General features: G+C 39.0%; 2 protein-coding genes across 2 annotated transcripts; both read left to right on the top strand.

The window, feature by feature from the left end:
- Positions 1–27,908: 27,908 nt before the first annotated feature.
- On the top strand, positions 27,909–28,847 carry LOC125079515 (olfactory receptor 5AN1-like). Its single transcript, XM_047693189.1, has one exon. The coding sequence runs from the start codon at positions 27,909–27,911 to the stop codon at positions 28,845–28,847; it is 939 nt and encodes a 312-aa protein (XP_047549145.1).
- A 16,100-nt stretch (positions 28,848–44,947) lies between these two features.
- On the top strand, positions 44,948–45,886 carry LOC125079539 (olfactory receptor 5AN1-like). The gene has a single exon (XM_047693218.1). The coding sequence runs from the start codon at positions 44,948–44,950 to the stop codon at positions 45,884–45,886; it is 939 nt and encodes a 312-aa protein (XP_047549174.1).
- Positions 45,887–72,089: the final 26,203 nt, after the last annotated feature.

Genomic DNA, 72,089 nt, shown 5'->3' with positions numbered 1-72,089 from the left:
CAACTAACACCAAGGAAATAGAAACAATCATCAGAAGTTATTATCAACAGTTATATGCCAATAAGTTAAGCAACCTAGATGGAATGGACGCATTCCTGGAAAACTATAAACTTCCAAAATTGAACCAGGAAGAAATTGACAACCTGAATAGACCGATATCTAGTAACGAGATTGAATCAGTGATCAAAATCAGCCCAGGACCTGATGTGTTGTGGTCAATTCCATGTTAAAACATGTCAAACCCCTAGGGCCTGCCTGGGCCTACTTAGCCATAGTGACTCCATGTTGCCTAGGTAGACATTTTGTTGTTTAATAAATGCCTCAACAGATATTGATATCAGTTCCAGGTAACTGTTGCTAAAACACACACCTAAAACAAGGCCATTTTGTTTATATTAGTTCTAGGTAACTATTACTAAAACACATACCTAAAACAAGGCCATTTTTTTGTTTAATAAACGCCTCAACAGTTACTAATATCGGTTCCAGGTAACCGTTACTAAAACACACAGGTAGGAGACATCCAATCAGCCAAAGCCACATATGTAGATGTCTGTGATTGTGCCCTATAAAAACTAGCCTATAAGACCAGGGAGTGTTGCTCTCTTCAGAGGTGGCCCTGACTGGTCAGTCTGACTTCTAATGCTTGGCATAGAATAAAGGTTTACATAACTTTCACTTTGTCTCAGCCTCTATCCCCTGGCCGGTCAGTCTAACTTCTAATGCTTGGCATAGAATAAGGCTTTGCGTAACTTTGTCTCAGTTTCATTCCTTTGATAACGGACCCAACAGATGTATTCCCAGGGGAATTCTACCAAACTTTCAAAGAAGAAATAACACCGATCCTAATGAAGCTGTTTAAAAAAATTGAAGCAGAAGGCAAACTCCCAGACTCTTTTTATGAAACCAGCATTACCCTGATCCCCAAACCAGGCAAAGACCCCACCAAAAAGGAGAATTTCAGACCAATATTCCTGATGAATGTGGTTGCTAAGATTGTCAGCAAGATCCTAGCTAATAGGATCCAACAGTACATTAAAAAGATTATGCACAATGACCAGGTGGGATTTATCCCTGGGTTTCTAGGATGGTTCAACATTTGCAAATCAATCAGTGTGATAGAACAAATCAATAAGAGAAGAGAGAAGAACCACCTGGTCCTCTCAATTGATGCATAAAAAGCATTTGACAAAATCCAGCATCCCTTCCTGATTTAAATGCTTCAAAGTTTAGGGATAGAGAGAACATTCCTGAAGTTCATAAAATCTATCTATAAAAAACCCACAGCAAATATCATCCTCAGTGGGAAAAAGCTCACAGCCTTCCCTTTGAGATCAGGAACACAACAAGGATGCCCACTCTCACCACTCTTGTTCAACATAGTATTAGAAGCCCTGGCAATAGCAATCAGATAACAAAGAGAAATAAAATGTATTCAAATTGGCAGTGAAGGACTCAAACTCTCTCTCTTCACAGATGACATGACACTTTCTATGGAAAACCCAAAAGACTCCACCCCCAAACTACCAAAACTCATACAGCTATTCAGTAATGTGGCAGGATACAAAATCAATGTACAGAAATCGGTTGCTTTCTCATACACTAACAATGAAAACACAGAAAGGGAAATTAGAGAATCAACTACATTTACTATAGCACCTAGAACAAGAAGATACCTGGGAATAAACCTAACCAAAGAGGTAAAGGATCTGTATTCGAGGAACTACAGAACACTCATGAAGGAAACCGAAGAAGACACAAAAAGATGGAAACCATTCCATGCTCATGGCTCTGAAGAATAATCATTGTTAAAATGTCTATACTGCCTGGAGCAATCTATACTTTCAATGCCATTCTGATCAAAATTCCACCAGCATTTTCCAAAGAGCTGGAGCAAACAATCCTAAAATTTGTATGGAACCAGAAGAGACCCCAAATTGCTAAGGAAATGTTGAACAAGAAAAACAAAACTGGGGGCATCACGTTGCCTGATTTCAAGCTTTACTACAAAGCTGTGATCACCAAGACAGCATGGTACTGTCACCAAAACAGACACATAGACCAGAGGAATGGAATAGAGAGCCCAGATATGGACCCTCAACTCTATGGTCAAATAATTTTTGACAAGGCAGGAAAAAGTATACAGTGGAAAAAAGACAGTCTCTTCAATAAGTGGTGCTGGGAAAATTGGACAGCTACATGTAGAAGTTGGGGGAAGTTGGAGGGGGAGATGAACCATGAGAGAAAATGGAATCTGAAAAACAATCTGAGGGTTTTGAAGGGCCACGGGGTGGCAGGTTGGGTGAGCCTGGTGGTGAGAATTATGGAGGGCACGTATTCCATGGAACACTGGGAGTGTACATAAACAATTAATTCTGGTACACTGAAAAGAAATTTTAAAAAAAGCTTGTGAAGGAAAAACAATGAAGGAAACCATCATCAAAATGAGAAGACAACTCACTGAATGGCAAAAAGTATTTGCAAGTGGTATATCTGACAAGAGGTTAATATCCAAAACATATAAAAACTCATACAATACAAAGACAAAAAAGCCTAACAATCCAATTTTTAAAAGTGGGCAGAAAACTTGAATAATCCTATTTCCAAAGAAGACTTATGGCCAATAGACATACGAAAATATGCTCAACATCCCTATTCCTCAGGGAAATGGAAGGCAGAAGCATGATGAGATAACACCTTAAACCTGTCAAAATGGCTAGTATCAGAAAGACAAGAAATAACCAGTGTTGGGGAGGACTTGGAGAAAAGGAAACCCTTGTGCAGAGTTGGTGGGAAAGTAAGCTGGTTCAGCCAATTTGGACAATGTTGTGGATATTCCTTAAAAAAGTAAGAGTAGACCTACCATCCAGCTATTCTTCTTCTGGGCATTTATCCAAATAAATGAAAAGCACAAATTGAAAAAGATATATACACTCTTATGTTAATTGCAGCATTATTTACTATAGCCAACATTGGGAAACAACCTTAGTGTCCATCAGTAGGATGAATGGATAAAAAGGATGTGGGGGTACCTGGGTGGCTCAGTTGGTTGGGTGTCTGACTTGATTATGTCTCTAGTCATGATCTCAGAGTCATGGGATCAAACTCCATGTCAGGCTCAATGCTCAGGGTGGTCTGCTTGGGATTCTCTGTCTCCTCCCTCTACCCCTCCCTGTTCATCTGCACTCCCTTTCTCTCAAATAAATAAAATCTTAAAGAAAAGGATGTGGTATATATATATATATATAAATATAAATAAATAAATATATATATATATAAATATATATACATATATATGTGAAAATTTGTCATTTATGACAACATGGATGGACTTTGAAGACATTATGCTATGTGAAATAAGACAGATGGAGAAAGACAATTATTATAGATTTTCCTCATATTAGAATTTAAAGACACAGGATAAATAAGCAAGATTAGTAATACAAAAAGAAACTCAGAGATACAGGGAATAACTGATGTTTACCAGAGAGGAAGGAGGTTGCAGAGTGGGTAAACTGGTAAAGGGGGTCGATTATATGGTGATGACTGGTAACTAGACTTTTGATGGGATCACATTGTAGTGTTTATAGATGTTGCTTATAATGTACACCTGAATCTTACATAATGTCATCAATTTCTTGGCATAGGAAGGCCTGGATCATGCTGCTAGCTGTCTTCCTAGAGAATGTGTAAGACCTCACATTGTTAGCCTCACAAGAATGATGGTTGTCATGGTGTGTTTAGGGTGTAGGAACTGAGTCCCTGATCTGAGCTTCCTAGGGATTCCAGGACCTTAAGTCGATCAGCAGCAGAAAAGCCATTAGATTTGGTAGTTCCATAAAGACAAAAAAGTCCAACTAAGAGAATTTCAAGAAAATTTTAAAAGAGTTATTTTTTCCATTCAAGAGTTTGTGGGCTAATTTCATACATAGTATGTTACTTTATTTAAAAAAAAAAAAGAGGTGGGGGGTGGGAGGTTGGGGGAACCAGGTGGTGGGTATTAGAGAGGGCACAGATTGCATGGAGCACTGGGTGTGGTACAAAAACAATGAATACTGTTATGCTGAAAATAAATTTAAAAAATGATTAAAAAATTTTTATTTATTTATTAGAGAGGTGGAGAGAGCACAAGTAGGCAGAGCAGTAGGCAGAGGGAGAGGGAGAAGCAGGCTCTCCCCTGACAAGGGAGCCTGATGTGGGGCTCTATCTCAGAACCCTGGGATCATGACCTGAGCCAAAGGCAGCCACTTAACCAACTGAGCCACACAGGTGCCCCAGGACATTACTATTTATACAGTACTTTATACTTCACATAGTTACATCACTTAGATTTGATTTTTTTCTGTTACCATATGAAGATGGCAGATGAGAAATTGTATTGCAGATATTACAGTTAGAACCTTTCGGCACACAGAGGTCTTCCATGTTCTTCCCACTGTAGTAACAATTCATTTGAATCTCACAAAGTGTTATTTCTGGAACATACATGATTCTTTCTGACCAGAAACATGTCCTCTATTGGGTGGCCATGGTGCCCACATTCTCTACTTTTGGTGTTATACATTTAAAACTATCTTAAGTACCTGCTCAGTTTAAGGATTAAGTTACTACAGTTCTTATCAGGGGAAATACATAACTACTAAATTATCAGCAAGAGTTAAATAATTCATTGCCCACCCACCCCTTTCTCCCTAGAAGTGTGAATAGTTGAAGTAGATCAAACCAAAATGGAACCTTCTCTAAAACATCTCTGTATCCCTAGAAACTGGCAGGGTAGATGACTTTCATTTTCAAAAAAACTAGAAACAAACAAAAACCCCCTAGAAACAAACAAGCAAAAATGTTTGTGGGAGTGATGTTAAGTAGATATTTTTGAAGGATGTATTAATAATGCATCATATGTTGGAAAGAACTCCAAATCAGAACATGGAAATTACACTGAATATTAATAGAAGACATGCTTGTAAGTGCTTCATAAACATCATCCAATTTCATTCTCTCTATGAAGACCTCCTCTATGAAGTTGCTACTACTATCAGCCCCATTTTATGATAATCCTGATGTGATAACCCTGAGGCTGGGAGAGGTTAATTTGCTCATGGTCACACAGTCATCAAGGGGGAGGGTCAGAATTTTACCCAGATTGGTTGGCATCAATGCCCCAGGTTGTGCCATGATAAGTCATGAATTAGTTTACTGTTTTCCTCATTGCCTCGATTTCCTTGCTTACCCATGGGAAATAATGCCGTGTCTGCCTCACAGGCTGCAGCGATGATCGAATCCAGTCAGATAGGTGAGAAAATGTACGGATATATATATATCTAAAATGAAAGTGCTTTGATAACAGGGAAATGCTCACATTTCTAACTTATTTTAATTAAGGTATTTCACCAGTTAGTATTTTACCAGTGTCATCTCGAGCAAATCTTTTAGCTCCTCTGGCTTTAGGTTCCTCACCTGGTAATTAAAGGTATCAGACTGAATGATTTCTAGCTTCTTCCCAGCTCTACTGACTCTTCAGTGTCTTACAGAAAAGTTATAGTCATATGGACATGATTGGACTATTGGGGAAGTGGGGACTGGATCCAACAAGGGACATGGCAAAATGGGACATGAAATTAGCAGGGACAGAATCTCCATGACAACCATGACTCCAGAGAACAAGTACCTAGAGGGTTTTCTCCCTCTAATTGTCTTTTCTCCTACCATTTCTGCCCTTAACAATAACGCATTTAAGAGGATCTCCAGTTGTTTGCATCTCTCTTACTCTGAGTGGACAGCCTATTTCTTGGCCAAAGGGTCCCATCTTGGAGAGTAATAGAATCCAACTGGAAAATTCCTTTGGAAAAGAAATAAACATTTTCAGCCTTTTGCAAGAGCTCTTCTTGCAGAATCTGGGTCAAGGTGAGAGGGCAAGCTTTGGGGAGAACAGCGGATTCTGGGCTATCTTAATAGGCATGTGATTCTTCTAGGAGTAGCTGTAGTGGAGCAAAGTTTACATTCTTTTTTTTTTCTTCAGCATAACAGTATTCATTGTTTTTTCACCACACCCAGTTTACATTCTTCACCACTTCCTCACTCCCACACGTCTACTGTGGGCTCTTCCTGGGTCCTCTTTCTCCTTCTCAACTTCTCTGACCTTCATTGAAAAGAAGATTTAGATTAACCTCTAATCTAAAATTTCACAGATTATTCTGGGGTGAGGGATGAATGTTGAGTTCCAGGTCTGTGATTTTTTCGGAGTGTGATATTGAGCTCTGTCACCTTCTGTTTTTTTCTTTTTCACGTGTAAAATGGGGGATGATAGGATTATTTAGAATCTAATGAGATAATGTTTATAAAAGCAACAAATTTTAGGGTGCCAGGGTGGCTCAGTCATTAAGCATTTGCCTTCGTCTCAGGTCATGATCCCAAGGTCCTGGGATTGAGGCCCACTTCAGGCTCCCTGCTCAGTGGGAAGCCGGCTTCTGCTTCTCCTACTTTCCCTGCTGTGTTCCCTCTTTCTCTGTGTGTCTCTTTATCAAATAAATAAATAAATAATCTTTAAAAAAAATTAAAGCTAACAGTTTTAAAAGCTAATAATTGAGCACTGAGTTAAAAATAATAATTTACTGACATTTAGGGGAATTTCTTAAGATCCCATATTCTTGTCTAGATTTTCCAACTTTTTCCATCCCAAGGACTTTTGAATTTTCTTTTGTGTAAGGAATTTGTTTTTATAATAATATTAATTAATTTGATTTCCATGTCAACATATAACGTTTTTGATAATTTCTGAGTAGCAAGAGACAAGCAGCTCACAAATTAATGATATAATAAAATACTCATGTACAATGCCACTGGCCTTTTGAAATATTTCCAACAGCTCTCTGTGGTCATCTTTGGAGCCCCTGCCGGTCTGGAGGCACTGGTGTGGGTAACGCAGATAACAGAGATGCCTCACTTCAAGACTTTGTTGGTATGTCTCTTTTAATAATTTCTGTTACTTATATTGTTCTACTTCACTGCAACATTTTGGCTTCCTAACTTATTTTTGTACTCTGAACACATTTACAAACAGGCCACTTCCTCGGTAGGCAGAACTGGAAAGGTATTGTTTAGCTAGATGCACATAATAAAATCTCCAATTAATATTCCACCCCCTCCCAGATAGCCCTTTTTTTTTTTTAGTTTCATTTCAGTGTTACAAAATTCATTGTTTATGCACCACACCCAGTACTCCATGCAATGTGTGCCCTCCATAATACCCACCACCAGGCTCACCCAACCTCCCACCTCCCTCCCCTCCAAAACCCTCAGTTTGTGTCTCAGAGTCCACAATCTCTCATGGTCCATTTCTCCTTCCAATTTCCCCCAAATGCCTTCTCCTCTCCATCTCCTCATGTCCTCTGTGTTATTCCTTACGCTCCACAAGTAAGTGAAACCATATGATAATTGACTCTCTCTGTTTGACTTATTTCATTCAGCATAATCTCTTCCAGTCCCGTCCATGTTGCTACAAAGTTGGGTATTCATACTTTCTGATGAGACATAATACTATAGTATATATATACTGCATCTTCCTTTTCCATTCATCTGTTCTAGGGCATCTTGGTTCATTCCACAGTTCGGCGACTATGGCCATTGCTGCTATGAACATTGGGGTACAGATGGCCCTTCTTTTCACTACATCTGTATCTTTGGGGTAAATACCCAGTAGTGCAATGGCAGGGTCATAGGGAAGCTCTATTTTTAATTTCTTGAGGAATCTCCACACTGTTCTCCAAAGTGGCTGCACCAACTTGCATTCCCACCAACAGTGTAAGAGGGTTCCCCTTTCTCCACATCCTCTCCAACACATGTTGTTTCCTGTCTTGCTAATTTTGGCCATTCTAACTGGTGTAAGGTGGTATCTCAATGTGATTTTGATTTGAATCTCCCTGATGGCTAGTGATGATGAACATTTTTTCATGTGTCTGTAAGCCATGTGTATGTCTTCATTGGAGAAGTCTGTTCATGTCTTCTGCCCATTTTTTGACATGATTATCTGTTTTGTGTGTGTTGAGTTTGAGGAGTTCTTCATAGATCCTGGATATTAGCCCTTTGTCTGTATTGTCATTTGTGAATATCTTCTCCCATTCTGTGGGTTGCCTCTTTGTTTTTTTGACTGTTTCCTTTGCTGTGCAGAAGCTTTGATTTTTTTTTAAACTAGGAACTAATTCATTCTTTTTTTAAATCATTTTTAAAATTTGTTTTATTTTTATTTATTTTATTTTATTTATTTTATTTATTTATTTTGTTATTTTTAATCATTTTTTAAAATTTATTTTCAGCATAACAGTATTCATTGTTTTTGTACCACACCCAGTGCTCCATGCAATCCGTGCCCTCTCTAATACCCACCACCTGGTTCCCCCAACCTCCCACCCCCCCCCACCTCTTCAAACCCTTCAGATTGTTTTTCAGAGTCCATAGTCTCTCATTGTTCACCTCCCCTTCCATTTTCCCCAAACTCCCTTCTCCTAACTCCCCATGTCCTCCATATTTGTTATGCTCCACAAATAAGTGAAACCATATGATAATTGACTCTCTCTGCTTGACTTATTTCACTCAGCATAATCTCTTCCAGTCCCATCCATGTTGCTACAAAAGTTGCCAAACTGTGGAAAGAACCAAGATGCCCTTCAATGGACAAATGGATAAGGAAGATGTGGTCCATATACACTATGGCGTATTATGCCTCCATCAGAAAAGAAGCTTTGATCTTGACGAAATCTCAAAAATCATTCTCGCTTTTTTTTTCCTTTTACTTTGGAGACATATCTTTGTGGAAGGCCACAGTAAGGCTTGAGATGAGGACCAAACCAGGCCCTGACTTGTGCCTCCTTTAAAGGCTGAATAGCCGAACAAAAGGCTTAGGTCAATAACATTGAGTAGCACTGAGAAAGGGTCTGTGCTATGTGTTGTGCGCTCACCTACATGACTTCCCACACGTTTGCTAGTCAGATAGAAATGATTCGGTTGGGTCATAAGTTCGTGGCTGGTCCTCACTGCCCTAGTACAGCCCATAAATTACTTTCAGGTTTGCTTTATCAATACAGAACAATTGTATTGGCATTAGCCATTTGGTGTCACGAGGTCTGCTTATAGTTAAGTGTGAAACTTATTATGGGAACTCATGGTTGTTTAACTAGACACAGATGTATTGCTTCTCCTATTGTAATATCACTACATATATGGCCTTAATGTTTGAATAAACTTAGCACTGTTGAACATCCTCCTCAGCGTTCCTCCTGCCCCCATCTCTCTACTTCTCGAGTTCTTTTCTTCATCCTCTGACCCTCACGTTCCTGGTTGATTTGTCACGCCCGCCGTGACATATCTTGAAAGAAGTTGCTGTGGGTGATATAAAAGAAGTTACTGCTTGTGTTCTCCTCTAGGATTCTGATGGATTCCTGCCTCACGTTGAGGTCTTTTATCAATTTCAAGTTTATATTTGTGAATGGTGTAAGAGAATGGTTGAATTTCATTCTACACATAGCTGTCCAATTTTCCCAGCACCACTTATTGAAGAGACTGTCTTTTTCCACTGTATACTTTTTCCTGCCTTGTCAAAAATTATTTGACTATAGAGTTGAGGGTCCATATCTGGGCTCTCTATTCTGTTCCTCTGGTCTATGTGTCTGTTTTGGTGACAGTACCATGCTGTCTTGGTGATCACAGCTTTGTAGTAAAGCTTGAAATCAGGCAACGTGATGCCCCCAGTTTTGTTTTTCTTGTTCAACATTTCCTTAGCAATTTGGGGTCTCTTCTGGTTCCATACAAATTTTAGGATTGTTTGCTCCAGCTCTTTGGAAAATGCTGGTGGAATTTTGATCAGAATGGCATTGAAAGTATAGATTGCTCCAGGCAGTATAGACATTTTTTTTTAATTTTTTAATTTTTTTCAGCATAACAGTATTCATTATTTTTGCACCACACCCAGTGCTCCATGCAATCCGTGCCCTCTACAATACCCACCACATGGTGCCCCCAACCTCCCACCCACCACCCCTTCAAAATTCTCAGATCGTTTTTCAGAGTCCATAGTCTCTCATGGTTCACCTCCCCTTCCAATTTCCCTCAACTCCCTTCTCCTCTCCATCTCCCCTTGTCCTCCATGCTATTTGTTATGCTCCACAAATAAGTGAAACCATATGATAATTGACTCTCTCTGCTTGACTTATTTCACTCAGCATAATCTCTTCCAGTCCCGTCCATGTTGCTACAAAACTTGGGGATTCATCCTGTCTTTCTTTCTTTTTTTTTTTTTACAGCTTTATAAACATATATTTTTATCCCCAGGGGTACAGGTCTGCGAATCGCCAGGTTTACACACTTCACAACACTCACCATAGCACATACCCTCCCCGATATCCATAACCCCACCCCCTCTCCCAACACCCTCCCCCCATCAACCCTCAGTTTGTTTTGTGAGATTAAGAGTCACTTATGGTTTGTCTCCCTCCCAATCCCATCTTGTTTCATTTACTCTTCTCCTACCCCCTCGACCCCCCATGTTGCATCTCCTCTCCCTCATATCAGGGAGATCATATGATAGTTGTCTTTCTCCGATTGACTTATTTCGCTAAGCATGATACCCTCTAGTTCCATCCACATCGTCGCAAATGGCAAGATTTCATTTCTTTTGATGGCTGCATAGTATTCCATTGTGTATATATACCACATCTTCTTTATCCATTCGTCTGTAGATGGACATCTGGGTTCTTTCCATAGTTTGGCTATTGTAGACATTGCTGCTATAAACATTCGGGTGCACGTGCCCCTTCGGATCACTACGTTTGTATCTTTAGGGTAAATACCCAGCAGTGCAATTGCTGGGTCATAGGGTAGTTCTATTTTCAACATTTTGAGGAACCTCCATGCTGTTTTCCAGAGTGGTTGCACCAGCTTGCATTCCCACCAACAGTGTAGGAGGGTTCCCCTTTCTCCGCATCCTCGCCAGCATCTGTCATTTCCTGACTTGTTAATTTTAGCCATTCTGACTGGTGTGAGGTGATATCTCATGGTGGTTTTGATTTGTATTTCCCTGATGCCGAGTGATATGGAGCACTTTTTCATGTGTCTGTTGGCCATCTGGATGTCTTCTTTGCAGAAATGTCTGTTCATGTCCTCTGCCCATTTCTTGATTGGATTATTTGTTCTTTGGGTGTTGAGTTTGCTAAGTTCTTTATAGATTTTGGACACTAGCCCTTTATCTGATATGTCATTTGCAAATATCTTCTCCCATTCTGTCAGTTGTCTTTTGGTTTTGTTCACTGTTTCCTTTGCTGTGCAAAAGCTTTTGATCTTGATAAAATCCCAAAAGTTCATTTTTGCCCTTGCTTCCCTGCCTTTGGTGATGTTCCTAGGAAGATGTTGCTGCGGCTGACGTCGAAGAGGTTGCTGCCTGTGTTCTCCTCGAGGATTTTGATGGATTCCTTTCTCACATTGAGATCCTTCATCCATTTTGAGTCTATTTTCGTGTGTGGTGTAAGGAAATGATCCAATTTCATTTTTCTGCATGTGTCTGTCCAATATTCCCAACACCATTTATTGAAGAGGCTGTCTTTGTTCCATTGGACATTCTTTCCTGCTTTGTCGAAGATGAGTTGACCATAGAGTTGAGGGTCTATTTCTGGGCTCTCTATTCTGTTCCATTGATCTATGTGTCTGTTTTTGTGCCAGTACCATGCAGTCTTGATGATGACAGCTTTGTAATAGAGCTTGAAGTCTGGAATTGTGATGCCACCGACTTTGGCTTTCTTTTTCAATATTCCTTTGGCTATTCGAGGTCTTTTCTGGTTCCATATAAATTTTGGGATTATTTGTTCCATTTCTTTGAAAAAAATGGATGGCACTTTGATAGGAATTGCATTAAATGTGTAGATTGCTTTAGGTAGCATAGGCATTTTCACAATATTTATTCTTCCAATCCAGGAGCATGGAACATTTTTCCATTTCTTTGTGTCTTCCTCAATTTCTTTCATGAGTACTTTATAGTTTTCTGAGTATAGATTCTTAGTCTCTTTGGTTAGGTTTATTCCTAGGTATCTTATAGTTTTGGGTGCAATTGTAAATGGGATTGACTCCTTAATTTCTCTTTCTTCTGTCTTGTTGTTGGTGTAGAGAAATGCAATTGATTTCTGTGCATTGATTTTATATCCTGACACTTTACTGAATTCCTGTACAAGTTCTAGCAGTTTTGGAGTGGAGTCTTTTGGGTTTTCCACATAGAGTATCATATCATCTGCGAAGAGTGATAGTTTGACTTCTTCTTTGCCGATTTGGATGCCTTTAATTTCCTTTTGTTGTCTGATTGCTGAGGCTAGGACTTCTAGTACTATGTTGAATAGCAGTGGTGATAACGGACATCCCTGCCGTGTTCCTGACCTTAGTGGAAAAGCTTTCAGTTTTTCTCCATTGAGAATGATATTTGCGGTGGGTTTTTCATAGATGGCTTTGATAATATTGAGGTATGTGCCGTCTATCCCTACACTTTGAAGAGTTTTGATCAGGAAGGGATGCTGTACTTTGTCAAATGCTTTTTCAGCATCTATGGAGAGTATCATATGGTTCTTGTTCTTTCTTTTAGTAATGTGTTGTATCACATTGATTGATTTGCGGATGTTGAACCAGCCTTGCAGCCCTGGAATAAATCCCACTTGGTCATGGTGAATAATCCTTTTAACGTACTGTTGAATCCTATTGGCTAGTATTTTGGCGAGAATTTTTGCATCTGTGTTCATCAAGGATATTGGTCTGTAGTTCTCTTTTTTGTTGGGATCCTTGTCTGGTTTTGGGATCAAGGTGATGCTGGCCTCATAAAATGAGTTTGGAAGTTTTCCTTCTATTGCTATTTTTTGGAACAGTTTCAGGAGAATAGGAATTAGTTCTTCTTTAAATGTTTGGTAGAATTCCCCCGGGAAGCCGTCTGGCCCTGGGCTTTTGTTTGTTTGGAGATTTTTGATGACTGTTTCAATCTCCTTACTGGTTATGGGTCTGTTCAGGCTTTCTATTTCTTCCTGGTTCAGTTGTGGTAGTTTATATGTCTCTAGGAATGCATCCATTTCTTCCAGATTGTCAAATTTGTTGGCGTAGAGTTGCTCATAGTATGTTCTTATAATTGTCTGTATTTCTTTGGTGTTCGTTGTGATCTCTCCTCTTTCATTCATGATTTTATTTATTTGGGTCCTCTCTCTTTTCTTTTTGATAAGTCTGGCCAGGGGTTTATCAATCTTATTAATTCTTTCAAAGAACCAGCTCCTAGTTTCGTTGATTTGTTCTATTGTTTTTTTGGTTTCTATTTCATTGATTTCTGCTCTGATCTTTATGATTTCTCTTCTCCTGCTGGGTTTAGGGTTTCTTTCTTGTTCTTTCTCCAGCTCCTTTAGGTGTAGGGTTAGGTTGTGTACCTGAGACCTTTCTTGTTTCTTGAGAAAGGCTTGTACCGCTATATATTTTCCTCTCAGGACTGCCTTTGTTGTGTCCCACAGATTCTGAACTGTTGTGTTTTCATTATCATTTGTTTCCATAAATTTTTTCAATTCTTCAATTTCCTGGTTGACCCATTCATTCTTTAGAAGGATGCTGTTTAGTCTCCATGTATTTGGGTTCTTTCCAAATTTCCTCTTGTTATTGAGTTCTAGCTTTAGAGCATTGTGGTCTGAAAATATGCAGGGAATGATCCCAATCTTTTGATACCGGTTGAGACTTGATTTAGGACCAAGAATGTGATCTATTCTGGAGAACGTTCCATGTGCACTAGAGAAGAATGTGTATTCTGTTGCTTTGGGATGAAATGTTCTGAATATATCTGTGATGTCCATCTGGTCCAGTGTGTCATTTAAGGCCTTGATTTCCTTGTTGATCTTTTGCTTGGATGATCTGTCCATTTCAGTGAGGGGAGTGTTAAAATCCCCTACTATTATTGTATTCTTGTCGATGTGTTTCTTTGATTTTGTTATTAATTGGTTTATATAGTTGGCTGCTCCCACGTTAGGGGCATAGATATTTAAAATTGTTAGATCTTCTTGTTGGACAGTTTCTTTGAGTATGATATAGTGTCCTTCCTCATCTCTTATTATAATCTTTGGCTTAAAATCTAATTGATCTGATATAAGGATTTCCACTCCTGCTTTCTTCTGATGTCCATTAGCATGGTAAATTCTTTTCCACCCCCTCACTTTAAACCTGGAGGTGTCTTCGGGTGTAAGATGAATTTCTTGTAGGCAACATATAGATGGTTTTTGTTTTTTGATCCATTCTGATACCCTGTGTCTTTTGATTGGGGCATTTAGCCCATTAACATTCAGGGTAAGTATTGAGAGATATGAATTTAGTGCCATTGTATTGCCTGTAAGGTGACTGTTATTGTATATTGTCTCTGTTTCTTTCTGATCTACTACTTTGAGAGTCTCTCTTTGCTTAGAGGACCCCTTTCAATATTTCCTGTAGAGCTGGTTTGGTATTTGCAAATTCTTTCAGTTTTTGTTTGTCCTGGAAGCTTTTAATCTCTCCGTCTATTTTCAATGATAGCCTAGCTGGATATAGTATTCTTGGCTGCATGTTTTTCTCATTTAGTACTCTGAATATATCATGCCAGCTCTTTCTGGCCTGCCAGGTCTCTGTGGATAAGTCTGCTGCCAATCTAATATTTTTACCATTGTACGTTACAGACTTCTTTTCCCAGGCTGCTTTCAGGATCTTTTCTTTGTCACTAAGACTTGTCAATTTTACTATTAGGTGACGGGGTGTAGACCTATTCTTATTGATTTTGAGGGGGGTTCTCTGAACCTCCTGGATTTTGATGCTTGTTCCCTTTGCCATATTGGGGAAATTCTCTCCAATAATTCTCTCCAATATACCTTCTGCTCCCCTCTCTGTTTCCTCTTCTTCTGGAATCCCAATTATTCTAATGTTGTTTCGTCTTATGGTGTCACTTATCTCTCAAATTCTCCCCTCGTGGTCCAGTAGCTGTTTGTCCCTCTTCTGCTCAGCTTCTTTATTCTCTGTCATTTGGTCTTCTATATCGCTAATTCTTTCTTCTGCCTCATTTATCCTAGCAGTGAGAGCCTCCATTTTTGATTGCACCTCATTAATAGCTTTTTTGATTTCAACTTGGTTCGATTTTAGTTCTTTTATTTCTCCAGAAAGGGCTTTTATATCTCCCAAGAGGGTTGCTTTAATATCTTCCATGCCTTTTTCAAGCCCGGCTAGAACCTTGAGAATCATCATTCTGAACTCTATATCTGACATATTACCAATGTCTGTATTGATTAGGTCCCTAGCCTTTGGTATTGCCTCTTGTTCTTTTTTTTGTTGTGAATTTTTCCGCCTTGTCATTTTGTCCAGATAAGAGTTTATGAAGGAGCAAGTAAAATACTAAAAGGGTGGCAACAACCCCAGGAAAATATGCTTTAGCCAAATCAGAAGAGATCCTGAATTGTGAGGGGGGAGAAAGGGGATAAAAAGGGGTTCAGAAAGAAAGAAAAAAAGAAACTATTAAAAAAAAGAAAGCCGATAAAGAAAAAATATAAAAAGAGGAAAAAATATATATATATTAGATAAACTATTTAAAAAACGTTAAAAAAAAAGAAAACGGTAAAAGTTAAAAAAAATTTAGCAGAAGAAGATTAAAAGAAAAAAAAATTGAAAAAGAAAAAAAAATTAAATTAACTGCAAGGCTAAAAAATCATGGGGAGAAAGCCATGAGTTCCGTGCTTTGCTTTCTTCTCCTCTGGAATTCCGCCGTTCTCCTTGGTAGGTGAACTTGGTCCTGGCTGGGTTTCCCGTAGATCTTCTGGGGGAGGGGCCCGTTGTAGTGATTCTCAAGCGTCTTTGCCCCAGGCGGAGTTGCACCGCCCTTACCCGGGGCCGTGCTGAGTAATCCGCTCGGGTTTGCTGGGTTTGCTTTCGGGAGCTTTTGTTCCCTGAGCGCTTTCCGTAGAGTCCGGAGGACGGGAATAAAGATGGCGGCCTCCCGGTCTCCGGCCCGGAGGAGCCGAGAGCCCGGGGCCCCACTCCTCAGTGTGCCCCCAGAGAACAGCGCCAAATGACTCCCGTCACCCTGGCCTCCGGCCGCGCCCCGAGCCGACCGAGCCTGCGACCGGTTCAAGGCAACCCCGAGCTGAGAGTCACTCCTCGGCTCTGTCTCTGCAGCCGGCTTCCCCGTTCTAATACCGGTAAGCTCTGCGACACTGAGACACCCCCGATCCTTCTGCGACCCTGCGGGACCTGAGGCCGCGCTTACCCCGCCTGGGCTTCACCCCAGTTAAGCCTCTGGAGTGATGTCCCTCAGCGGAACAGACTTTTAAAAGTCCTGATTTTGCTCCGTTGCTCCACCGCTCGCTGGGAGCCGGCCCCTCCCCCCGCGGTCTATCTTCCCGTCGCTTTGGATTCACTTCTCCGCCAGTCCTACCTTGCAGAAAGTGGTTGATTTTCTGTTTCTGGAATTGCTGTTCTTCTTCTCTTCTATCTCCCGTTGGATTTGTAGGTGTTTGCAATCTTTAGATAAGCTATTTAGCTGATCTCCCGCTACCCGAAGTAGTCTCAGCCTGCTACTTCTCCGCCATCTTGACTCCTCCCCCCTCCAGTATAGACATTTTAACAATGATTATTCTTCAGAGCCATGAGCATGGAATGGTTTCCATCTTTTTGTGTCTTCTTCGGTTTCCTTCATGAGTGTTCTGTAGTTCCTCGAATACAGATCCTTTACCTCTTTGGTTAGGTTTATTCCCAGGTATCTTCTTGTTCTAGGTGCTATAGTAAATGTAGTTGATTCTCTAATTTCCCTTTCTGTGTTTTCATTGTTAGTGTATGAGAAAGCAACCGATTTCTGTACATTGATTTTGTATCCTGCCACATTACTGAATAGCTGTATGAGTTTTGGTAGTTTGGGGGTGGAGTCTTTTGGGTTTTCCATAGAAAGTGTCATGTCATCTGTGAAGAGAGAGAGTTTGAGTCCTTCACTGCCAATTTGAATACATTTTATTTCTCTTTGTTATCTGATTGCTATTGCCAGGGCTTCTAATACTATGTTGAACAAGAGTGGTGAGAGTGGGCATCCTTGTTGTGTTCCTGATCTCAAAGGGAAGGCTGTGAGCTTTTTCCCACTGAGGATGATATTTGCTGTGGGTTTTTCATAGATAGATTTTATGAAGTTGAGGAATGTTCCCTCTATACTCTGAAGTGTTTTAATCAGGAAGGGATGCTGTAATTGTCAAATGTTTTTTCTGTATCAATTGAGAGGACCAGGTGGTTCTTCTCTCTTCTCTTATTGATTTGTTCTATCACATTGATTGATTTGCAAATGTTGAACCAACCTTGCAACCCAGGAATGAATCCCACCTGGTCACGGTGGATAATCTTTTTAATGTGCTGTTGGATCCTGTTTGCTAGGATCTTGTTGAGAATCTTAGCATCCATATTCATCAGTGATACTGTTCTGAAATTCTCCTTTTTGGTGGGGTCTTTGCCTGGTTTGGGGATCAGGGTAATGCTGGCTTCATAAAAAGAGTCTGGAAGTTTGCCTTCTGCTTCAATTTTTTGAAACAGCTTCAGGAGGATAGGTGTTATTACTTCTTTGAATGTTTGATAGAATTCCACAGGGAATCCATCAGGTCCTGGTCTCTCGTTTTGGGAGGTTTTTGATCACTGCTTCAATCTTGTTTCTAGATATTGGTCTTTTCAGGTTGTCAATTTCTTCCTGGTTCAATTTTGGAAGTTTATAGTTTTCCAGGAATGCATCCATTCCATCTAGGTTGCTTAACTTATTGGCATATAACTGTTGATAATAACTTCTGATGATTGTTTCTATTTCCTTGGTGTTAGTTGTGATCTCTCCCTTTTTACTCATAATTTTATTAATTTGGGCCTTCTCTCTTTTCTTTTGGATTAGTGTGGGCAATGGTTTATCTATCTTATTGAGTCTTTCTCAAAACCAGCTTCTAGTTTCATTGATGCGTTCTACTGTATCTCTAGTTTCTATCTCATTGATCTCTGCTCTAATCTTGATTATTTCCCTTCTTGTGTGTGGAGTTGGCTTAATTTGTTGTTGATTCTCCAGTTCTTTAAAGTGTAGAGACAGCTGGTGTATTCGGGATTTTTAAATTTTTTTTTGAGGGAGGCTTGGATGGCTATGTATTTCCCCCTTAGGACCACCTTTGCTGTATCCCATAGGTTTTGGACCAAAGTGTGTTCATTCTCATTGGTTTCCATGAATTGTTTAAGTTCTTTTATTTCTTGGTTGATTCAAGCATTCTTAAGCAAGGTGGTCTTTAGCTTCTAGTTGTTTGAATTCCTTCCAAAGTTTTCCTTGTTGTTGAGCTCCAGTTTCAAAGCATGTGATCTGAGAATATTCAGGGAGTAGTTTCAGTCTTTTGATATCGGTTGAGTCCTGGTTTGAGACCCAGTATGTGGTGTCTTCTGGAGAATGTTCATGTATACTCGAGAAGAATGAGTATTCTGTTGTTTTAGGGTGGAATGTTCTGTATATATCTATGAGGTCCATCTGGTCCAATGTTTCATTCAATGCTCTTGTTTCTTTATTGATTTTCTGCTTGGATGGTCTGTCTATTACTGAGAATGGCATGTTAAGATTCCCTACTATTAATGTATTCATATCAATATGACTCTTTATCTTGATTAACCGTTTTCTTATGTAATTGGCTGCTTCCATATTGGGGGCATAAATATTTGCAATTGTTGGAACTTAATGGTGGATAGACACTTTAAGAATGATGTAGTGTCCTTCTGTATCTCTGACTTCAGACTTAGTTTAAAATCTACTTTATCTAATATGAGAATCACTACCCCAGCCTTCTTTTCAGGCCCATTGGCATGGAAGATGCTTCTCCATCCCTTCCCTTCAAGTCCGGATGTATCCTTAGGTTCAAAATGGGTCTCTTGTAGACAACATATGGATGGGTCCTGTCGTTTTATCCAATCTGCAACCCTGTGTTTTTTTATGGGCGCATTTAGGCCATTCACACTGAGAGTGATTATTGAGAGATACGTTTTTATGGACATCGTTTTACCTGTGAAGTCCTTGTTTCTATAGATTGTCTCCATAAATTTCTGTTCAATGATATTCTTGGGCTTTTTCCTCTTTTATAGAATATTTCTTGTAGTGCTGGCTTGGTGGTCACATATTCTTTTAAACCTTGCTGGTCTTGGAAGCTCTTTATCTCTCCATCCATTCTGAATGTCAGTCTTGTTGCAAAAAGTATTCTTGGCTGCATGATCTTTTCATCTAGTGCCCTGAATACATCTTGCCAGCCCTTTCTGGCTTGCCAGGTTTCTGTGGACAGGCCTGACGTTATTCTGATGGGCCTTCCTCTGTATGTAAGAAATCTCTTCTGGTTCCATTTCTCTCCAATTAGTATTTCTTTAACTTGTCTTGGGAAATGGTGGACACATGCAAAAACTTTACCAAAAAGTGAATTTTCCCCCTTTCCTATAGCTTACCGAAGTTCAAGAAGATACATTTTGTCATGAATAAGTAGAACAATCCACAATTCCTTATCTTTTGGGGAATGATGAGTCACATGAAATACCTTTACCTCTGGTTGCCTCCGTCACCAGAATGTGATGAGAAAGTGAAGAGCTAATCTTTTTAATGTACTGTTGTATCTTATTAACTAGGATCTTGTTAAGAATCTTGGCATCCATATTCATCAGGGACATTGGTCTGAAACTCTCCTTTTTGATGGGGTCTTTGCCTGGTTTGGGGATCAAGGTAGTCCTGGCTTCATAGAGTCTGGATGTTTTCCTTCTGTTTCTATTTTTGAAAGAGTTTCAGGAGAATAGGTATTATTTCTTCATTGAATGTTTGGTAGGATTCTCCAGTGAATGTGTCAGGTCCTGTACTCTTGTTTTTTGGGAGTTTGGTTTTTTTTTTTTTTTAAGATTTTATTCATTTATTTGACAGACAGAGATAACAAGTAGGCTAAGAGACAGGCAGTGGGGGAGGGGAGCAGGCTCCCTACTGAGCAGAGAGACGAATGCAGGGCTCGATCCCAGGACCCTGAGATCACTACTTCAGCCAAAGACAGAGGCTTAGCCCAATGAGCCACCCTGTGACCCTTTGAGAGATTTTTAAAAATTTTTTATATTTTTTATTTATTTCTTTTCAGCGTGACAGAATTCATTGTTTATGCAGGACACCCAGTGCTCCATGCAATATGTGCCTTCCATAATACCCACCATCTGACTTCCCCAACCTCCCACCCCTCGCCCCTACAAACCTGATCCCTGCTTCAATCTCATTACTAGATATTGGTCTATTCACTTTGTCAATTTCTTTCTGTTTCAGTCTTGGAGGTTTATAGATTTCCAGAAATGCATCCATTTCTTCTAGATTGCTCAACTTATTGGCATATAACTGTTGATAATTTCTGATGATTGTTACTATTTTCTTGGCGTTAGTCCTGATCTTTCCCCTTTCATTCAGAATTTTATTAATCTGGGTCCTCTCTCTTTTCTTTTGGATTAGTTTGGCCAACGGTTTATCGATCTTATTAATTCTTTCAAAGAATCAGCTTCTAGTTTCATTGACAGTTATACTGTATCTCTAGTTTCTAACTTATTGATCTCTCCTCTAATCTTACTTCCCTTCTTGTGCATGGGGTTGGCTTGACTTGTTATTGATTTTCCAGTTCCTTAAGGTGTAAAGAGAGTTGTTGTATTTGGGATTTTTCAATTTTTTTGAGGAAGGCTTGTATGGCTTGTATTTCCCCCTTAGGACCACCTTTGCCATATCCCATAGGTTTCGGACTGATGTGTCTTGATTCTCATTGGTTTCCATTAGTTGCTTAAGTTCTTCTTTGATTTCCTGATTTATCCAAACATTCTTTTTTTTAATTTTTAAAATTTTAAATAAACATATAATGTATTTTTATCCCCAGGGTTACAGGTCTGCGAATCGCCAGGTTTACACATTTTACAGCACTCATCATAGCACATACCCTCCCCAATGTCCATATCCCCACCACTCTCTCCCGTTCCACCTCCCCCCAGCAACTCCCAGTCCGTTTTTTGAGTTTGAGTCTTTTATGGTTTGTCTCCCTCCCGATCCCATCTTCTTTCATTTTTTCTTTTCCTACCCCACCAAACCACCCACATTGCATCTCCACTTCCTCATATCAGGGAGATCATATGATAGTTGTCTTTCTCCGATTGACTTATTTTGCTAAGCATGATACCCTCTAGTTCCATCCACGTCTCGCAAATGGCAAGATTTCATTTCTTTTGATGGATATTGGGGAGGGTATGTGCTATGGTGAGTGCTGTGAAGTGTGTAAACCTGGCAATTCGCAGACCTGTACCCCTGGGGATAAAAATATATGTTTATAAAGCTGTAAAAAAAAAAAAAAAGAAAAAAGAAAGGATGAATACCCAAGTTTTGTAGCAACATGGACGGGACTGGAAGAGATTATGCTGAGTGAAATAAGTCAAGCAGAGAGAGTCAATTATCATATGGTTTCACTTATTTGTGGAGCATAACAAATATCATGGAGGATATAGGGAGATGGGGAGGAGAAGGGAGTTGAGGGAAATTGGAAGGGGAGGTGAACCATGAGAGACTATGGACTCTGAAAAACGATCTGAGAATTTTGAAGGGGTGGGGGGGGAGGTTGGGGGCACCAGGTGGTGGGTATTGTAGAGGGCACGGATTGCATGGAGCACTGGGTGTGGTGCAAAAATAATGAATACTGTTATGCTGAAAAAATAAAGAATTAAAAAAAAAAAAAAGATTAGCTTTCTCCTCCTCTGGAATTCCGCTGTTCTCCTTGGTGAGTGAAGTTGGTCTTGGCTCGGTTTGTTGTTGATTTTCTGTGGGAGAGGCCTGTTGTCGTGATTCTCAAGTTTCTTTGCCGGGGGCAGAATTGCCCCACCCTTATCAGGGACCAGGCTAAGTAATCTGCTCGGATTTGCTTTTGGGAGCTTTTGTTCCCTGAACACTTTCCGTAGAGTTCTGGAGGATGGGAATGATAATGGTGGCTTCCCAATCTCTGGCCCAGAGGAGCTTAGAGCTCGGGGTCCCTCTCCTCAGTGCGCCCTCAGAGAAAAGCTCCCAATCACTCCCATCTCCTGGGCCTCTGGTTGTGCTTGGAGAAAAGCGCTTGGTTGCTTCCGTCTCCCTGGCCTCCAGCTGCATGGTTGGAGAAAAGTGCTTAGTCACTCTGTCTCCCTGGCCTCCGGCTGTGCTCCGAGCTCACCCAGCCTGTGCTCGATTCAAGGTAATTCCAAGCTGAGAGCTCACTCCTCAGCTTTGTCGCTGTAGCTGGCTTTGCCGCTCTAATACCTGTGAGCTCTGTGATACTCAGACACCCCCGGTCCTTCTGTGACCCCACAGGACCTGGGGTTACCCTGACCCCACGTGGGCTTCCCCGCAGTTTAGCCTCTGGAGCGATGTCCCTCAGTAGAGCATACTTTTAAAAATCCTGATTTAGTGCTCTGTTGCTCCGCCGCTTGCCGGGAGCCGTCCCCTCCCCCCACAGTCTATCTTCCCATCGCTTTGGATTCACTTCTCCGCAGGTCCTACCTTTCAGAAAGTGATGAATTTTCTGTTTCTAGAATTGTTGCTCTTCTTCTCTTTGATTTCCCATTGGATTTGTAGGTGTTCCCAAAGGTTAGATAAGCTATCTAGCTGATCTCCTCTACGTGATGTCATCTTAGCCTGCTACTTCTCTGCCATCTTGACTCCTCCCCTATCCAAACATTCTTGAGCAGGATAGTCTTTAGCTTCCAAGTGTTTAGAAAAAATGGGCAGAAAACATGAACAGACACTTCTCCAAAGAACTCATACAGATGGCCAGCAGACATATGAAAGAATGTTCATCATCATTAGCCATCGGGAAATTCAAATAAAAATCACATTGAGATACCACCTAACACCCGTTAGAATGGCAAAGATTAATAAGACAGGAAACAGTAAATATTGGAGAGGATGTGGAGAAGGGGGAACCCTCTTACACTGTTGGTGGGAATGCAGTTGGTGCAGCCACTTTGGGAAACAGTGTGCAGATTCCTCAAAAAATTAAAAGGAGAGCTACCCTATGACCCTGAAATTGCACTACTGGGTATTTACCCCAAAGATACAGAGGTAATGAAAAGAAGGGCCATATGTACCCCAATACCCTGTACATAGCAGCAATGTCCACAATCGCCAAACTGTGAAAAGAGCTGAGATGCCCTTCAAGAGATGAATGGATCAAGAAGATGTGGTCCATATATACAATGGAATATTACTCGGCCATCAGAAACGATGAATACCCAACTCTTGTATCAACCTGGACTGGACTAGAGAATTATGTTGAGTGAAATAAGTCAACCAGAGTAAGTCAATTATCATATGGTTTCACTTACTTGTGGAACATAAGGAATAACATGAAGGACATTAGGAGGATGAAAGGAAAAATGAATTGGGGGAAATTGGAGGGGGAGATGAACCATGAGAGACTGCGCACTCTGAGAAACAAACTGAGGGTTTTAGAAGGAGGGAGTTGGGGGGAATGGGTCCACCTGGTGGTGGGTATTAAGGAGAGCATGTGTTGCATGGAGCAGTGGGTGTGGTACATATACAGTGAATTTTGGAACACTGAGAAAATTAAAATTTTTTTAAAAATCGAAGAGCTTTACTGCAAGTGATTGATCAGAAATGTGACTTCTTTTCACCGAACTGATTGATTATGTTGGTGTGTTGGGGGGTGTTGTGCATGAGAGTTTATGTTTTCAAAATATTTTCATTGACTCCAACTCACCTTGGATAAAATTGTGGAGAAGTTATATTGGCCACACTTTAGGAGTCAACAGAAAGACTTCCAAGTTCAGAAAACATTATTGAAATGAAATAAGATAATTTTAGTTTTGTCTCCAAAAGTGGGTGAAAGCACCATTTGTTCACCATGTATTTGTTCAGTAGCACAAATATTCGTATACAAGGTGCTTATCAGTAATAGTGAAACATGTCCACTAGACCGTGCACTGTATGGAGATTCATCAACTCAGAGTGCCTGGTGGTGGTGGCCCAAGAAAAGGGGCATCAGCCATTTACACTCCAGCTGACTCGGAGGTAACAGAGTTACACCAGTCAGAAATAAATACAGTCACTGACTAACAATATTCTTGAGCCTTGGCTTAGAGACCATCTGATTTAGAAAATAATTTATGTGAAGAGCTTCTTGTTATTTCCGTATTACTTTGCTGTATTTTTCCTTCACAGAGAGGAACGATAATGGGGATGATAATTGCCAACATTTATTGAGCCCTTACTGTTTTAAGTGTGTTATGTCAATCAGTCCTTGCAGCAACCTTCTGAGGTGGTAAGTATTCTTAGCACTGTTTATAGATGAGACAACTGAGGCACGGGTGGTAAATAAATTGCTAAGGGTGACACAGACAGTAGGTAAAAGCCTACTGTTTTCTCTGTGATTCTCTCTCCCTTTCATTTCCCCATCTCCTCTCCTTTTCTGTTTTACACTGTGCTTACTTTTAACGATTAATGATCTTAATAGCTTTTGTTTCTGTAAATGTAGGAGTTGTTGAAAATTGATCAAACACGGAGAGGCTTAAAGAATTAAACCAGAATCATACCATTCAGTACTTCAGTCATTTTTAATTGTTTCCTGTGTTTCTATGTGTGTGTGTGTGTGAAAGAGAGAGAGACAGAGATACTAAAAGAAGGAGATATTTTATAAAGCAAAAAAAAATAAATAATAATTTCTGGAAGGTAGAATCATTTTGTACCCTCATCAGTAGTAAATATGAGTGCCCCATTCCCTGATTTATGCCTTTTATACTGAAGGCATTACTACATTGTCTTTTTTAGGCATTGTGACTTATTTTTCCCTTGTGAATTGTATTTCAAAAGTATTTTACTTAAGTGGGTTTTTCTCACCTAACCAAATTTTAAATTGTCATATTTTACTCTTATAATTTCTGGTTTGGTGTTGTATTCCAGACATTTTTCCACATACTAAGATTATATAAATGCATATCAAAATTGATCCTTTTCTATCACTTTGAGATACTAATTTTATCATATTTAAATTCTTAACTGATATTTAAATTTTCCTAAAATATCTATAAAGTCTTTTGACACATGCCTATTTTCTTTTTCTTTTTTTTTAAAAAATGTTTTACTTATTTATTTGACAGAGAGAGGGAGAGAGATCACAATTAGGCAGAGAGGCAGGCAGAGACAGAGAGGGAAGCAGACTCCCCACTGAGCAAAGAGCCCAATTCTGGATGTGATCCCAGGAACTGAGATCATGGCCTGAGCTGAAGGCAGAAGCTTAACCAACTGAGCCACCCAGGTGCCCATGACACATGTCTATTTTCATAGGAATAGTGAATGATCAGTGTTCACAATACTTTTTAACTTTTGAAAGTTCATGTCTTTTTAATTATTAATATTTTTTCAAAAATTTCATAGCTGTTCTCATTGATGTACTCTTTCATCTGAAGGAACGACAGGCAGTTATGGAGCATAGGCCATAGCTGCAATCTACGATGAATCTGTTAATGAGCTCTAACATGATGACTGTATCAATAAGACATATGACATATCGCTATGTCATACTTGGTAATTACAATTATTTACTTTTCCTATGCATCAGGGTCCATCATAGTCTGATACGGGTTGTCAGTTAATCAACTGTACTCAAACTCAAGCAAACTAAATAAAAAATTGTTTGTGCTTTGTGTCTTCATGGCCCCAGATGGTTTGATATGCTTCTACATGAGGTCTGAATCTACATCTGCCTAGAGGTAATGATTCCTCACTGTCTACAAGCTTAGTGATGCCCCAGGAAATTCCTCAGATTAACCCATACAACTACAGCACTGTTGATGTTCCTAACCATGGATACAGCTGTCATTCATGGTTATCTGTAAGCAAACCATGATAATAATAGCCAACACCTATTGAACAATTACTGTGTACAGAATTGTATCCTGAGCATCTCCATGAATTTTCTTGTAACTGTCATAGTAATTTCATAGTCCAGGGGCTCTTAATTTTATCATTTCCTTTTGAGTAAATCAATCTTAGTGTGTTTAAGCTACTGGGAGAAGCTCATAAAGCAAGAGGTTATCAGACAAAACTCCAAACTCTGAACAATTAGCCACCATCCCATGTGTTTCTCAAGTAGTAAAGTACCCTAAAATTAAAAAAATGTTGGGGTCAATAGTGAGCTGTACTGCCTTCCCTTTGATATATGTAGTATGAAGACTTCCCTAAGAAGACTAGTTCCATAACTTTTTTTTTGCTAACATTTTTTTTAATTTTCAGCATAATGGTATTCATTATTTTTGCACCACACCCAGTGCTCCATGCAATCTGTGCCCTCTCTAATACCCACCACATGGTTCCCCCAACATCCCACCCCCCCTCCCCTTCAAAACCCTCAGATTGTTTTTCAGAGTCATAGTCTCTCTTTACCTCCCCTTCCAATTTCCCCCAAATCCCTTCTCCTCTCTAACTCCCCTTGTCCTCCATGTTGTTAGGCTCCACAAATAAGTGAAACCATATGATAATTGACTCTCTCTGCTTGACTTATTTCACTCAGCATAATCTCTTCCAGTCCCATCTGTGTTGCTACAAAAGTTGGGTATTCATCCTTTCTGATGCAGGCATAATACTCCATAGTGTATATGGACCACATCTTCCTTATCCATTTGTCCGTTGAAGGGCATCTTGGTTCTTTCCACAGTTTGGCGACTGTGGCCATTGCTGCTATAAACATTGGGGTACAGATGGCCCTTCTTTTCACTACATCTCTATCTTTGGGATAAATACCTAGTAGTGCAATGGCAGGGTCATAGGGAAGCTCTATATTTAATTTCTTGAGGAATCTCCACACTGTTCTCCAAAGTGGCTGCACCAAGTTGCATTCCCACCAACAGTGTAAAAGGGTTCCCCTTCCTCCACATCCCCTCCAACACATGTTGTTTCCTGTCTTGCTAATTTTGGCCATTCTAACAGGTGTAAGGTGATATCTCAATGTGGTTTTAATTTGAATCTCCCTGATGGCTAGTGATGATGAACATTTTTTCATGTGTCTGATAGCCATTTGTATGTCTTCATTGGAGAAGTGTCTGTTCATATCTTCTGCCCATTTTTTGATATGATTATCCGTTTTGTGTGTGTTGAGTTTGAGGAGTTCTTTATAGATCCTGGATATCAACCTTTTGTCTGTACTGTCATTTGCAAATATCTTCTCCATAACTATATTGGGCATGTATACTCTGCCTCAAGAAAATATTATCAGAGTGATAAGTTATGATATAGTTTTCCAGGCCAACTAGAAGATGATATATTAACTGGATTCATATAAAAATTATGAAATTATTACAATGAGGGTAACTACTTTTCATAAGGATAAAAGAGGAAATTTCAAAACATTATCTAGGTGGCCATGTGGGTCTGAAGGGCTATCTCAGTTTTAATCTAGAGCAATTCTACTTACAGTCTTGTAAAGCAGTGATTATATAATGAATTATCAAAGGTTTTAAAAAACATCTAATGAATGGTCTCTGTAATAATCACTTCACTTATATTATTTTAGTTCTCCAATTCAAACATATCTCTTTAATTTCATAAGACTATGAAATAATTTAGAACATGAAGCACTTTTTTCTTTTTTTATTTTGAATTCTATTAAGCAACATATAATACATCATTATTTTGACACTTTTAAAATCGCTCTTCTTAATAATTTGAGATGAAGAGCTGGGTCTTTTCATCAGAACAGTGAGATATTGGTTCTTTCCCAGCACTCCGTGGAGGGAAAAAACAGCTCATATGGGAAGTGTAATACTGTCATCTCAACTGAGTCGGCTGTGCATTCTCTTCTCTCATTCCTGATTTTAGAAGCAGCAAGCCAATGATTGTGGGAGTAAATATGACACAGATCACCTATTTCATCCTTTTGGGATTCTCTGATTTTCCCAGAATCCTAGCAGTGCTCTTTGTTGTATTCCTGCTGATCTACATTTTGACTCTGACTTGGAACCTGTGCCTCATCATCTTAATAAGGATGGACTCTCACCTCCACACACCCATGTACTTCTTCCTCAGTAATCTGTCATTCATAGATATCTGCTATGTGACCTCTATAGCTCCCAAGATGCTCTCCAACTTTTTCCAAGAGCAGCAGACCATCACCTTTGGGGGTTGTGTTGTTCAGTACTTTGTCTTTTCAACCATGGCACTGAGTGAGTCTTGTCTCATGACAGCCATGGCTTATGACCGATATAGTGCCATTTGCAATCCACTTCTCTATTCATCCATCATGTCACCCACCCTCTGTATTTGGATGGTGCTGGGATCCTATTTGGCTGGACTCTCTGCTTCTATATCCCAGTTGTGTGCCATGTTTCAGCTCCACTTTTGTGGGCCTAATGTCATCAAGCACTTCTTCTGTGACATACCCCAACTGATAATGCTGTCCTGCACTGATACTTACTTTGTGCGACTGTTGATTGCTATATTAGCAATGTTCTTTGGGATAATAAATGCCCTCATTATCATGATATCCTATGGCTATATTGTCATCTCCATCGTGAAGATCACTTCAGCCAAAGGCAGGTCCAAGGCTTTCAACACTTGTGCTTCTCATCTGACAGCGGTTTCCCTCTTCTATACTTCAACTGTCTATGTCTATTTGAGTTCCAGCTCTGGCGGTTCCTCCAGTTTTGACAGATTTGCATCAGTATTCTACACTGTGGTTATTCCGATGTTGAATCCCTTGATTTACAGTCTGAGGAACAAGGAAATCAAAGATGCCTTGAAGAGGTTACAAAACAAGAGATGGTTCTGCTGAGGTTCTGTCCAGATTTGTCCTTTCAGAAACCTTAACCCCCAGTAACATGCACAGGGATGAACTCTAACAAAATTCATACTGCCTTTGGGTAAAGAAAGGTTAATTTGACACAGATAATATGCCAAATGGAGTTACAGCTGACTTGATTCCACACAAGCACAATACCTTCAAGTCCTGGAGGTTCGTACTTTCACCCTACATGAGGAGCGGCCTCATCATTATTAGTAATCTGCATGTGGGACACCTGGTTGGTTCAGTCGGTTAGGCATCTGCCTTCTGCTCAGGTTAGAATCCCAGGGTTCTGTGATTGAGCCCTGCTGAGCAGGGAGCCTGCATCTCCTTCTCCCTCTATCCCTTGTTCTCCTTGTGTTCTCTCTCTCTCTCTCAAATAAATAAATAAAATCTTAAAAATAATGTGCAAGCATTTGTAAAATGTTAAGTTTTAAAAACTTGTACTTCTCTTTACTTTGGAGATTGAGCCCTGTTGAATCTCAGACCTCTGACTGTAAAGGTGTGATACCAGACAGAGGCCCCCAGGAGTGTCGAGACCTTGTCTCCCGAAAATTTTGATGCAGCATAATCCAGACATGAGGGTGATTGAGGTTTGTTCTGTATATCAGACCTTAATGGGAATAAAAAGATAGAGGTGACGTGTCTTTGAATAGAAACAAAACTATACAATTGCCCTGGTTGTGTCTCCTGGGAAGAACAGTTTGAGCTGGGTAATGTTTGTCTGAGGCCTCTTTTCACCTTAACCATCTAGTAAATTTAGTCACATCCCAGTCTTCACCCGCTGTAATCTAAGAAAGCAGGAGGTGATTTGAAGCATACAGAGGAATGGAATGAAGGATGCGTTTCCTTCAGTACCATTTATTTTATGAGTCTAATGACTTGTTTCTTGTTTCTAGTGTTCAGTAGGGATTTCTTTTTTTTTTTTTTTTCACATCTTAATTTTATTTTATTTTTTTCAGTGTTCCAGGGTTCATTGTTTATGCACTGCACCCGGTGCTCCATGCAATACGTGCCCTTCTTAATACCCACTACCAGGCTCACCCATCACCTCTCCCGCTTCCCTTCCAAAACCCTCAGTTTGTTTCTCAGAGTCCAGTCTCTGGTTTCTTCTCCTGCTCTGATTTTCTTATCAACATGGATGAGACTTGGAGGAGATTATGCTGAATGGAATAAGTCAAGCAGAGAAAGTCAATTATCATATGGTTTCACTTGCTTGCGGAGAATAAGGAATAACATGGAGGACATCAGGGGGGATTTCTGATAGAAGATGATGTTCAAAATCCATATCCCAGCCAATAGCTTTTTCTGACATTGTGGGATTCAAATTTCTCTCTCATTGAGTCAGGAAACTTTACCCTGACATAGCTGGTATTTCACACACTCAAATCATTTCTAATATTTCAGACATCTGTTCATGTTTGGTGTGCGGAGACTTGTGTGAAAAATCATTGTAATAATGGTTACTGAGGGATACCTGCATGGCTCAGTTGGCTAACTGTCTACTTTCAACTCAGGTCATGATCTCAGAGTCGTGGGATTGAGCCCCCCATCAGACTCTGCTCAGTGTGGAATCTGCTTCTCTTTCTCACTCCTGTGCTTTCTCCCTCTCAAAAATACATAAAAATACTTAAAAAATAATAGAGTTAACGAATATTAAATATTGCAAACTAAGAACAAATATGGAAAGCTAGTATACTTCTTTGTTGTCTTTGTTCAACATTTTATGTCATAGAGATCTATGGTTTTGTATGGGGTGATCTAATTATTGGAGTAGATAGTTAGACTTATGCTAATGCTGATATTTTCTGGGAAGCCTTAGGAGACAGAGAGGAACAAGATTGTGTGATAGGCAGGGTTTTTAACTCTGGACAGTTTTTCTGTCTAAAGTAGAACATAATACTTTTGGTCCTTGTGATCTGTTTGAAATGTGGAACAAGAAGTGTATCAACACTGACTGTTGACAACCAGGTTCCTCAGACTTGAACCAACTGATATAAAACAGATGTCATTACAATTACATATTATCCTTGGAGATTCACTGGGTTCCTAATGTGTTTTGGGGGGCAGCATCTTAACTCTGGTAAGTCACATAATTCTTCCATTTAGTTAAGGACTATAATTGAAGAGGTATTGGAAGCTTTGCCAAATTTTTCACAAGTTTACAGTTGGACAGGATTCAGAGTAGGAGAATCACTGAACCTCTGAGAGGGAATGTGAAGGATTATCCCATGCCAAGGAAGTAGTAGTGTAGTATGAATAAAGGAATGTGCCCTCCTCCCCCCTGCAGGTTCAGGTATGTTCTTTGAAGCATTGTTCTTTCAAAATATGCAAGAATGAATGAGACGTCTTAAAAAGGAACCATATGCGTTTCCATAGGAGAAGCACCTCTGTGAGGAATGTAACAAAGTGTTATTGATTATGGTCATTATGCTATGCATTAGATTGCCAGATTTTATTGTTGTGTATATGGCTACCCAGTTTTTCCAAAACCATTTGTTAAAGAGACTATTCTTTCCCCGCTGAGTATTGTTGGTTCCCTTTTTAAATATCAGTTGACGTATAGGGGGGAGTTTATTTTTGGACTTATTGTATTCTTTTGGTCTATGTGCCTTTTTATGTCAGACCCATACTGTTTTGTCTAGTATAGCTTTGTTGTATACTTTGAAATCAAGAGTGTGATGCCTTTACTTTTGTTCTTTCTTAAGATGATGGTGGCTTAGGTCTTTTGAAGTTTGATGTAGATTTTTTTATTGTTTTTTTCTATTCTGGTGAAAATATGTCATTGGAAAAAAAAAGTAAATATGTCATTGGAATTCTTTTATTTGAATTCAATTATCCCAGGTGTAGTACATCAGTAGTTTTTGATATAAGGTTCAATGAGTCATTAGTTGAGTATATCACCCAGTGCTCATCATATCACATGCTCTCTTTAATATCCATCACCCAGTTACCCCAAATCCACACCCATCTTCTTTTCTACAACAATAAGTTTGTTTCCTAGAGTCAAGAGTCTTACAGGGTTTTTCTCCCTCTCTGATTTCTTCACACTCAGTTTTCCCCACCATCCCCATTGTGCCCTCTACTATACCTTGTGTTCCACATATGAGTGGAACCAGATGACAACTGTGTTTCTCTGACTGACTTATTTCACTTAGCATATAATACCCTCCAGCTCCATACATGTCAGTGCAGATCGTGGGTATTCATCGTTTCTGATGGCTGAGTAGTATTCTATTGTATATATATGCCACATCTTCTTTTTCCATTCATCCATTGAAGGACATCTTGGTTCTTTTGACAGTGTGACTATTGTGGACATTGCTGCAATGAACATTGGAATGCCTGTGTTCCTTCTATTCACTACATCTGTATCTTTGGGGCAAATACCCAGTAGTGAATTGCTGGGCTGTAGGGTAGCTCTATTTTTAATGTCTTAAGGAATCTCCATAATGTTTTCCAGAATGGCTGTACCAGCTTACATTCCCACCAGCAGTGTTAAGAGGGTTCCCCTTTCTCCATATCCTCCTCAACACCCGTTGTTTCCTGACTTGTTAATTTTATCCATTCTGACTGGTATGAGGTGGTATCTCATTGTGGTTTTGATTTTTAATTCCCTGATGCTGAGCGATATAAAGCATTTTTGCACGTGTCTGTTGGCTATTTGTATGCCTTATTTGTAGAAATGGCTGTTCATGTCTTCTGCCCATTTGTTGACTGGATTATTTGTTTATTTGGATAATGAGTTTGAGAAATTCTTTACAGATCTTGATTATCAGCACTTTATCTGCAATGTCATCTGCAAATATCTTCTCCCATTCCCTGCAGCTTAGTTTTGTTGACTGTTCCTTTGCTCTATAGAAGCTCTTGATCTTGATGAAGTCCCAATAGTTCATTTTTGCTTTTGTTTCCCTTGCCTTGGAGACGTGTCCAGCAAGAAAGAAGTTGCTATGGGTGAGGTCAAAGAGGCTGCAGCCAAGGTTGAAAACAGTGCTGCCTATGTTCTCCTCTAGGATTTTGATGGATTCCTGTCCCAAATGAATGTCCTTCATCCATTTTGAGTTTATCTTCATGTATCGTGTAATAGAATGGTCCAGTTTCATTCTTCTACATTAGCTGTCCAATTTTACCAGCACCATTTATTGAAGAGACTGTCTTTTTTCCATTGGATATTCTTTCCTGCTTTGTTAAAGATTAGTTGGCCATAGAACTGAGGGTCCATATCTGGGTTTTCTATTCTGTTCCATTGATCCAAGTCTTTGTTTCTGTGCCAGTACTTTACTGTCCTGATGGTCAGAGCCTTGTAATATAGTTTAGAGTCTAGCATTGTCATCTCACCTGCTTTGGTTTTCTTTTTTTTTAATCACTTTTTAAAATTTATTTCAGCATAACAGTAATCATTGTTTTTGCACCACACCCAGTTCTCCATGCAGACCGTGCCCTCTCTAATACCCACCACCTGGTTACCCCAACCTCCCACCCCCCCACCTCTTCAAACCCTTCAGATTGTTTTTCAGAGTCCACAGTCTCCCATTGCTCATCTCCCCTTCCAATTTCCCCAAATGCCTTCTCCTAACTCCCCATGTCCTCCATGCTATTTGTTATGCTCCACAAATAAGTGAAACCATATGATAATTGACTCTCTCTGCTTGACTTATTTCACTCAGCATAATGTCTTCCAGTCCCATCTGTGTTGCTACAAAAGTTGGGTATTCATCCTTTCTGATGCAGGCATAATACTCCATAGTGTATATGGACCACATCTTCCTTATCCATTCGTCCGTTGAAGGGCATCTTGGTTCTTTCCACAGTTTGGCAACCGTGGCCATTGCTGCTATAAACATTGGGGTACAGATGGCCCTTGTTTTCACTATATCTGTATCTTTGGGGTAAATACCCAGTAGTGCAATTGCACAGTCATAGGGAATTCTTTTTCAACATTCATCTAGATACTTGGGGTCTTTTCTGGTTCTGTACAAATTTTAGGATTATTTGTTCCAGCTCTGTGAAAAATGTTGATAGAATTTTATTTGGGATTGCATTGAATGTATAGATTCCTCTGGGTAGCATAGACATTTCAGCAATATTTATTCTTCCAATCCATTTGCATGAAATGTATTTCCATTTTTTTGTGTCTTCCTCAATTTCTTTCATAAGTGTTCTGTAATTTTTGGAGTATAGATCCTTTGCCACTAAACTTACACCTAAAGAAGCTGGAGAGAGGACAGTAAAAAAGCCTAAATGAAGCAGGAGAAGAGAAATTGTGATATAACACATTAACAAAATGAATGGTAAAAATATGATCGTTCCAATAGATGCAGAAAAAGCATTTGATGGAATTCCACATGCAGACATGATAAAAAAAAAACTGTCGACAAAGTTGGCATAGACAGAATGCATCTCCACATAAGGCCAAATTAAACAATCTCAGTGTTAACATTTTACTCAGGGGTGAAAAACTGAATGCTTTCCCTCTAAAATCCAGAAGAGGACAAACATGCTCCCTCTCACCACATTTATCCTACATAACACTAGAGGTACTTCCCAGAGTGATTAGGCAATAAAAATGAGTAAAATGCATTGAAGTAGGAAAAGATGATGTAAAATTGTCACTCTTTGTAGAATACATGATAATGTATATAGAAAACCCTAAAGACTTTACCAAAAATCTGTTAGAACTAATAAAAAATTTAGTAAAGTTATAGGACAAAAATCAATACAGAAAAACCTGTGACATTTCAATATGGTAATAATCAACTAGCAGGAGAAGAAATTAGGAAAGCAATCTCATTTACAATTGTATCAAGTAATGTAAAATACTTAGGAGTGAATTTAACCAAGGAAGTGAAAGACCTGTATAAGACAATGATAAAAGAAATTGAAGAAGACACAAATAAATGGGAAGATACGTAGTCTTATGGATTGGAAGAATTAATATTGTTAAAATGTCCATACTTTCCAAAGCCATCTGCAGATTAAATGCAATCCCTATCAACATTCCAGTAGCGTTCTTCATAGATTTAGAACAAACAATTCTAAAACTTGTATGGAACCACAAGAGATCCTGAATAGCCAAAGCAATCTTAGGTGGAACGACAGAGCTGGAAGCATTATGCTCTCTGATTTAAATGATACTAACAAGCTATAACAATCAAAAGAGTATGACATTGGCACAAAAACAGATACACTTATCAATGGAATTGAGAGCCCAGAGAAAAAGGTCACACATTTATGGACAATTAGTTTACAACAAAGACCCTAAAGAATACAGTGGAAAAGTAAAGCAGTCTCTTCCATAAATGGTGCTGGTAAAACCGGACAGCATCATGCAAAAAGTGGACCTCAACCACTATCTTACACCATACACAAAAATTAAGTCAAAATGGGTAAAAGACTTGAATGTAAGTCCTGAAACCATAAAATTCCTAGAAGGAAACATAGGCAGCAAGCTCCTTGACATCAGACTTAGCAGATGTGTTTGTGGATCTAATGCCAAAGGCAAGGGAAACAAAAGCAAAAACAAACAAATGAGAATACATCAAATTTAAAAGCTGTGAAGGAAAAACAGTGAGGGAAACCAGCATCAAAATGAAAGGCAACTCACTGAGTGGCAGAAGTATTTGCAAGTGGTATATATATTTTTTATTTTTATTTCTTTTTTAAAATTTTTTTAGTGTTCCAAAATTCACTGTTTATGCACCACGCCCAGTGCTCCATGCCATATATGCCCTCCATAATACCCACCACCAGTCTCACCCAACATCCCACCCCTCTTCCCTCCAAAACCCTCAGTTTGTTTCTCAGCGTCCAGTCTCTCCTGGTTTGTCTCCCCCTCCAATTTCCCCCAACTCTCTTCTCTCCTCCATCTTCCCATGTAATCCATGTTATTCCTTATGCTCCACAGATAAGCAAAACCATATGATATCTGACTCCCTCTACTTGACTTATTTCACTCAGCATAATCTCTTCCAGTCCCGTCCATGTTGATACAAAAGTTGGGCACCTGGTATATCTGACAAGAGGTTAATATCCAAAATATATAAAGAACTCACACAATACAACAAACAAGCCAAACAATCCAATTAAAACAATGGCAGAAGTGAATAGACCTATTTCCAATGAAGACATATGGCTAACAGACAGATGAAGATATGCTCGACATCCTTATTCTTCAAGGAAATGCAAGTCAGAAGAATAATGAGATAGCACCTTATAGCAGTCAGAATAGCTAGTATCAAAAAGATAAGAAACAATAAATATTGGAGAGAAATGTCGAGAAAAGGAAACACTTGCGCAGAGTTGGTGGGAACATAAGCTGGTTCAGCCAATTTGGAATATGTTGTGGAGGTTCCTTAACAAATTAGGAGTAGATCTACCATATGATCCACATATTCTACTTCTTGGCATTTATCCAAAGAAATGACAAATGAGAATTCAAAAGATATATGCCCTTTTATGTTAACTGCAGCATTATTTACCATAGCCAACACTGGGAAACAACCTTAGTGTCCATCAGTAGGATGAATGGATAAAAGGATGTGGGAGCATCTGGGTGGCTCAGTTGGTTGGATGTCTGACGCTTGATTTTGTCTCAAGTCATGATGTCAGGTTCGTGTGATCAAGCTCTGTGTTGGGCTTCATGCTCAGTATGGAGTCTGCTTGGGATTCTCTCTCTCCTTCTCCCTCTAACCCTCCTTGCTTACATGCACTCTCTCTCAAATAAATAAATGAAATCTTCAATTTGAAAGAAGGTAGTGGTATATATATATATATATATATATATATATATATATATGAATACTACTTAGTATTAGTATATATCTTAGTATTAATTATATATATAATTATATATATCTTATATATATAAGATATAAATATATCTTAGATATAATTAGCATTATATCTTAGTATATAATAGAATACTACTTAGTATAATAGAATACTACTAGTATTCTATTATAGTAGTATTCTATTTCATATATATATAGATAGATATAATAGAATACTACTTGGCTATAAAGGAGAATGAAAATTTGCCATTTGTGACAATATGCATGGACCTTTGAGATATTACGCAATATGAAATAAGACAGATGGAAAAGAACAATTATTACATCATTTCCCTTATATTTGGAATCTAAAGACTCAAGATAAACAAGCAAGAATAATAATACAAAAATAAACTCATAGATACAGAGAACAACTGATGGTTATCAGAGAGGAAGGAGGTTGCAGACTGGGTAAAATGGTGAAGGGGGTCGATTATATGGTGATGACTGGTAACTAGATTTTGGTGGTGATCACTTTGTAGTCTATATAGATGTTGCTTATAATGTACACCTGAAACTTCTATAATGTCATCAATTTCTTGGCAGAACAGGCCTGGATCATACTGCTAGGTGTCTTCCCAGAGAATGTGTAAGGCCTCACATAGCTAGCTTCACAACATATGAAGTGTGTCATGGTGTTTTTAGGGTATAGAAACTGAGTCCCTGATCTGAGCTTCCTAGGGATTCTAGGACCTTGAGTTGATCAGGAGCAGAGGATCCAGGTGACTTGGGAGTTCCATGAAGACACAAGAGTCCAGCTAAGAGAATTTCAAGAAACTTTTAAAAAGAGATTTTTCCCATTCAAGAGTTTATGGACTAATTTCATACATACTACAGTAATATTTCTACAGTACTTTATACTTCACATAGTTACATCACTTAGATTTGATTTTTTTCTGTTACCATATGAAGATGGTAGGTGAGAAATTGTATTGCAGGTATTACAGATAGAACCTTTGGGCACAGAGAGGTCTGCCACATTCTTCCCACTGTCACAAGAACTCATTTGAATCTCACAAACTGTGATTTATGGAACATACATGATTCTTTCTGACCAGAAACATGTCCTCTGTTGTGTGGTCATGGTGCTCACATTCTGTACTTTTGGTGTTATACCTTAAAACTACCTTAAGAGCCTGCTCAGTTTAAGGATTCAATTATTCCAGTTCTTAGGAGGGATATATAACTAGTAACCTATCAGCAAGAGTTAAATAATTCATTCCCCACCCACTCCTTTCTTCCTAAAGTGAGAATTGTTGAAGTAGATCAAACAAAAAATGGACCTTACCTAAAACATCTTTGTATTCCTGATAACTGGCAGGGTCGCTGACTTTCATTTTCAAAACTTTAGAAACAAGCAAGCAAAAATGTTTGTGGGAATGATATAGGTAGATATTTTTAGTGAAGGATCAGTAATGCAGCATAACATCTTGGAAAGATCTCCAAAACATACATAGAAATTACACTGACCATTAATAGAAGGCGTGTTTGTACCACACCCCCTGGTAAGTCCTTTATAAGCATTATCCAGTTTCATTCTCTCTACAAAGACCTCCTCTATGAAGTTGCTACTACTCTCAGTCCCATTTTATGACAATTCTGAGGTGATAATCCTGAGGCTGGGAGAGGTAAATTTGTGCATGGTCACACAGTCACAAAGTGAGTTAATTGATATCAATTGTTTGGTATCAGTTTGCTTGATAACAATGAGTCAGGTTGTACCATGATAAGTCATGGCTCTGTCATGGATTAGTTTTACTGTTTTCCTGATTGCCTCGATTTCCTTGCTTACCCATAGGGATTAATGCCATGTCTTCCTCACAGGCTGCCGTGATGATTGGCTGTGGTCAGATAGTTGAGAAAATGTACAGATTTATATATCTGAAATGAAAGTGCTTTGTCCATAGGGAAATGCTCACATTTCTAATTTATTTTTTTTTAAAGATTTTATTTATTTATTTGACAGAGAGAGAGATCACAAGTAGGCAGAGAGGCAGGCAGAGAGAGAGGGGGAAGCAGGCTCCCCACCAAGCAGAGAGCCCGATGCGGGGCTCGATCCAAGGACCCTGAGATCATGACCTGAGCCGAAGGCAGAGGTTTAACCCACTGAGCCACCCAGGTGCCCCCATTTCTAATTTATTTTAATTAAGGTATTTCACCAGTTAGTATTTTACCAGTGTCATCTTTTTTTTTAAAGATTTTATTTATTTATTTGACAGAGAGAGATCACAAGCAGGCAGAGAGGCAGGCAGAGAGAGAGGAGGAAGCAGGCTCCCTGCTGAGCAGAGAGCCCAATGCGGGGCTCAATCCCAGGACCCTGAGATCACGACCTGAGCCAAAGGCAATGGCTTAACCCACTGAGCCACCCAGGCGCCCCTTACCAGTGTCATCTTGAGCAAATCTTTTAGCTGCTCTGGCTTTAGGTTCCTCGCCTGGTAATAGATAGTATCAGACTGAATGATTCCTAGCTTCTTCCCAGCTCTACTGACTCTTCAGTGTCTTACAGAAATTCTATAGTCATATGGACATGATTGGACTATTGGGGAAGTGGGGATTGGATCCAACAAGGGACATGGCAAAATGGGACATGAAATTAGCAGGGACAGAATCTCCATGACAACCGTGACTCCAGAGAACAAGTATCTAGAGGGTTTTCTCCCTCTAATTGTCTTTTATCCTATTATCTCTGCCCTTAACAATAACACATTTAAAAGGCTCTCCAGTTGTTGGCATCTCTCTTACTCAGAGTGGACAGCCTCTTTCGTGGCCAAAAGGTCCCATCTTGGAGAGCAATAGAATTCACCCAGAAAATTCCTTTGGAAAAGAAAAAAGCAATTTCAGCCTTTGGCAAGACTTATGTCTTCTTGTGGAATCTCAGTCGAGGTGACAGGGCAAGCTTTGGTGAGAACAGTGGATTCTGTGCTGTCTTAATAGCCACGTGATTCTTCTAGTAGGAGCTGTAGTGGAGCAAGTCTTATTTTCCTCAGTTTCTCCCATTCTTCACCACTTCCTCACTCCCATACCTCTACTGTGGGCTCTTCCTAGGTTCTCTTTTTCCTTCCCAACTTCTCTGACCTTCATTGAAAAGAAGATTTAGATTAATCTCTAATCTAAAATTTCAGGGATTATTCAGGGATTATTATGAGGGATGAATATTGAGTTCCAGGTCTGCAGTATCTTAAGGGTGTGATATTGAGCTCTGTCACCTTCTGTTTTTTTTTTCTTTTTCACATGTAAAATGGGGGTTAATGGGATTATTTAGAAACTAAGGAGACAATGTTTATAAAAGCTAGCAAATTTTAGAATTTAATAATTGAGCACTGAGTTAAAAATAACACTTTACTGACATTCAGGGAAATTTCCAAGATCCCATATTCTCATCTAGATTTTCCAACTTTATCCATCCCAAGGATGTGGGAATTTTCTTTTAAGGAGTCTGTTGTTATAATAATATTAATTAATTTGATTTCCATGTTAATATAGAGCTTTGATTGATCATTTCTGAGTAGCAAAAGACAAGCTGGTTAGTAAATAATTATCTAACAAAGTACTCATGTACATTACACTGACTTTTGGAAATACTTCACATAGCTCTCTGTGGTCATCTTTGGAGCCCCTGCAGGTCTGGGGGCACTGGTGTGGGTAACACAGATATCAGAGATGCCTCACTTCAAGGCATTGCTGGTCTGTCTCTTTTAAACTTTCTTTCTTTTTTTTTTTTTTTTAACTTACATTGTTCTACTTCATTGCAACATCTTAGTTATCTTTACCTGATTTTGTACTCTGCACAACCTTAGGAACTGGCCATGTCCTCAGTAGTCAGAACTGGGAAGGTTTTGTTTAGCTAGATGCACATAGTAAAATCTCCAATTAATATTTACATCAGTCACCATTCCTTTAACTTGTCTTGGGAAATGGTGGACACATGCAAAAACTTAACCAAAAAGTGAATTTTCCCCCTTTTCCTATAGCTTACCAAAGTTTGAGAAGATACATTTTGTCATGAATTAGTAGAACAATCCACAATTCCTGATCTTTTTGGGAATGATGAGTCACAGTAAATACTTTTACCTCTGGTTGCTCTGTCATCAGAATGTGATAAGAAAGTGAAGAATTTTACTGCAAGTGATTGATCAGAAGCTTCACTTCTTTTCACTGAATGATTATGTTGGTGTACTGGGGGATGTTGTGCATGAGAGTTTCTGTTTTCAGAATATTTTCTTTGACTCCAATTCATCCTGGATAAAATGTGGAGAAGTTTTATATTGGCCACACTTTAGGAGTCAACAGAAAGATTTCCAAGTTCATAAAGTATAACTGAAATGAAGAAGATAATTTTAGTTTTGCTTCCAAAAGTGGGTAAAAGCACCATTTGTTCACAGTGTATTTGTTCAGTAACACAAATATTCATATACAAGGTGCTTATCGGTATTAGTGAAACATGTCCATTAGACCATGCGCTGTACGGAGCTTCATCAGCTCAGAGTGCCTGGTGGTGGTGGCCCATGAAAAGCGGCATCAGCCGTTTACACTCCAGCTGACTGGGAGATAACAGAGTAATACCAGACAGAAATAAATACAATTATTGACTAATGATATTCTTGAGTCTTGACTTAGAGACCATCTAATTTAGAAAATAATTTATGTGAAGAGCTCCTTGATATTTCAGTGTTAGTTTGCTTTATTTTTCTTTCACAGAGAAGAATGATAATGGAGATGATAGTTGCTAACATTTATTGAGCCCTTACTGTTTTAAGCACTTTGTCAATCAGTCCCTGCAGCAACCCTCTGAGGTAGTGAGTACTATTAGTGCCATTTATAGATGAGGCAACTGAGGCACAGAGGGGTTAATAACTTGCTAAGGGTGACACAGCCAGTAGGTAAAAGCCAGGAAATTCTGAAAGTCTGTTTTCTCTGTCCTTCTCTCTCCCTTTCATTTCCGTGTCCCCTCTCCCTTTCTGTCTTACTCTGTGCTTACTTTTAAGGATTTATATTTAATAATAGCTTTAGATCCTGTAAATATATGGGTTGTTGGAAATAATTGATCAAACATGGAGAGGTTTAAAGAAGGAAACCAGAATCATATGATTCATTACTTCAGGCAGTTTTATTTGTTTCCTGTGTTTGTATGTGTGGGTGAGAGAGAGACAGGGACAGAGACAGAGATACTGAGAGACAGAGATGTTATATAAAGCAAAATTATTTTACTTTCTGGAAGGTAGAATCATTTTGTACCCTCATCATTAGCAAATATGAGTGCCCTATCCCATGATTTATGCCTTTTATATTAAAGGAATTACTACATTATCTTTTTTGTGCTTTGTAACTATTTTCCCCTAATCAATTCTATTTTAACTTGTGGAGATTCCATAAGAAATTAAAAATAGAGCTTCCCTATGACCCTGCAATTGCACTGCTGGGTATTTCCCCCAAAGGTACAGATGTAGTGAAAAGAAGGGCCATCTGTACCCCAATGTTCATAGCAGTAGTGGCCACAGTCACCAAACTGTGGAAAGAACCAAGGTGCCCTTCAACAGATGAATGGATAAAGAAGATGTGGTCCATATACACTATGGAGTATTATGCCTGCATCAGAAAGGATGAATACCCAACTTTGTATCAACATGGACGGGACTGGAAGGGATTATGCTGAGTGAGATAAGTCAAGCAGAGAGAGTCAATTATCATATGGTTTCACTTATCTGTGGAGCATAACAAATAACATGGAGGACATGGGGAGATGGAGAGGAGAAGGCAGTTGGGGGAAATTGGAAGGGGAGGTGAACCACAAGAGACTGTGGACTCTGAGAAACCAACTGAGGGTTTTGGAGGGGAGGGGAGTGGGTGGCTGGATGAACCTGATGGTGGGTATTATGGAGGGCACATACTGCATGGAGCACTGAGTGTGATACATCAACAGTGAATTCTGGAACACTGAAAAGAAATAAAAAAAATGCCTGGAGAAGGGCGCCTCAGTCACTCAGTTGACGAAACATCCAATTCTTGATTTCAGCCCAGGTCTTGATCTCGGGCTTGTGGGTTCAGTCCCATAATTGGGTTCCATACTGGTTATGGAGCCTACTTAAAAAATAATCTGGACAAATAAACACTAAAATGCTTAAAAAAAAGAAGTATTTTCCTTAAGTGGATTGTTGTCACATAACCGAGTTTTAAATTGTTACATTTTTCTTTTACAGTTTCTGTTTCTGATATTATGTTTCACACATTTTGCCACCACCAAGATTACAGAAATGCATATCAAAAATTTATCCTTTGCTTATCAATTTAAAATACTAATTTTTATCATGTTTATATTCTTACTTATATTTAAATTTTTCTAAAATATGTATAAAGTCTTTTGACACATGTCTATTTTCATAGGAATAGTGAATGATCAATGTTCCTAATACTTTTTAATATTTGAAAGTTCATGTCTTTTTAATTATTCATATTTTTTCAAAAATTTCTTAGCTGTTCTCATTGATTTACTCCTTCATAACAAGGAAGGACAGCCAGTTATGGAGCATAGGCCATAGTTGCAATCTGTTATGAATCTGTTAGTGAGCTTTAACTGTATGACTCTATCAATGAAATATAACATATACCTATGTGATACTTGGTAATTAAAAATACTTATTTTTCCTTTTCATCAGGGTCATTATAGTTTGATGCTAGTTGTCAGTTGACCAAGTGTATTCAAACTCAAACAAACTAAATAGAAAATTGTTTATGTGCTTTGTGTCTTCATGGCCCCAGATGGTTTGATTTGTTTCTACATGAGGTCTGAATCTACATCTGCCTAGAGGTAATGATTCCTCACTGTCTACAAGTTTGTGATGCCCAGGAAATCCCTCAAATTAACCCATACAACTGTAACACTGTTGATATTTCTAACCATGGGTACAGCTGTCATTCATGGTTATCTGTAAGCAAACCATGATAATAATAGCCAACACCTATTGAACTATTACTCTGTACAGAATTGTGTGCTGAGCATCTCCATGAATTTTCTTGTAACTGTCCTAGTAATCTTATTATCTAGGGGCTCTTAATGTTCTCACTTCATTTTGAGTAAATCAATGTTACTGTGTTTAAGCTATCGGGACAAGTTCATAAAGAGGGTACCAGACAAAACTCCAAAGTCTGAACATTTAGCCACCATACCATGTTGTTTCTCAAGTAGTAAAGTACCCTAATATTGAAAAAATTTTGGGGTCAATACTGATCTCTACCGCCTTCACATTGGTATACTTAGTATAAAAACTTCCCTAAGAAGACTTGTTCCATAACTTTATTGGGTACATATACTGTGCCTCAAGAAAATATTATCAGAGTGATAAGTTATGATATAGTTTTCCAGGGCAGTTAGAAGAAGATATATTAACTATATTCATATAAAAATTATACTGAGTGAAATAAGTCAAGCAGAGAGAGTCAATTATCATATGGCTTCACTTATTTGTGGAGCATAACAAATAGCATGCAGGACAAGGGGAGTTAGAGAGGAGAAGGGAGTTGAGGGAAATTGGAGGGGGAGGTGAACCATGAGAGACTGTGGACTCTGAAAAACAATCTGAGGGTTTTGAAGGGGCAGTGGGTGGGAGGTTGGGGGAGCCAGGTGGTGGGTATTGGAGAGGGCACGGATTGCATGGAGCACTGGGTATGGTGCAAAAACAATGAATACTGTTATGCTGAAAATAAATTTTAAAAAAAGTTTGTGAAATTATTACAAAGAGAGTAAATAACTTTTCCTAAAGATAAAAAAGGAAATTTCAAAACATTAACTAGATGGCCATGTGGGCCTGAAGGGCTATCTGTTTTAATCTAGAGTGATTCCACTTATGTTCTAGTAAAACAGTGGTTATATAGTGAATTATCAAAGGTTTAAAAAATTTTGATGAATGATCTCTGTAATATTCACAACATTTGCATTATTTTGCTTCTTAGTCAAATTCAAGCATATCTCTTTAATTTTCATGAAACTTCATGAAATATTTGAGAACCTGAAGCACTTCCTTTTTAAATTTAATTCTATTAGCCAACATATAGTACATCATTATTTCGAAGCACTTTTAAAAACACACTTCTTGACAATTTGAGATGAAGAGCTGGGTCTTTTCATTAGGACAGTGAAACATTGGTTCTTTCCCAGCACTCCTTGGAGGGAAAAAACAGCACATATGGGAAGTGTAATACTGTCATCTCACCTGAGTCAACAGTGCATTCTCTTCTCCCTTTCCTGATTTTAGAAGCAGCAAGCCAATGATTGCGGGAGGAAATATGACACAGATCACCTATTTCATCCTTTTAGGATTCTCTGATTTTCCCAGAATCCTAGCAGTGCTCTTTGTTGTATTCCTACTGATCTACGTTTTGACTCTGACTTGGAACCTGTGCCTCATCATCTTAATAAGGATGGACTCTCACCTCCACACACCCATGTACTTCTTCCTCAGTAATCTGTCATTCATAGATATCTGCTATGTGACCTCTATAGCTCCCAAGATGCTCTCCAACTTTTTCCAAGAGCAGCAGACCATCACCTTTGGGGGTTGTGTTGTTCAGTACTTTGTCTTTTCAACCATGGCACTGAGTGAGTCTTGTCTCATGACAGCCATGGCTTATGACCGATATAGTGCCATTTGCAATCCACTTCTCTATTCATCCATCATGTCACCCACCCTCTGTATTCGGATGGTGCTGGGATCCTATTTGGCTGGACTCTCTGCTTCTATATCCCAGTTGTGTACCATGTTTCAGCTCCACTTTTGTGGGCCTAATGTCATCAAGCACTTCTTCTGTGACATACCCCAACTGATAATGCTGTCCTGCACTGATACTTACTTTGTGCGACTGTTGATTGCTATATTAGCAATGTTCTTTGGGATAATAAATGCCCTCATTATCATGATATCCTATGGCTATATTGTCATCTCCATCATGAAGATCACTTCAGCTAAAGGCAGGTCCAAGGCTTTCAACACTTGTGCTTCTCATCTGACAGCAGTTTCCCTCTTCTATACTTCAAGTATCTCTGTCTATTTGAGTTCCAGCTCTGGTGGTTCCTCCAGTTTTGACAGATTTGCATCGGTATTCTACACTGTAGCCATTCCCATGTTGAATCCCTTGATTTACAGTCTGAGGAACAAGGAAATCAAAGATGCCTTGAAGAGGTTACAAAACAAGAGATGGTTCTGCTGAGATTCTGTCCAGATTTGTCCTCTCAGAAACCTTAATCCCCAGTAACATGCACAGGTATGAACTCTAACAAAATTCATACTGCGTTTGGATAAACAAAGGTTAATTCAGGACAGGTAATATGCCAAATGGACTGAGAGCTGACTTGATTCCACACAAGCACAATACATTTAAGTCTAGGAGGTTCACACTTTCACCCTACATGAGGAGTGGCCTCATCATTTATTAGTAATCTGCAAGTGGGGTACCTGGGCGTCTCAGTCGGTTAAGCATCTGCCTTCTGCTCAGGTTAGGATCCCAGGGTCCTGGGACTGAGTCCCATGTCAGGTGTTTCTGCTCAGTAGGGACCTGAATCTCCCTCTCCCTCTGTACCTCCTCCTGCTTATGCTCTCTCTCTCTCTCTCTCAAGTAAATAAATAAAATCTTTAAAATAATCCACATGTATTTGAAAAATGTTGAAGTTTAGAAACACATTACTTCTCTTTGCTTCAGAAATTGAGCCCTGTTCAATCTCAGACCTCTGACTGTAAAGGAGTGATACCTGACAGAGGCCCCAGGAGTATAGAGACCTTTTCTCCCAAATATTTTGATGCAGTGTAATCCAGACATGAGGGTGATCAAGGTTTTTCCTGTATATCTGGCCATAATGGGAATAAATGGAGGTGATGGGCCTTGAGTAGAAACAATAAAAAACTAGTGATATACTGTATTGTGACTAACATAATGTAAAAAATTAAAAAAAAACCAAACACATTTATACAGTTGTCCTGGGTGTCTCCTGGGAAGAGCAGCCTGAGATGATTAATGTTTATCTAAGGCCTCTTTCAAGCCTAATCATCTAATAAATTTGGTTACATCCCAGTCTCTACCAGCCATAATCTAAGGAAGCAGGAGGTGATTTGAATCACAAGGGGGAATGGAATGAAGAATGTCATCTCTTCAGTATCAATTACTTATGAGTCTGATGACTTTGTTTCCTCCTTCTAGTGCTCAGTGGGGATTTCTGATGAAAGATTATACTCAAAATCCATATCACAGCCAATAGCTATATCTGATATTCTAGGACCCAAGCCTCTCTCTCATGAAGTCAGGAAAATTTACCCTGTCTGACACAGCCAGTGTTTCATACTATCAAATCATTTCTGATATTTCAAGCATCTGTTCATGTTTGGTGTGAGGAGACTTGTGCAAATTCATTGTAATAATAGAGTTACTGAATACTGAATATTTCAGACTAAGAACAGATGTGGAGATCTGGTATACATCTTTATTTTCTTTGTTTAACATTTTATGTTATAGAGATCAATGGTTTTGTTTGGGTTGATCTAATTTAAGGAGTAGATGGTTACACTAACTCTAATGCTGATATTTTCTAGGGAGCCTCAAGAGCCAGAGAGGAAATAGTGTGATAGGCATGGTTTTAACGCTGGCCAGTTTTCTCTGTCTAAAGTAGAACACAATACTTTTGGCCCTTGTTTTCTGTTTGGAACGTGGAACAAGAAGTCTATCAACACTGACCACTGATATACAGGATGCTCAGACTTGAATCAACTGATATAAAACAGATGTCATTACAATTACTTATTATCCTTGGCGATTCATTGAGTTCCTAATGTGTTTTGGGGGCAGGGTCTCAACTCTGGTAAGTCACACAATTCTTCCATTTAGTTAAGGACTATAATTGAAGAGGTATTAGAAGCCTTGCCAAATTTTTCACAAGTTTACATATGGACAGGATTGAGAGACGGAGAATCACTGAATGTCTGGGAGAGAATGTGAAGGCTTATCCGATGCCAAAGAAGTAGTGCAGTATGAATGAAGGATGTGTGCCCTCTCCCACCCCCCGCCCCCCATGCAGGCACAGTATGTTCTTGGAAGCATTGTTCTTTCAATATGTGTAAGAATGTATGAGACGTCTTTCTAAGGAACCATGAGGGCTTCAGTAGGAGAAGCACCTCTGTGAGGAATGGAACACAGTCTTATTGATTATGGTCATTATGCTATGCATTAGATTGCCAGATTTCTTCATCTTTTAGTTGTAAGACTGTATCTTTTCAAAAAATATCTCTCCAATTCCCTTCACGCCCGACCCTGCTGACCACCATTGTACTCTCTGTTACTAGGAGTTTGGCTTTTTGATTTTGCATATAGGTGATCTCATAAAGACATATTTCTCTGTCTGGCTCATCCCACTTGGTATAATGCCCTCAGTATGCATCCATGATGTCTCAAATGTCAGGATTTCCTTCACTGTCCTAGTTGAATAATAGTCTACTGTTTTGTGTGTGAATATCATGTCTTCTTTATCATTCTTTATTATTTCCATATCTTGTCTATTATGAATAATGCTGCAATAAACATGGGAGTGCAGATTATCTTTTTGGTATCTGTTTTTGTTTCTGTTGCATGTATACCCAGAAGAGGGTTGGTGGGTCATGGTAGTTCTCTAATTTTGGGGGGAACATCCATATTGTTTTTAATATTGGCTGAACCAAATTATGTTTCCACCAATAGTGTACAAGTATTCTTTCTATTCCACATCCTCACCACCACTTGTTATCTCTTTCTTGATGATAGCCATTCTGACAGGTGTGATTTGATACCTCATTGTGCTTTTGATTTGCATTTCCCTGATGATTAGGGATGTTGGTACCTTTTCATGTACCTGTTGGCCATTGGGTGTCTTCTAGGGAAAATATCTATTAATTTCCTCTACCCATTTTTAATCAGATTGTTTTGCTTTTGATTTGTAGGAGTTCTTATTAGATATTAATCCATTACATGATATATGGTTGGCAAATATTTTCAAGCTATGGTTTAAAGGTATTTTCTACCATTCTGTAGGTTGATTGATGTTTCTTTTGCTGTGTGGAAGCTTTTAAATTTGATATAGTTCCACTTGTTGCTTTTTGCTTTTGTTGCTTGTGCTTTTGGTGTGAGATACAAAATATCATTTTCAAGACCAAAGTCAAGGAGGTGCTTCTGTATCTTATATTCTAGGCATTTTCTGGTTTCAGATGTACATTCCTGTCTTTAATCCATCCAGGGTTAATTTTTGTGAGTGGTGAAAGATAGTGGTCAAATTTCATTATTGTGGCTGTGGCTATCCAGTTTTTCCAAAACCATTTGTTAAAGAGACTATTCTTCCCCACTGAGTATTGTAGGTTCCCTTGTTAAATGTTAGATGACATATAGGTGGAAGTTTATTTCTGGACTCTATTGTGTTCTGTTGGTCTATGTGTCTTTTTATGTGAGACACATAGTGTGTTTTTTAGTACAGTGTTGTAGTATAGTTTGAAATTAGGAGCATGTAGTCTTCACTTCTGCTCTTTCTCAAGATTGCTTTGTTTTAGGTCTTTTGATGTTTCATGCAAGTTGTAGGATTGTGTTTTCTATTCTGGTAGAAAAATGTCATTGGAATTTTTAAAAAAAATTCTGTTTGCTTTTTGTCTATACTGTCATTTGCAAATATCTTCTCCCATTCCATGGGTTGCCTCTTTGCTTTATTGACTGTTTCCTTTGCTGTGCAGAAGCTTTTGATCTTAATGAAGTCCCAAAATTTCATCTTCGCTTTTGTTTCCTTTGCCTTTGGAGACATATCTTGAAAGAAGTTGCTGTGGCTGATATCGAAGAGTTTACTGCCTATGTTCTCCTCTAGGATTCTGATGGATTCCTGTCTCATGTTGAGGTCTTTTATCCATTTTGAGTTTATCTTTGTGTACGGTGTAAGAGAATGGTCAAGTTTCATTCTTCTACATATTGCTGTCCAGTTTTCCCAGCACCATTTATTGAAGAGACTGTCTTTTTTCCACTGTATATTTTTTCCTGCTTTGTTGGAGATTATTTGACCATAGAGTTGAGGGTCCATATCTGGGCTCTCTACTCTGTTCCACTGGTCTGTGTCTGTTTTTATACCAGTACCATGCTGTCTTGGTGATCACAGCTTTGTAGTAAAGCTTGAAATCAGGTAACGTGATGCCCCCAGTTTTTTCTTTTTCAACATTTCCTTAGCGATTCGGGGTCTCTTCTGATCCCATACAAATTTTAGGACTATTTGCTTCAGCTCTTTGAAAAATACCGGTGGAATTTTGATCGGAATGGCATTAAAAGTATAGATTGCTCTAGGCAGTATAGACATCTTTTTTTTTTTAAGATTTTATTTATTTATTTGACAGAGAGAGATCACAAGTAGATGGAGAGGAAGGCAGAGAGAGAGAGAGAGAGGGAAGCAGGCTTCTTGCTGAGCAGAGAGCCCGATGTGGGACTCGATCCCAGGACCCTGAGATCATGACCTGAGCCGAAGGCAGCGGCTTAACCCACTGAGCCACCCAGGCGCCCCGCAGTATAGACATCTTAACAATGTTTATTCTTCCGATCCAAGAGCATAGAATGGTCTTCCACCTTTTTGTGTCTTCTTCAATTTCTTTCATGAGTGTTCTGTAGTTCCTCAAGTACAGATTCTTTACCTCTTTGGTTAGGTTTATTCCCAGGTATCTTATGGTTCTTGGTGCTATAGTAAATGGAATCGATTCTCTAATTTCCCTTTCTGTATTTTCATTGTTAGTGTATAAGAAAGCCACTGATTTCTGTACATTGACTTTGTATACTGCCACGTTGCTGAATTGCTGTATGAGCTCTGGTAGTTTGGGGGTGGAGTCTTTTGGGTTTTCCATATAAAGTATCAAGATGTTTTTTGATTGCTTGTTTGATTTCTTCTTTGGCCCTTTGGTTGTTCAGGAGTGTGTTGTTTAGTTTTTACTGGCTTGTCAATTTTCCAGCCTTTCTCTTGTTGATTTCTAGTTTCATAACAATGTGGTTGGGAAAGACATTTGGGATGATTTCAGTCTTCTTGAATTTGTGAAGACTTGGTTTGTGTCCTATCATATGATTTATTCTGAAGAACTTTCAGTGTGCACTTACGAAGAATGTATTTTGGTGCCATTGGATAGAATCTCCTATAAATGTTTCTCAGAGACACCTGGCCTAATGTTAGGTTTAGTCCAAAATTTCCTTGTTGATTTTCTGCCTGGATGATCTATCTGTTGCTGATAGTGGGGGTATTGAAGTCTCCGAGTATTGTTGTATTGCTGTTTCTCCCTTCAGTTCTGTTAATGTTTACTTAATATATATTGGCATTCTGATATTGGGTGCATATATTTATGATTGTTAGGTCTTCTTCATGAATTGACCCCTTTGTTATTATATAATGACCTTCCTTGTCTCTTATTTCCAAAATGGCTGAAAGTCTGTTTTGTCTTATAGAAGCATAGAGACCCTGTTTTCTTTTGGTTTCCACTTTTTTCATCTTCTCACTTTAGGCCCGTGTGTCTGACAGCTGAAGCTGGAATTTTTTCTAGGCAACATATAGTTGGGTCTTGTTTTGTTTTGTTGTTGTTGTGCCTTTGGTTGGTGAATTCAATGTGTTTACATTTAGGATACTTTTTAATATGGTGTGTTACTAATGTGAACTAATTAATTGCTTTCTGTCCTTTTTATTATTCTACTGTTTTTCCTGTTTCCTCCTAACTTTGTGAATTGCCTTTATTTTTTTTTTCCTGGTTGTATGCTTTGATTCCCCTTTCTCTTTTGTGCATCTAGTATGGGTTTTTGCTTTGTGGTCACCACTTGGCTCACATAAAACATAGATTAAGAAATCAGTTTTTAGCTGAAAGCAACTTAACTATGGTCTCATACAAAAGAGCAAACTTTTTACTTCCTCCTTTAATATTTCTGATATCACAGTTTACTTCTTTTTATGTTGTATATATGTCTTTTGAAAATATTTATTTAATTAGACAGTGAGAGAGCAAGAGAGCACAAAAGGGGAGCCACAGAGGGAGGAGAAGCAGTCTTGCCACTGAGCAGGGAGCCCTATGACAGGGAGCTCAATCCCAGAACCCCAGGATCATGGCCTGAGCCAAAGGCAGAGGCTTAACCAACTGAGCCACTAAGGCACCACTATGTTGTGTGTTTATTAACTACAGTAGCTGAACTACAGTTATACTCTAATTAAGTGGTTAAAACTCTATCCTGAACAGAAATAACCTTCTCAATCTGACTGTATATTTACCTCTACCAGTGTGTGGTCTGTTTTCATTTGTTTTTAGGTTACATCTTTTCAATTCAGCTCAAGGATCGCCTTTCATCATTCCTTGCTGGAAGGTCTAATGGGGATTAATTCCCTCAGCTTTTATTTGTCTGGGAAACTCTTTATGTCTTCTTCCTATTCAAAGGATAACTTTGGATAGGATAGGTTCTCAGCTGGCATTTTTTCCTAACACTATTTATATGTTATTCCACTGTCTCCTGGCCTAAGGGTATCTGCCGTGATGTCCATTGATAACCTAATGGGGGTTCCTTTGTAGTTTATAATCTTTTACTCACAAGCTGCTTTTAGGATTCTTTCTTTTTCTTTAATGTTTGACACTTTCACTTTAATATGCCATGGAGAAGGTTGTTTTGCAACGAGATAATGTGGCAGTCTATTAGCATCACTAACTTGAATGGTCATGTACTTCCTAGGTTTGGGAAGTTCTTAGCTATTATATCTTTAAATAGACTTTCTGCTCCCTTCTCCTCTCTTCTCTTTTTGTAACTCCAAGATTCTAAAATCAAATGTTTCATTGTTCCCATAGACTTTCTATGTACCTTTTTATCCTTTTTCTTTTCTTGTCATCTGGCTGGGTTATCTCAAACTTCCTGCACTCTAGTTCACTGATGCTACTTTCTGTTTCTGTCTACTATGAGGGCTTCCTAATGCATATTTTTCATTTTCTTCATTGAATGCTGCAGCTCTAGGTTTTCTATTGGTTATTGTTATGATTTATGTGTCTGTTAAAATTCTCACTTTGTCCATGTATTTTTTTCATTGAATTGTCTTTCTGTGTTTTCCTGTATCTCATTTAGTTTCTTCAGAACAGCTATTTTTGAGTACTTTATTAGCTGGATTGCAAAATTCTGTGAGTTTGAGTTGCTTACTGCAGGATTATTTTTATTTTTTAATTATGACATGATTCCTTGAATTTCATGTTCTTTGGAATTTTGTGTTTCTGCTTTTGCATTTCAAATAGCAGACACCTCCTCAGATCCTTATGAGCTATCTTTGGGTAGAAGATATTTTTTTTTATTAATTTCTTTTCAGCATAACAGAATTCATTGTTTATGCACCACACCCAGTGCTCCATGCCATACGTGCCCTCCATAATACCCACCACCAGGCTCACCCAACCTCCCACTCCCTGCCCCTTCAAAACCCTCAGATTGTTTTTCAGAGTCCATAGTCTCTCATGATTCATCTCCCCTTCCAATTTCCCTCAATTCCCTTCTCCTCTCCATCTCCCCTTGTCCTCCATGCTATTTGTTATGCTCCACAAATAAGTGAAACCATATGATAATTGACTCTCTCTGCTTGACTTATTTCACTCAGCATAATCTCTTCCATTCCTGTCCATGTTGATACAAAAGTTGGGTATTCATCTCAACTTCCCCCAAGGTTATACAGGTTATATACGGGTTATGAATACCCAACTTTTTTGTCAACATAGGAGATATTTTTTTTAAATTTTTTATTTTTTCAGCATAACAGTATTCATTATTTTTGCACCACACCCAGTGCTCCATGCAATCCGTGCCCTCTACAATACCCACCACCTGGTGCCCCCAACCTCCCACCCCCCACCCCTTCAAAATTCTCAGATCGTTTTTCAGAGTCCATAGTCTCTCATGGTTCACCTCCCCTTCCAATTTCCCTCAACTCCCTTCTCCTCAACATAGGAGATATTTTTTATTGGTTTTACTATAGCTGGTATTTTATTCTGCTTTGTTTGGATATGCCTACTCCAGACTTCTTGCTATGGCTGAATTCTAAAGTTTGTATGTGTGCACTAGTTCTTACAACCCATCAGGTTGGCTTCTGGAAGGCTCTGTTTTGTTTCTCAGAAGGTGGTGCTACAGCTCAAGTGTGTGATTTATCCCTTGAACAGAAGCTGTGGTCTGATTTTCTTAGTGTATGCACTATTTACTGAAGCTCACTGTTGCCCCTGACTTGAGACAATACATGGCGAGCTGTCATGGAGGGGTTAGATTTAGCACTCAGGGTGTGGAGGGTGACTGCAGGTCTGGTGGGGGGATCCACTGCATCTCTTTAACGCCCTTTGATATTCTTATCTGCCTTATTCATGATATCTACACCCTCTCTCCACCTTCCCAGTACTGAAGGTCCCACTTCAGTACTCGGGACTGCTGGAGAGAAATAGGTTTCTGGGTTTCTCCATTATGTTCCACACAGCTGTGGTAGGCAAGCACTTACTCACTACATTCTCTTTGCCCCAGGACTAGGTTGCCACTGGTTAGTTCATTCTTGAACTGTATAACCTTGGGGGAAGGGTAGTTCGGGCCATGGTCTTCTTACCTCCTCCAATGCACACAAACTCATTTTTTTTTCTCCTGTGGCAAGTTGAACTTTCTCCTCAGGAAACCTGGAATTGTACAAAATCTCACTTTTCCAGAGTTGTCCACACAAAGTAGCACTCTGGGTTTTCCCTGACTGTGGCTAGGAGGTGTTGGGGCTGCTTTGCTAGCTTCTATTAGCTCCACAGCACATATTGAGATCCATTGCCTGTTACCTATGGCACAGGTGAGAAAAATTCCTCCTTGGCCCAGGCCATCTGGTGCTGGAGCTCACAACTTCCAAAGAAGTCTTTTATTCTTTGCTAGGTGCTGATTTTTAGTTTTTAAAAGAAGAACAAAAGAGTGATTCTAATTTGGAATGGTGACATAGGAGTCTCTTGAACTTCCTTTCCCATGGACACACAGCTCCACACAGAGAAGTATGCTATGAGAGAAATTTATAAACCAGGCAAGTGACTCCTACACATTGTGCAAACAAGAAAAATTCTACATTGAGATGAATGGGAAGATGTGGAGACACAATCTTTCCAATAACCTCACCCCTGCACAGTCACATAGATTGGAAGGAACTCACAGCTTTCAGCTTCTCCCTGAGTTGTGAAGGGTTTGGATCCCATATCTAGCACCTTAACTTCTTTTTTTCTTTTTTTTTTAATTTAATTTATTTTCAGCGTAACAGAATATATTGTTTATGCACCACACCCAGTGCTCCATGCAATACATGCCCTCCATAATACCCACCACCAGGCTCCCCCACCCTCCCACCCTCCACCCCTTCAAAACCCTCAGATTGTATTTCAGAGTCCATAGTCTCTCATGGTTCATCTCTCCCTCCAATTTCCCTCAACTCCCCTTTCCTCTCCATATCCCCATGTCCTCCGTGCTTTGTCATGTCCCACAAATAAGCAAAACCATATGATAATTGACTCTCTCTGCTTGACTTATTTTACTCAGCATAATCTCTTCCAGTCCCGTCCATGTGGATACAAAAGATGGGTATTCATTCTTTCTGATGGAGGCATAATATTCCATAGTGTATATTGACCACATCTTCCGTATCCATTCGTCTGTTGAAGGGCATCTTGGTTCTTTCTACAGTTTGGTGACTGTGGCCATTGCTGCCATAAACATTGGGATACCCAGAAGTGCAATTGCAAGGTCATAGGGAAGCCCTATTTTTAATTTCCTAAGGAATCTCCACACTGTTTTCCAAAAGTGGCTGCACCAACTTGCCTTCCCACCAACAGTGTAAGAGAGTTCCTCTTTCTCCACAACCTCTCCAAAACTTGTTGTTTCTTGTCTTGTCAATTTTGCCATTCTAACTGGTATAAGGTGGTATCTCAGTGTGGTTTTCATTTGAATTTCCCTGATGACTAATGATGTTGAGTACCTGTACCATTTTTTTCATGTGTCTGTTAGCCACTTGTATGTCACCTTTGTCATTTATTTTTAAAAAAAGAACTTATCAAACTCAACACCCAAAAAACCAGATAATCATATCAAAAAATGGGCAGAAGATATGAAAAGACACTTCTCCAATGAAGACATACAAATGGCTATCAGACACATGAAAAAATGTTCATCATCACTAGCCATCAGGGAGATTCAAATTAAAACCACATTGAGATATCACCTTATACCAGTTAGAATGGCCAAAATTAGCAAGACAGGAAACAACATGTGTTGGAGGGGATGTGGAGAAAGGGGAACCCTTTTACACTGTTGGTGGGAATGCAAGTTGGTGCAGCCTCTTTGGAGAACAGTGTGGAGGTTCCTCAAGAAATTAAAAATAGAACTTCCTTATGGCCCTGCAATTGCACTACTGGGTATTTATCCCAAAGATACAGATGTAGTGAAAGAAGGGCCATCTGTACCCCAATGTTTATAGCAACAATGGCCACGGTTGCCAAACTGTGGAAAGAACCAAGATGCCCTTCAATGGACAAATGGATAAGGAAGTTGTGGTCCATATACACTATGGAGTATTATGCCTCCATCAGAAAGGATGAATACCCAACTTCTGTAGCAACATGGATGGGACTGGAAGAGATTATGCTGAGTGAAATAAGTCAAGCAGAGAGAGTCAATTATCATATGGTTTCACTTATTTGTGGAGCATAACAAATAGCATGGAGGACATGGGGAGTTAGGAGAAGGGAGTTGGGGGAAATTGGAAGGGGAGGTGAACAATGAGAGACTATGGACTCTGAAAAACAATCTGAAGGGTTTGAAGAGGTGGGAGGGTGGGAGGTTGGGGGAACTAGGTGGTGGGTATTGGAGAGGGCACGGACTGCATGGAGCACTGGGTGTGGAACAAAAACAATGAATACTGTTATGCTAAAAATAAATTAAAAAATGATTAGAAAAAGGATCATATACCATGATCAGGGGGGATTTATTTCAGTTATGAAAGGATGGTTCAACATCAACAAATCAATCAGTGTGACATAACACATTAACAAAATAATGGGTAAAAATATTGAGAGAACTAATATTGTTTAAATGTCCATCCTTTTAAAAGAAATCTACAGATGAAATGCAATCTCTATCAAAATTCCAATAGAGACTTCTTTAAAGAAATGTCTCTATGTTGAACAAGAGTGGTGAGAGTGAGCATCCTTGTCGTGTTCCTAATCTCAAAGGGAAGGCTGCAAGCTTTTTCCCATTGAGGATGATATTTGCCATGGGTCTTTCATAGATAGATTTTATGAAGTTCAGGAATGTTCCCTCTATCCCTATACTTTGAAGCGTTTTAATCAGGAATGGATGCTGGCTTTTGTCAAATGCTTTTTCTGCATCAATTGAGAGGACCATGTGGTTCTTCTCTCTTCTCTTATTAATTTGTTCTATCACATTGATTGATTTGTGAATGTTGAACCATCCTTGTAGCCCAGGAATGAATCCTACCTGGTCATGGTGGATAATCTTTTTAATGTGCTGTTGGATCCTGTTTGCTAAGATCTTGTTGAGAATCTTAGCATCCATATTTATCAGTTATATTGGTCTGAAATTCTCCTTTTTGGTAGGGTCTTTGCCTGGTTTGGGGATCAAGGTAATGCTGGCTTCATAGAAAGAGTCTGGAAGTTTTCCTTCTGCTTCAATTTTTTTAAATTTCTCTTCAGGAGAATAGGTGTTATTTCTTCTTTGAAAGTTTGGTAGAATCCCCAGGGAATCCATCAGGTCCTGGGCTCTTGTTTTTTGGGAGGTTATTGATCACTGCTTCAATCTCGTTACTAGATATCAGTCTATTCAATTCCATCTACGTTGCTTAGCTTATTGGCATATAACTGTTGATAATTTCTGATGATTGTTTCTACTTCCTTGGTGTTAGTTGTGATCTCTCCCTTTTCATTCATAATTTTATGAATTTGGGCTTTCTCTCTTTTCCTTTGGATTAGTGTGGCCAATGGTTTATTGATCTTATTGATTCTTTCAAAAAACCAGCTTCTAGTTTCATTGATACATTCTACTGTATCTTTGGTTTCTACCTCATTGATCTCAGCTCTAATCTTGATTATTTCCATTCGTATGTGTGGAGTTGGTTAGATTTGTTGTTGATTCTCCAGTTCTTTAAGGTGTAGAGATAGCTGGTATATTCTGGATTTTTCAAATTTTTTGAGGGAGGCTTGGATGGCTATGTATTTCCCCCTTAGGACCGCCTTTGCTGTATCCCACAGGTTTTGGATCAAAGTTCTTGTTCAACCTAGTATTAGAAGTCCTAGCAACAGCAATCAGACAACAAAGAGAAATAAAAGGTATCCAAATTGGCAATGAAGAAGTCAAACTCTCTCTCTTCACAGATGACATGATTCTTTATATGGAAAATCCAAAAGACTCCACCCCCAAACTACTAGAACTCATACAGCAATTCAGCAACGTGGCAGGGTACAAAGTCAATGTACAGAAATCAGTGGCTTTCTTATACACTAACAATGAAAATACAGAAAGGGAAGTTAGAGAATTGATTCCATTTACTATAGCACCAAGAACCATAAGATACCTGGGAATAAACCTAACCAAAGAGGTAAAGAATCTGTACTCGAGGAACTACAGAACACTCATGAAAGAAATTGAAGAAGACACAAAAAGATGGAAGACCAATCTATGCTCTTGGATCAGAAGAATAAAAATTGTTAAGACGTCTATACTGCCTAGAGCCATCTATACTTTTAATGCCATTCCGATCAAAATTCCACCGGTATTTTTCAAAGAGCTGAAGCAAATAATCCTAAAATTTGTATGGAATCAGAAGAGACCCCAAATCACTAAGGAAATGTTGAAAAAGAAAAAACTGGGGGCATCACGTTACCTGATTTCAAGCTTTACTACAAAGCTGTGATCACCAAGACAGTATGGTACTGGCATAAAAACAGACACATAGACCAGTGGAACAGAGTAGAGAGCCTAGATATGGACCCTCAACTCTATGCTCAAATAATCTTCGACAAAACAGGAAAAAATATCCAGTGGAAAAAAGACAGTCTCTTCAATAAATGGTGCTGGGAAAACTGGATAGCTATATGTAGAAGAATTAAACTCGACCATTCTCTTATACCGTACACAAAGATAAATTCAAAATAGATAAAAGACCTCAATGTGAGACAGGAATCCATCAGAATCCTAGAGGAGAACATAGGCAGTAACCTCTTCGATATCAGCCACAGCAACTTCTTTCAAGATATGTCTCCAAAGGCAAAGGAAACAAAAGCAAAGATGAAATTTTGGGACTTCATTAAGATCAAAAGCTTCTGCACAGCAAAAGAAACAGTCAAGAAAACAAAGAGGCAACCCACAGAATGGGAGAAGATATTTGCAAATGACGGTACAGACAAAAGATTGATATCTAGGATCTATAAAGATCTCCTCAAACTCAACACACACAAAACAGACAATCATATCAAAAAATGGGCAGAAGATATGAACAGACACTTCTCCAATGAAGACATACAAATGGCTATCAGACACATGAAAAAAATGTTCATCATCACTAGCCATCAGGGAGATTCAAATTAAAACCACATTGAGATACCACCTTACACCAGTTAGAATGGCCAAAATTAGCAAGACAGGAAATGACATGTGTTGGAGGGGATGTAGAGAAAGGGGAACCCTCTTACACTGTTGGTGGGAATGCAAGTTGGTGCAGCCACTTTGGAAAACAGTGTGGTGATTCCTCAAGAAATTAAAAATAGAGCTTCCCTATGACCCTGCCATTGCACTACTGGTTATTTACCCCAAAGATACAGATGTAGTGAAAAGAAGGGCCATCTGTACCCCAATGTTTATAGCAGCAATGGCCACGGTTGCCAACTTGTGGAAAGAACCAAGATGCCCTTCAAAAGACGAATGGATAAGGAAGATGTGGTCCATAGACACTATGGAGTATTATGCCTCCATCAGAAAGGATGAATACCCACTTTTGTATCCACATGGACAGGACTGGAAGAGATTATGCTGAGTGAAATAAGTCAAGCAGAGAGAGTCAATTATCATATGGTTTCACTTATTTGTGGAGCATAACAAGTAGCACGGAGGACAAGGGGAGTTAGAGAGGAGAAGGGAGTTGAGGGAAATTGGAAGGGGAGGTGAACCATGAGAGACTATGGACTCTGAAAAACAATCTCAGGGTTTTGAGGGGCAGGGGGTGGGAGGTTGGGGGAACTAGGTGGTGGGTATTGGAGAGGGCATGGACTGCATGGAGCACTGGGTGTGGTGCAAAAACAATGAATACTGTCACACTGAAAATAAATTTAAAAAATTTTTTAAAATCCAGATTAAAAAAAAAAATGGGCAGAACTGAATAAACCTATTTCCAAAAAAAAAATATGGCCAAGAGACATATGAATATACTCAACATCCTTATTCCTCAAGGAAATGCAAGTCAGAAGAACAGTGAGATAGCACCTTATAGCAGTCAGAATAGCTAGTATCAAAACAAAAATAAATAATAAATATTGGAGAGAAATGTGGAGAAAAGGGAACCCTTGTGCAGAGTTGGTGGGAATATAAACTGATTCAGCCAATTTGGAAAATGTTGTGGAGGTTCCTCAACAATTTAACAAGGAGGACATAGGGAGATGGAGAGTAGAAGGGAGATGAGGGAAATTGGAAGGGGAGATGAACCATGAGAGACTATGGACTCTGAAAAACAATCTGAGGGTTTTGAAGGGGTGGGGGGTGGGAGGTTGGGTGAGCCAGGTGGTGGGTATTATGGAGGGCACCTATGGCAAGGAGCAGTGGGTGTGGTGCATAAACAATGAATTCTGTCACACTGGAAAATAAATAAATAAATAAATAAATAAATAAATAAATAAATAAGAGTAGATCTACCATATGATCCACATATTCTACTTCTGGGTATTTATCCAAAGAAATGAAAAACGCAAATTCAAAAGATATATGCCCTCTTATGTTAACTGCAGCATTATTTACCATAGCCAATGTTGGGAAACAACCTTAGTGTCCATCAGTAGGATGAATGGATAAAAGGGTGTGGGGGCATCTGGGTGGCTCAGTTGGTTGAATGTCTGACGCTTGATTTTGTCTCAAGTCATGATGTCAGGTTCGTGGGATCAAGCTCTCTGTTGGGCTTCATGCTCAGTGTGGAGTCTGCTTGGGATTCTCTCTCTCCTTCTCCCTCAGCCCCTCCTGCTCACATACACACTCTTTCTCTCTCAAATAAATAAATGAAATCTTCAATTAGAAAAAAGGTAGTGGTATGAATACTACTTGGCTATAAAGAAGAATGAAAATTTGCCATTTGTGACAATATGCCTGGACTTCGAAGATATTATGCAATGTGAAATAAGGCAGATGGAAAAAACAATTCTTACATCATTTCCCTCATATTTGGAATCTAAAGACTCAAGATAAACAAGCAAGAATAATAATACAAAAATAAACTCATAGATACAGAGAACAACTGATGGTTATCAGAGAGGAAGGAGGTTGCAGACTGGGTAAAATGGTGAAGGGGGTCGATTATATGGTGATGACTGGTAACTAGATTTTGGTGGTGATCACTTTGTAGTCTATATAGATGTTGCTTATAATGTACACCTGAAACTTCTATAATGTCATCAATTTCTTGGCAGAACAGGCCTGGATCATACTGCTAGGTGTCTTCCCAGAGAATGTGTAAGGCGTCACATAGCTAGCTTCACAACATATGAAGTGTGTCATGGTGTTTTTAGGGTATAGGAGCTGAGTCCCTGATCTGAGCTTCCTAGGGATTCTAGGACCTTAAGTTGATCAGGAGCAAAGGATCCAGGTGACTTGGGAGTTCCATGAAGACACAAGAGTCTAACTAAGAGAATTTCAAGAAACTTTTAAAAAGAGATTTTTCCCATTCAAGAGTTTATGGACTAATTTCATACATACTACAGTAATATTTCTACAGTACTTTATACTTCACATAGTTACATCACTTAGATTTGATTTTTTTTCTGTTACCATATGAAGATGACAGGTGAGAAATTGTATTGCAGGTATTACAGATAGAACCTTTGGGCACAGAGAGGTCTGCCACATTCTTCCCACTGTCACAAGAACTCATTTGAATCTCACAAACTGTGATTTATGGAACATACATGATTCTTTCTGACCAGAAACATGTCCTCTGTTGTGTGGCCATGGTGCTCACATTCTGTACTTTTGGTGTTATACCTTAAAACTACCTTAAGAGCCTGCTCAGTTTAAGGATTCAATTATTCCAGTTCTTAGGAGGGATATATAACTAGTAACCTATCAGCAAGAGTTAAATAATTCATTCCCCACCCACTCCTTTCTTCCTAAAGTGAGAATTGTTGAAGTAGATCAAACCAAAAATGGGACCTTACCTAAAACATCTCTGTATTCCTGATAACTGGCAGGGTCGCTGACTTTCAATTTCAAAACTTCAGGAACAAGCAAGAAAAAAAGTTTGTGGAATGATATTAAGTAGATATTTTTAGTGAAGGATCAGTAATGCAGCATAACATCTTGGAAAGATCTCCAAAACAGAACATAGAAATTACACTGACCATTAATAGAAGGCGTGGTTGTACCACACCCCTGTTAAGTCCTTTATAAGCATTATCCAGTTTCATTCTCTCTACAAAGACCTCCTCTATGAAGTTGCTATTACTCTCAGTCCCATTTTATGACAATTTTGAGGTGATAATCCTGAGGCTGGGAGAGGTAAATTTGCTCATGGTGACACAGTCATCATGTGAATTAATTGATATCAGTTGGTTAGTATCAGTTTGCTTTATAACAAGCCAGGTTGTACCATGATAAGTCACGGCTCTGTCATGGATTAGTTTTACTGTTTTCCTGATTGCCTCGATTTCCTTGCTTACCCATAGGAAATAATGCCATGTCTGCCCCACAGGCAGCAGCGATGATTGGATACAGTATGATTTGTGAGAAAATGTAGGGATGTATATATCTAAAATGAAAGTGCCTTGACAACAGGGAAATGCTCACATTTCTAACTTATTTTAATTAAGGTATTTCACCAGCTAGTATTTTACCAGTGTCATCTTGAGCAAATCTTTTAGCTGCTCTGGCTTTAGGTTCCTCGCCTGGTAATAGATAGTATCAGAATGAATGATTTCTAGCTTCTTCCCAGCTCTACTGACTCTTCAGTGTCTTACAGAAATTCTATAGTCATATGGACATGATTGGACTATTGGGGAAGTGGGGATTGGATCCAACAAGGGACATGGCAAAAATGGGACATGAAATTAGCAGGGACAAAATCTCCATGACAACCATGACTCCAGAGTACATGTACCTAGAGGGTTTTCTCCCTCTAATTGTCTTTTCTCCTATTATCTCTGCCCTTAACAATAATGCATTTAAGAGGATCTCCAGTTGTTGGCATCTCTCTTACTCTGAGTGGAAAGCCTATTTCGTGGCCAAAGGGTCCCATCTTGGAGAGCAATAGAATCTTGCTCAGAATATTCCATTGGAAAAGAAATAAACAATTTCAGCCTTTGGCAAGAGCTTTGTCTTCTTGTGGATTCTGGATCAAGGTGAGAGGGCAAGATTTGGTGAGAACAGCGGATTCTGTGCTATCTTCTTTTTTTTTTTTTTCATAATCTAAAGGACTATATATCTTTTTTAAAATTTTTTAAATTTATTTTCAGCCATGTGATTCTTCTAGTAGGAGCTATAGTGGAGCAAGGTTTATGTTCCTCAGTCTCTCCCATTCTTCTCCTCTTCCTCAGCCCCCATTCCTCTACTGTGGACCCTTCCTGGGTTTGCTTTCTCCTTCCCAACTTCTCTGACTTCATTGGAAAGAAGATTTAGGTTAATCTCTAATCTAAAATTTCAGGGATTATTCTGAGGTGAAGGATGAATTTTGAGTTCCAGGTCTGCAATTTCTTCAGGGTGTGATATTGAGCTCTGTCACCTTCTGTTTTTTTTTTTTCTTTTTCACGTGTTAAATGTGGGATATTGGGATTATTTAGAATTTAATGAGATAAAGTTTATAAAAGCTAAAAAACTTTAGGGTGCCTGGGTGGCTCAATCATTAAGCATCTGCCTTCAGCTCAGTCATGTTCCCAAGGACCTGGGATCGAGGCCCAGGTCAGGCTCTCTGCTCAATGGGAAGCCTGCTTCTGCTTCTCCCACCTCCCCTGCTTGTGTTCCCTCTTTCTCAGTCTCACTCTCTGTCAAATAAATAAATAAGTTAATAAGCTTTAAAAAAATTAAAGCTTAAATTTTTTTTAAGTTAAGAGTTTTAAAAATTAATAATTGAGCACTGAATTAAAAATAACAATTCACTGACATTCGGAGGAATTTCTTAAGATCCCATATTCTTATCTAGATTTTCCAACTTTTTCCATTAAAAGGACTTTTTGAATTTTCTTTTGTGTAAGGAATTTTTTTTAATAATAATATTAATTAATTTGATTCCATGTCAACATACAGCGTTTTTAATAATTTCTGAGTAGCAAGAGGCAAGCAGCTTCACCAATTAATGATATAATAAAGTACTAATGTACAATTCCACTGGCCTTTTGAAATACTTCCAATAGCTCTCTGTGGTCATCTTTGGAGCCCTGCCAGTCTGGAGGCACTGGTGTGGGTAACACAGATATCAGAGATGCCTCACTTCAAGGCATTGTTGGCCTGTCTCTTTTAATCTTTTCTGTTACTTATATTGTTCTATTTCATTGCAACATCTTGGTTTTCTTTACTTGATTTTGTATTCTGCACAACCTTACAAACTGGCCACATCCTCAGTAGTGAGAAATGGAAAGATTTTGTTTAGCTAGATGCACATAATAAAACCTCCAATTAATATTCCCTCCCCCCTCAGGTAGCCTTTTTTAAAAATTTCTTTTCAGTGTTCCAGAATTCATTGTTTATGCACCACACCCCGTGCTCCATGCAATACGTGCCCTCCATAATACCCAACACCAGGCTCACCCAACCTCCCACGCCCATTCCCTCCAAAATCCTCAGTTTATTTCTCAGAGTTCACAGTCTCTCATGGATCATCTCTCCCTCCAATTTCCCCCAACTCTCTTCTCCTCTCCAGCTCCACATGTCCTCCATGTTATTCCTTATGCTCCAGAAGTAAGTGAAACCATATGAAAATTCACTCTCTATGCTTGACTTATTTCACTTAGCATAATCTCTTCCAGTCCAGTCCATGTGGATACAAAAGTTGGGTATTCATCCTTTCTGATGGAGGCGTAATACTCCATAGTGTATATGGACCACATCTTCCTTATCCATTCGTCCATTGAAGGGCGACTTGGTTCTTTCCACAGTTTGACGACTGTGACCATTGCTGCTATGAACATTAGGGTACAGATGGTCCTTCTTTTCACTACACCTGTATCTTTGGGGTAAATACCTAGAAGTGCAATTGCAGGGTCAGAGGCAAGCTCTATTTTTAATTTCTTAAGGAATCTCCACACTGTTTTCCAAAGTGGCTGCACCAACTTGCATTCCCACCAACAGTGTAAGACGGTTCGCTTTTCTCCACATCCCCTCCAACACATGTTGTTTACTGTCTTGTTAATTTTGGCCATTCTACATGGTGTAAGGTGGTATCTCAATGTGGTTTTGATATGAATCTCCATGATGGCCAGGGATGATGAACATTTTTTCATGTGTCTGATAGCCATTTGTATGTCTTCATTGGAGAAGTGTCTGTTCATATCTTCTGCCAATTTTTTGACATGATTACCTGTTTTGTGTGTGTTGAGTTTGAGAAGTTCTTCATAGATCCTGGATATCAGCCCTGTCTGTATTGTCATTTGTGAATATTTTCTCCCATTCCGTGGGTTGCCTCTTTGTTTTGTTGACTGTTTCCTTTGCTGTGCAGAATATTTTGATCTTGATGAAGGCCCAAAAATTCATTTTCACCTTTGTTTCCTTTTCCTTTGGAGACATATCTTGAAAGAAGTTGCTGTGGCCAATGTCAAAGAGGTTACTGTCTATGTTCTTCTCTAGGATTCTGATGGATTCCTGCCTCACGTTGAAGTCTTTTATCCATTTCGAGTTTGTCTTTGTGTATGGTGTAAGAGAATGGTCGAGTTTCATTCTTCTACACATAGCTGTCCAATTTTCCCAGCACCATTTATGGAAAAGATTGTTTTTTTCCACTGTTTATTTGTTCCTGCCTTGTCAAAGATTATTTGAGCATAGAGTTGAGGGTCCGTATCTGGGCTTGCTACACTGTTCCACTGGTCTATGTGTCTGTTTTGGTGCCAGTACCATGCTGTCTTGGTGATCACAGCTTTGTAGTAAAGCTTGAAATCAGGCAATGTGATGCCCCCAGTTTTGTTATTCTTTTTCAACATTTCCTTAGTAATTCAGGGTCTCTTCTAGTTCCATACAAATTTTAGGATTATTTGCTCCAGCTCTTTGAAAAATGCTTGTGGAAGGGCATCTGGGTGGCTCAGTGGGTTAAACCTCTACCTTTGGCTCAGGTCATGATCTCAGGGTCTTGGGATGGAGTCCTGCATCGGGCTCTCTGCTCCACAGTGAGCCTGCTTTTCCCTCTCTCTCACTCTGCCTGCCTCTCTGCCTACTTGTGATCTCTCTGTCAAATAAATAAATAAATAAATAAATAAAACCTGTGAAAAATGCTGAGGGAATTTTGATCAGAATGGCATTGAAAGTATAGATTGCTCCAGGCAGTATAGATATTTTAACAATGATTATTCTTCCAATCCATGAGCATGGAATGGTCGTCCATCTTTTTTTTTTTTAAAGATTTTATTTATTTATTTGACAGAGAGAGATCACAAGTAGACAGAGAGGCAGGCAGAGAGAGAGAGAGATTGGGAAGCAGGCTCCCTGCTGAGCAGAGAGCCCGATGCGGGACTCGATCCCAGGACCGTGAGATCATGACCTGACCTGAAGGCAGCGGCTTAACCCACTGAGCCACCCAGGCGCCCGGTCGTCCATCTTTTTGTGTCTTCTGTTTCTTTCATGAGTGATCTGTAGTTCCTGAAGTACAGATACTTTTCCTCTTTGGTTAGGTTTATTCCCAGGTACCTTATGGTTGGTGGTGCTATAGTAAATGAAATCAATTCTCTAATTTCCCTTTCTGTATTTTCATTGTTAGTGTATAAGAAAGCAACCGATTTCTGTACATTGATTTTGTATCCTGCCACATTACTGAATTGCTGTATGAGTTCTAGTAGTTTGGTGGGGGGGGGAGTCTTTTGGGATTTCCATATAAAGTGTCATGTCATCTGTGAAGAGAGAGAGTTTGACTTCTTCACTGCCAATTTGAATACATTTTATTTCTCTATGTTGTCTGATTACTGTTGCTAGGACTCTAATACTATGTTAAACAAGAGTGGTGAGAGTGGGCATCCTTGTGTTCCTGATCTCAAAGGGAAGGCTGTCAGCTTTTTCCCACTAGGGATGATATTCGCTGTGGGTTTTTCATAGATAGATTTGATGAAGTTCAGGAATGTTCCCTCTATCTCTATACTCTGAAGCGTTTTAATCAGGAATGGATGCTGTATCTTGCCAATGCTTTTTCTGCATCAATTGAGAGGACCATGTGGTTCTTAGCTCTTCTCTTATTGATTTGTTCTATTACATTGATTGATTTGTCAATATTGAACCACCCTTGCAACCCGGGATAAATCCCACCTGGTCATGGTGGATAATTTTTTTAATGTACTGTTGGATCCTATTAGCTAGGATATTGCTGACAATCTTAGCAACCACATTCATCAGGAATATTGGTCTGAAATTCTCCTTTTTGGTGGGGTCTTTGCCTGGTTTGGGGATCAGGGTAATGCTGGCTTCATAAAAAGAGTCTGGAAGTTTGCCTTCTGCTTCAATTTTTTGAAACAGCTTCAGTAGTAGAATAGCGATTATTTCTTCTTTGAAAGTTTGATGGTATTCCCCAGGGAATCCATCAGGTCCTGGGCTCTTGTTATTTGAGAGGTTTTTGTTCACTGCTTCAATCTTGTTTCTAGATATTGGTCTATTCAGGTTGTCAATTTCCTCCTGATTCAGTTTTGGAAGTTTATAGTTTTCCAGGAATGCATTCCCTTCTTCTAGGTTGCTTAACTTATTGGCATATAACTGTTGATAATAATTTCTGATGATTGTTTCTATTTTCTTGGTGTTGTGATCTCTCCCTTTTCATTCATAATTTTATTAATTTGGGCCTTCTCTCTTTTCCTTTGGATTAGTGTGGCCAAAGGTTTATTGATCTTATTGATTCTTTCAAAAAAACCAACTTCTAGTTTCATTGATGCGTTCTACTGTATCTCTGGTTTCTATCTCATTGATCTCTGCTCTAATCTTGATTATTTCCCTTCTTGTGTGTGGAGTTGGCTTAATTTGTTGCTGATTCTCCAGTTCTTTAAGGTGTAGAGACAGCTGGTGTATTCTGGATTTTTCAATTTTTTTGAGGGAGGCTTATATGGCTATGTATTTCTCCCTTAAGACTGCCTTTGCTGTATCCCATAGGTTTTGGACCAAAGTGTGTTCATTTTCATTGGTTTCCATGAATTGTTTAAGTTCTTCTTTGATTTCTTGGTTGATCCAAGCATTCTTAAGCAAGGTGGTCTTTAACTTCCAGGTGTTTGAATTCCTTCCAAACTTTTTCTTGTGGCTGAGCCCCAGTTTCAAAGCATTGTAGTCTGAGAATATGCTGGGAATAATCTCAATCTTTTGGTATCGGTTGAGCCCTGATTTGTGGCCCAGTATGTGAAATCTTCTGGAGGAAGTTCCATGTACACTTGAGAAGAATGAGTATTCTGTTGTTTTAGGGTGGAATGTTCTGTATATAATCATGAGGTCCATCTGGTCCAATGTGTCATTCAATGCTCTTGTTTCTTTATTGATTTTCTGTTTGGTTGGTCTGTCTATTGCTGAGAATGGCATGTTAAGATCCCCTGCTATTAATGTATTCATATCAATATGACTCTTTACCTTGATTAACAGTTTTCTTATGTAGTTGGCTGCTTCCATATTCGGGGCATAAATACTTACAACTGTTAGATCTTCTTGGTGGATAGACCCTTTAAGAATGATGTAGTGTCCTTCTGTATCTCTAACTACAGTCTTTAGTTTAAAATCTAATTTATCTGATAACAGAATAATTACCCCAGCCTTCTTTTGAGGCCATTGGCATGAAAGATGCTTCTCCATCCCTTCACTTTCAGTCTGGATGTATCCTTAGGTTCAAAATGGGTCTCTTGTAGACAACATATGGATGGGTCATGTTGTTTTATTCAATCTGCAACCCTGTGCCATTTTATGGGCACATTAGGCATTCACATTGAGAGTGATTATTGATAGATACGTTTTTATTGACATCGTGTTACTTGTGAAGTCCTTCTTTCTATAGATTGTCTCCATATATTTCTGTTCAATGATATTCTTGATTTTTTTTAATCTTTTATAGAATGCCGCCTTAATATTCCTTGCAGTGCCAGCTTGGTGGTCAGACTCTTAAACCTTGCTGGTCTTGGAAGCTCTTTATCTCTCCATCCATTGTGAATGTCAGTCTTGCTGCATAAAGTATTCTTGGCTGCATGTTCTTTTCATTTAGTGCCCTGACTAAATCTTTTTTTTTCTTTTTTCCTTATTTTTTAATCATTTTTTAAAATTTATTTTCAGCATAACAGTATTCATTGTTTTTGTACCACACCCAGTGCTCCATGCAATCCATGCCCTTTCTAATACCCACCACCTGGTTCCCCCAACCTCCCACCCTCCCACCTCTTCAAACCCTTCAGATTGTTTTTCAGTCCATAGTCTCTCATTGTTCACCTCCCCTTCCAATTTCCCCCAACTCCCTTCTCCTAACTCCCCATGTCCTCCATGCTATTTGTTATGCTCCACAAATAAGTGAAACCATATGATAATTGACTCTCTCTGCTTGACTTATTTCACTCAGCATAATCTCTTCCAGTCCCATCCATGTGGATACAAAAGTTAGGTATTCATCCTTTCTGATGGAGGCATAATACTCCATAGTGTATATGGACCACATCTTCCTTATCCATTCGTCCGTTGAAGGGCATCTTGGTTCTTTCCACAGTTTGGCAACCATGGCCATTGCTGCTATAAACATTGGGGTACAGATGGCCCTTCTTTTCACTACATAAATCTTGCCTGCCATTTCTGGCTTTCCAGGTTTCTGTGGACAGATCTGACATTATTCTGATGGGCCTTCCTCTGCACATAAGGAATCTCTTCCTCCTAGCTTCTTTCAAGAGTCCTGTCTAAAATTATGATTCATTATTTTCACAACCAGATCCTCGAGGTATTTCTAGATTCTACGATATTGGGGGGGGAACCTTTCTGCCTCTAGAACATGAACATTGGTTCCATTCCCCTCCAATTAATATTTACACCAGTCACTGTTTCTTTAACTTGTTTTGAGAATTGGTGGACACATGCAAAAACATAAACAAAAAGTGAATTTTCCCCCTTTCCTATAACATACCAAAGTTTAAGAAGATACATTTTGTCATGAATGAGTAGAACAATCCACAATTCCTTACCTTTTGGGGAATGCTAAGTCACATGAAATACCTTTACCTCTGGCTGCCTCTGTCACCAGAATGTGATGAGAAAGTGAAGAGCTAATCTTTTTAATGTACTGTTGGATCTTATTAACTAGGATCTTGTTGAGAATCTTGGCATCCATATTCATCAGGTCTGAAACTCTCCTTTTTGATGGGGTCTTTTTCTGGTTTGGGGATCAAGGTAGTCCTGGCTTCATAGAGTCTGGATGTTTTCCTTCTGTTTCCATTTTTGGAAACAGCTTCAGGAGAATAGGTATTAGTCTTCATTGAATGTTTGGTAGAATTCCCCAGTGAAATGAAATAAATTTTTAAAATAAAAAAAAATCTAATTACTTAATATATAGGGCAATATTGGTTTCAGGAGTAGGATTTAGTGATTCATCTCTTCTATAGAACATCTAGTGCCCATATCAAGTGTCCTCCTTCATTCCCATTATCCATTTAGCCCATCCCCTACCCACGTCTCTCCATCAGCCCTCAGTTTGTTAACTATAGCTAAGAGGCTCTTATGATTTGCTTCCATCTGTCCCTCTTTTTTCTCCTTCCCCTATATTCATCTGTATTTTCCTTAATTTAATCATATATAAACTCTATTAGTATACATAATTCTTCCTCATTTTAAATATTAATTACATGAATTAATTCTTTATATTTCATACACAGACCAATAATATTCTCATACATGTGTCTTCTAATTTCATTGGGAAATTAAAATTAAGCTTACAAATCCATATTACAACATTATTTTATTTCAACCTGAATGTCTCCCTTTGACATTTACTATAAGACAGGTCTAGTAATAATAAGATTTCATTACATTTATGTACCAGAAAAAAAAAAAAAAGAATTCCCCAGTGAATCTGTCAGTTCCTGGACTCTTGTTTTTTGGGAGTTTGGTTTTTTTAATGATTTTATTTATTTATCTGACAGACAGAGATCACAAGTAGGCAGAGTGGCAGGCAGGGAGGGGCTAGGGGAACCAGGCTCCCTGCTGAGCAGAGAGCCTGATATGGGGCTCGATCCTAGGATGCTGAGATCATGACCTGAGCTGAAGGCAGAGGCTTAACCCAATGAACCACCCAGGCTCCTCTTTGGGAGTTTTTTGACCACTGCTTCAATCTCATTACTAGATATTGGTCTATTCACATTGTCAATTTCTTCCTTTTACAGACTTGTAAACTTATAGATTTCCAGGAATGCATCCATTTCTTCTAGGTTGATTAACTTATTGGCATATAAATGTTTTGGCATATAATAATTTCTGATGATTGTTTCTATTTCCTTGGCGTTAGTCATGATCTCTCCCCTTTCACTCATAATTGTATTAATTTGGGTCCTCTCTCTTTTCTCTTGGATTAGTTTGGCCAATCATTTATCATTCTTATTAATTCTTTCAAAGAACCAGCTCCTAGTTTTGTTGACATGGTATACTGTATCTCTAGTTTCTATCTCTCATTGATCTCTGCTCTAATATTAATTATTTCTCTTCTTGTGCATGGGGTTGGCTTAATTTGTTATTGATTTTCCAGTTCCTTAAGGTGTAAAGAGAGTTGCTGTATTTTGGATATTTCGATTTTTTTGAGGAAGGCTTGGATGGCTATGTATTTCCCCCTTAGGACTGCCTTTCCTGTATCCCATTGGTTTTGGACTGATGTGTCCTCATTCTCACTGGTTTCTATGAATTGTTTAAGTTCTTCTTTGATTTCCTGGTTGATCCAAACATTCTTGAGCAGGATGGTCTTTAGCTTCCAAGTGTTTAAAAAATGGGCGGAAAACATGAACAG

This window comes from Lutra lutra, chromosome 10 (genome assembly GCF_902655055.1).
Source record: "Lutra lutra chromosome 10, mLutLut1.2, whole genome shotgun sequence".
NCBI classification, from domain to species: Eukaryota; Metazoa; Chordata; class Mammalia; order Carnivora; family Mustelidae; genus Lutra; species Lutra lutra.
Note: the sequence above shows the minus strand (reverse complement) of the source record. Positions and strands in the feature narration are given on the sequence as shown.

What these genes read in the sequence shown, in the direction of transcription:
- LOC125079515 (XM_047693189.1), top strand. Translation starts at nt 27,909, where the DNA reads ATGATTGTGGGAGTAAATATGACACAGATCACCTATTTCATCCTTTTG.
- LOC125079539 (XM_047693218.1), top strand. Translation starts at nt 44,948, where the DNA reads ATGATTGCGGGAGGAAATATGACACAGATCACCTATTTCATCCTTTTA.